Raw genomic sequence first — 69741 nt, 5'->3', positions numbered from 1 at the left:
TCGGGCAGGGTGACCCTTTCAAACACCTCCGCCCCTGATACTAACCAATCAGCGAGCAGGAACACGTACCGATAGAACAGGAGATATGACACCGCAAGTAAACCAAACACAACCATTAGGTAGCTGGGTGGCAGCATTGGAACAACGATTTTCCATCCGTTTTTTTAAAAAGCTTGGGAACCCAATATTATTCACGTGATGTCAACTTAACTTAATTAAGTCTCTAAGCAAAAGTTTCGTTTATTACCAGGAGGAGTGAACCAACATTAGCTAGTTTTGCACAGGCGTCTGGTAAAGAAACGTTTTCTCCTGTCGAATAACTTAACCAAACCGAAAATGCATTCGAATCTAGAAAGCCAAATAATTATATCACAGTCAGAAGTTAACACTTCCATCACTTTGATGGGTGAAATGTAGCCAGCTAGTTAGGGTTAGCCTGGCAACCTTTTCTATGCCGTATTGAATTACAAAGACCTGCATCGTCGCATTTATCGCACATTATTTCTACAAATACGTGGCTTATACTTACATTGACTCTGAATGCTCTGTACTGGCATAACCGAGAGGCTTTCAATCCCGTGCTTCGGGAAACCGCATTGAAGCCGATTGTACACAATCTCCTCAGACCTCCGATCGCCGCCATCTTGAATTGTAGGTCTGTCCCGCAAAGGGCTACCGTTCGGTTCTCAACCTCAGCACCGGATATAAAGTCGCCCTCTGTTGGTATCTGTAATTTGTACACAAAAGCCAGTTTTCTCATAGGGTTTTATTCATTTTTGAAAGCAAAATAAAAAATACTTCCACACATATATTAATGTTCAATCAGTGCAGTAGTTTAAATTGAAAAGAAAAATATATAAATTTCATTTGTTATTTTCTGAGGTCAGATATTTTTCTGAACACAGACTAAGATGTATATATATATATATATATATATATATATATATATATATATATATATATATATATATATAAATTATTGTTCGTTTTCTCTGACCATATTTTCGCATCCTAGTTGGAAAGTGTGCATGTCTGAATTAATACTGGACGAGAGAAAACGAGATAACGAATCGAGTCACAGCTTTGATAAACAGATTCAGATTTGATTGTACATTATGTCATATTTGCTATTGGTCAATTATAGGTAATTATATCCAACGAAGCAGCAGCAAGTTAACTGCAGCTTTGTCCCGAGTGGTCCATAATGATTTCAGCCAAATTTCAGAGGCTGCACACAAAGAACACATCTAGACATCTGTAACAAATAATATCTTACCTCTTATTATCTCATAATCTTACCTCTCTGATATAGAATTCGGCCACCAGGAATTGTAGAGCCTAAGGACGTCTGCAGTACAGCCTGAGAAGAATTGAGATTCAGTGTTCACTTCTTTTTCTGACCACTAGATGGTAACAGGACACCAAAGAATTACGTCGTTGTTGAACAGTTTTGTTGCAGACGGCTGTCAATGTAAAACTTCTGTACCAATGCTCTCCTTCCCTCCAGTGACGACCTTTTCATATTTCAGGTGTACCCAGAGGAAAAAAGAGCCCGTTTGTTTTTTTGGTCCTCCCTCCATCCATCCCCCTTACTGTTGTCCGTCAGAGGTTCGTGAGGATGGCTCACTGTCGTAGTTTTGAAGTGTGCTTTTATCTGTCTGTCAGCTGAATCATAACTAGTCTTTGGTGAATGTACTGAAGTACATTTCTTGCTGCTCCTCACTGAGGTCAGCTGTTGTCGTACCATCTCGATGCTATCTTCACAGTCCTGGGGGACACAGAGCTGCTCGTGATCTGTCCGGTCTGTGAAGTGACCTATTTCAAAGACCTTGAGAAACACAAGGAATACGGCCGCTCTATTAAAGAGAATCAAAGTCAAAATTTTGGAGGTTTGAAAAAAACTGATCATGGGTTACATGAATTTTGAATGCATGGTACCCTTTCGGACTATTTGTTCAGTTTGACATAAATACCGACCCGTGTCATTCAGATTGCTGTGCATTACTATGTACTAATGCTTTTGAAATGTAAAAACATTAAATGGTAATAAAAATGAACTATTTCTGATTATTTAGCTATTTGCTAGTAATATATTTTACATTTAGCTTCCAGCTGTAACTCAAAGAAACTTGGAATTGACTTTATATGGTAGGTAATGCCAAAACTATGGAATCATTGATTTTTGAGCTCAGCAAAATAAATACATTTGTGAATAATTGTCCTTTATTCATTTATCTGTTATGCTGTAAATATCCAAATCACCCAAGACTATGGAAATACGTAGAACCATGTCCTGTTTTTGAATTTCCTTCTTGAGATATGCCTTCAAGAAGAGGAATGTCTGTACCACACGAGGATGTTTGAATCAGTTTATTATATCTTTAAAGGCATATTTACATGATCATTTTCAGATGGATGAGAGACAGCACAAGTTGCCAGTCTGGGCCCCTCTCACCAGAAGCAGTCAGCTGTCACACACAAAAAAATAATCCCCAGCTTGGCTCCTGCCCCTGTCATTTAGTGTCCTTCTGCAGATTCACTACGATTGAAAGAAAAGAAGAATGCTTCTGACATGACGTATGCATGCAGCACCTGGGACCAGTTTATCCCATGAAGCTCAGACTCAAAGCACAGTGGAGCAAGACTCTCTGAGGTCATTGGTGCAGAGGCTGTGCATTTAAAGAAAACATTTTTCTGCCACTTGAGACTTGGAGTTCGAAGATGCAAACTGCAGTGCAGATGCATTATGGGAAAAAGAGTCACATGATTACGCATTATATCTTGATCCTTCTGGTGTGCTTAAGATACTCTCCCTTGAATACAATATTAGGACCTCAGTGATCTACACACACTGCCTAAATCTTAAAATTGTATCTTTAATTTAATTTAATCACCACCTTCCAATCAGTATTATTATAAATACATCATTGGCATTAGTTGATTGCATCCCTATTTGCTATTGAAATATTTGTAGATGGATTTGAACATTGATAAGATTAGGAGAATCATATACATAATGTGTTCTTCAGCATGTGAGGATTGCTTGCACAGTGCTTGGTCAGTGTAACTCACTTAACATCCCCAACTCCACGTCGGTGACTTGACAGTGGTAATGTCCGGGTTTACTCAACACAGACATCCTCTAAGGTAAGCTGCCTGCATTAAAGAGACTTTCTCTAATTGTAACTAACTGTGTGCGCTGGAAAATAGAATGTCATATGCCAAATAATGCTAAAATCCTGCACTTGTTATTAACACATGACCAGTGGGTATCAATTTTGCCTGAAATGCATCTCCTTTTACAGGCCATATCTGTATAAAATCAAGGCTATAAATATTTTGATTGGTCCTCTACTTTTGCAGACTGCACGACCGACTGAGGGTTGCTTATTGTTATATACTATGTACTGCTATATATGTATAGTATTTACTGCTCAACTTAAACTGTACTTGATGAGTATTTCAGTTTTTTAGAGGCTTACATAGGCAGAGATACTGCACAGATCTAAAGTTCTCCCCGGCAACACGGAAATAATTCCTGTAGTTTCTTTTATAGGTTCTTTTGTATGAAGAACAGAACACAAAGCATTGGTGGAAGCAAGGTAAACATACAGGGTTGAAAATCAGCAATAAAGTGCAAAAATACCATGCAAATTATCTGTGCTAACAACTTAGCGCACAGACATCATTTGCGGTGATCAAAATGGAAGGTGTTGCAGAGTTATGTAATCTTTGATTACATGCAAGCCTTGCTCTGGGAGTCCAAGAATGTCCGGTCACGTGACTTGATTGCCGCACTCCACCGAGGCCTCGACTCGCGCGGCGGTTCAGAAGCGGGCTTATCTCATCTCCTTGGAAACGTAATTGCCTTCTTGTGTTCTGATGTACTTCTGATCAAAGGGTCAACCTGTACAACAGCTTATTAACACAGCTCAACTTGTTTGGCTGCAATATCAAAGATAGTTGCCTGATTGTGAAGGTATCCCTCTCAGGGGATGGCATTGACAAGGGGGTTTCTCTCAATGCATTAGAGTCCTCAAGGGTCCCTGCTTTCTTGTGTGCAGGGGAATAACATGTACGGTATTAGTCAGAATGGGAATTGAGACACAAAAAACACTTTCTGTACTGCCCCCCCCCCCCCCCCCCCCGAGTCACATGTGTTAGCTGTGTTCCCTCTGTGTTCCAGTTCCATTTCTTGCAGCACTCTATGGGAATCACCATTCTCTCTTAAAAGAATCTTTTGTTCAGCATCTCCACGGAGATTTCAGGGAAGATGAATCCATTGTTACCTTTGCCATTGTTAATTCCATTACACAATAATGTAATGGAATTCAGCTAGAATATTTTGCGTGTGGGAGAACACCGCCCACAGAGCTTTATGTGAATCTTCACAATTCTTTAAAGAAATGTTGACAAGGGCTTTGCAAGCCTCCAGTGGATTTAAATAGGTGAATTCTGGACTTGCAAAGGTACAGGAGAGCAACACAGCCAGGAGAATGAGGAAAAGGCATCCGTGTCCATCTTATCTTTACTGCATCTCCAGATTGCTTTCTGTAAAATCCATGTTCACAGTATTAGATTTATATTACTATTGACTTTACTATCAATGTTTTAGTGCAAGTCTCACCAAACGATTCCATGTTACATAGTTAAGGTGCAAATACTGCCTTGAGAAAGATTCGATCCGAAAATGATTTGTAAGTAAATAAAATCACATAGTTCAGGAGTAATTTCACTTGAAATAAAAACATTCTTAACGGGGCAATTTAAGCAACATCTAACTATGAGAAGGCATAGTTTTGACTATGTGGAACACAATGGAACACATCTTCACAGAGACATGGTGAACTACTCCTGTTGATAAAATTGTAGACGTGTTCCATTTTACAAAAAAATGAGGAAAACGTAATGTTTCCTGAGGATCATGAATTGAAAATGTGTGTTTGAAACCATCTAAAAAAACCAAGTCATAACTATACACTGATGTCACCTATGAGCTTGCACACCGTGCTTCCACGACTCATTGTCACTCATGATGTCATAGAACAAAGGATTCTGGGATTTGTTTCAACAGAGTTTTCTCTCAGAAAACATTTTAACATCACACATACTCACATTTTGTTTGCTTTCTCTATGTGACATTGCTATTAAAATTATGCTTGCCAAAAATGCCAAATTCTGAGACACTTGGACTTTAATAATGTCACCATCACAACTGCTTGTCATGGGAAAACAAAGCTATTGTCATTAATCGGACCTCATTTCAGATCAGGTTGCGTGTTTTTTTTCAAATTCATTTCATAAATTAAAACATTTTGGTCCGGTTGTGATTAAGCTGAACACATACATGGCCCACCCATAGACTTAAACAGTGGCATATTTCAGTCCAGCCCAATCCCAATGCATCTCCCTTCCCACTCATTTGCAGGTCATTCCAAACCACAGGGTTCCTGTAAATGTGGAACTCTCAGGGGTACACTGGGGATCGGGGGAAAGGTGGGGTTGAGAGCTGGGGTGTGTCGTAAGGGGTTGCCGTAGGGGACAGTGAGCCCAATGGGGGGGGAGGGGGGGGCTTAGGGGGGTTTCCCGGACAGGTAGGAGATGAGGGCGGCGACAGCGCAGATGTACGTGACGACGCCGAAGACGATGGACAGCACGGCCAACCAGAGCGCCTGGCGTGAGGCGGAGTTCGCCCCCTGGAGGTCCCCCTCGGCCGACGCCTTGTTAGTCTGGCAAGGGGAGGAGCCATGGGGGAAAGATGGGGCGGAGTCAGAAAAGAAAAGACAGGAGGGTTAGAGACAGCGATGTTACCATGTGTTTACAGTGCATCGAGAAAGACAAAAAAATAGTTTTGTTCCCACTCTCTTATTTTTCCTCGCTATGAGTCCATGGGGATCCTTCAATACAGTTTGCACCATTTACAATTGATGCCTCTCATTCACCAGAGCAGTTAGGGGTTAGGTGTCTTGCTCAGACACTTCGACACGCCCAGGGCGGGGATCGAACCGGCAACCCTCCGACTGTCGGACAACCGCTCTTACCTCCTGAGCTATGTCGCCCCTAGCATCGCCCCTGCATCTTTCCCAGTCCTTTGTTCCCGCCTTTTTTACAATATGGCTGCCCTCACTTTAATCACTGCCTACCCTTTCCCTCAATCTTAACTCTCTGAGGCAGTAATCGCCCTTTAAATCAACATTCAAGCCAGTCTTTGGTTTTAACAACTTTATTTCAGCCACAGCAGTTAAATAATTGTGAAACATCTCCCTGTTTTAGATTAAAAAATTACTTAGTATTCTGATCTACTTTCAAATTGCAGTGATGAAGCCAAACACTAACCTATGGTAAAGTGCTTATTTAAGCAGTTAATTTGCAGTATGCGGCAAACTAATTTCCATTCTGGGACATTCTTAACATAGCCTGACACAATGGCACACGTACACATCCAATAAAAAAGATCGTTCAAATAAAATAACCAATCAAATCCTTACCAGCACGTGACCTGTAAGCATACATTATCACATTATTATAACAGTTCTCTTCTGCACTCCTTTATTACTTCAGGACAATTTTTCTCCTTTCCTGCTCTGCTGTCTTTCCCTTCTGCTTCCTTCTATAAACCATCTGTTACCCCCCAAAATATGCGAGCAGTACCTCAGCAAAACTAATTAGAATTCAGGGTGTGTTTGTGAAATGATTCGCTCTCATATACATAAATGGTGCCAAATGTTTTAGCTCGCTGCATTGTTTCGTAAAGTCAATTTATTTATAGTTTTTTTTTTCAGTTCACAAAGAGTACCTAGAAAAACTTGGCATTTATGATAATCACTTAAATCGCAACGAAAGAATCACGGGATGCATGTTTTTGTGAACGCTGTTTTAAAATTCTGTTCCCATGACAACCGCTCACTCTTGTCTTTATCCCACCATATTTTTGAAACATATTTTTATCCTTTTATTTTATCCCCCCCGCCCCCAACTTCCCCTCCTTTTCTGCATTATACTCCAACAGTTTGTGACAGCAGCAGACAAGCGTGACGCACGCGGAAAGCCGCAGTTAATGAAACCGCAACCTTAAAAAAAACCATTGAGCTTTTGTTAATTCTCAGCTGTTTACCTTCTGGGAAAGGTAGAACGCCGCAATCCCCAGGGGCCAAAAACAGCAGAGCATGGAGAATACGGCGAGGCCCAGGTAGTCCTGCGGGATCATCAGCGGGAAGTTGCGCTCGCTGTCGGTTTCGCTGAAGCATTCGCTCGAAGAGTCCTGGTGACACAAGGAATGAAGCTGTTCAAAGCTTCAGACACTGACTGAACAGAAAATTCTGCAAAATACCTCTAAATTAAAATAAGACCAGACACATTAACCAACAGCTTGTCACGTAACGGGTAGGGGGGACCCAAACGCAGAGGGAAAAAAAAACACAAACTCAAAAAGGGAAAATTAACAAAGACTTTACTTACATGACAGGGGACAAAAAAAAAAAAACAGGAAACCAAAAGGCCACGCAGGGCACTACCAAAAAACACAAAACAGAAAACTCAAAATTCAAAACACACACAGAGCAGGTCAAAAACACAGGCAGGCAGATACATGTAAGTCAAACAAACACAAGGAACCAGCACCTGAGTCAAGGGAACAAAGAACTTAAATAGACAGGGGGTAACAAGACACAGGTGAACTCAAAAAACAATCAACCCAGAAAAGGAGGGGATAACAAGACACAGGTGGGAACAATGATAGAATAACGAGACAACAATAATACATTTAACAGGGGGGAGCAGGACACAAAACAGAAGTGCCGCCATCTGGCGGCCCAACAAGGGAAACACAGACAGGAAAACACAGAACCATGACACAGCTGCCATGTACTATGACTTAATTGGGCAATGACCCCATCTACGTCTGCAAAGGGCTGCACTGCATGCTTTCAAGACCCCGATAAAAGTTGACTTTCAATGCAAGTAACAACTGAACAATATCTATGCTCAAAACAATCCAAGGAAATAAGTAGCCGCATTAGGCAGGTAATTGAACAGTATTGTGTGAGGGCAGACAACCGGGGATCATAGGAGGAATGAAAGCATGCTGACTGTTTAAAGTGTAATCCCGCATGCATGGCAAAGAAATAGTTTTTAGCTTTTCCAGAGTTTTAATGCAACGTGAGCCAAAGCTTTACTGAAGGGCTTCTGAACAAGAAAGAAAGAAAGAGCGTAGATGTGCGCGGTTTCACATGGTTCAGAGATTATCCCCCAAAGCAATTAAATGAGAGAACAGCACTGAATTCCCCCTCAAGAACACACCAATCTCCAAAACCTTTCATGTTTTTCCAAACTGTCACATCTAGTTTTGAATTTTCTATGAAATAATACCGATTTTGGAAAATAACACTGTGCTCTATCCATTACTGCTCCTCCTTCCCACATCCTCCATTTCCTTTTGGTCTGCTTTCGTGTTTCTTTTCAGTCTTTTTGCATCAAATTCAAAAATCATGCAAATTCCCCCTCCGCTAACCGTGTGAATCGTTTTTGGTTTCTTTGCCAGTGTAACAGTGTTGCTTGCTCTCTGCTGTTTTAATCAAAGAAAGCGTTCAGCTGTAAGATGTTTTTTATCACTGTTTTTGCACTCCAAGCACTTTCTTTATTGAATTCAGTTCGTCGCCATGTAGTTATCTCACTACACAAGAATACCAGGTTCATGAATTTTTCAAACTCTGTAACATGAGATTTCCCTCTTTTTTTCATGTGTCAGCAACACCGCCTGGGAAAAGGGCTAAGCTCTGAGACAACTTAATACACTATAACACGCTTTAAATTGCAGAGGCTTTTCTGAGTAGTGACTATTAACCCTGTGAGGTGTGAGATCACAAATATGTCATTAGTATGTTTTTCACTGAAAGTTATACTGCTGATGTAACAATCACTACTGTTAATTGAAAGCAGTGGAGTTCTAAAACACTAACTTAGAATTTTGGAAAAACATTCGGAAAAAACCAGCTCCTCAAAGGGTTAATTAATCTCTTAATATTTTAAGGACACTCGGCTTCTATGAAGAGTGTCTGATTAGATATTTAGGTGAGTTAACAGAATGCATGTGGATGTAAATGCAATGAGTGTGCTTCTGGATACAGGCAACAAGTAAGAAAATGGCTGCCAAACCTCATAATCGGGCAGGAGGTCGTCCTCATCTGTGCTGTAGCAGATGCTGTGACTATCCTGTTCCTCGTCCAGCAGCTTCTTCTCCAGCGGGGAACCAGGGCCCATGTCCACAAATGTGGTCTCCAGATAGTCCTTCCTCTGTAGGCCCAGAGACTCTGATTGGCCCCATGCCGGAGCTGTTGGGTAAAGGGATTCCAGGGAGCGTGGTAGAGAGCAAGGGTCCAGGAGCTGCTGTTGGGCGATCTCTGCTGGGGTGCAGTAACTCCTCCAAGCCACTGGGGGCAGTGTGCTCTCCTCCCCGCACCGCACTAAGATGCCTTTTAAAAGCCCATTGCCACCAGCGCTGGCAACAGGTCCTCCACTGTGCTTGGGGCTGCCACCCAGCAAGGGGTGCTCCAGTTCATCTAGACTCTCCATCCCGCTCTTCCAAAAGTGGCGGACACCGCATCCAACAGGTGGAGCTTTTATCTGTTTGCTACGCTGCTCAGCGCGCGTGGCCCGGGTTTGCTTCAGAGCTGTGGTCTGATCCAGTGAGGAAAGACAACTGAACAGAAGATCATATTTCCCCCTCTGAAATATTTACTGCAGTTCGTTCTGTCACCTTTCTGTTTAATCATTATGATTCATCCAAAAGCCCGGAGACGCACAAGTGCACATCTGACTCCGTGGAACGATACTGCAGCAGTCTAGATCCTCTCCTCTGCTCGTCTCAAATCGAGCTACGGAGCTCTCGCACACTTACGTGCTTAAGCCTCGCTTGCCACTCTTGCAAAAGCAACTATATTCCTTTTTTTCAGTCACATGTGGTTTAACTCCTCCAAGGCTTAATGACTAAAGAATTTGGTTTCCGCCTTATTATGCCTCATCGAAACGAAATGGATTATGCAAAATGTCAACCCGCACTTAAATCACGCTGTCTATTAAAGGGCTCAAAAGGAAACCCCAGGTTGAAAGATGCGGTTATAGTCAAATAAGTCTGCAAATGTGCAAAAAAAAAACCCAGCTTTTTTTGAGGGTAATGAGAAACCTGTGATGAAATCATCAGAAGCCACACGCTAAAGTTAAATGACAGCAAATCAAACCAGCCTGCTGCAGGAGAAATGGAGGGAAAAAATTTCCGGCGTGATACCTTTTTGATTGACGCATCACGAATTTCAAAATGTCTCTTTCGCAGGTAGTTATTTTTAAGAAGGACGCTCAGATGGGACCTTGCCCGTGTCCTTCCCCTTGTCCTGTTCCAGCCATGTTCCTGTAGTCCTTTGACACACAACGGACAGTGTTCTGGCCTCTCTTCCGCCCAGCAGATCGACACCAGACAAGATGGAGCGGCAGTGATGAAATCACAGGTCCGCCATATTGATTTAAAGTGGTGCCATTTGTTTCCAGTGGCAGAGGCCCTCCTCTTGGACAGAGCAGGGGATTCTGGGTAATTGAGGAGGTCGATAGGTGAGCTGTTTTAGTAGGCGTCCTTGTCTTCTGTTGGTGAAGCACCCTGTGGTCAAAACGAGAAGAACATCAGGATCCTGCCTGGTTGCCAGAGTGCAGCTGCTCATAATCCACCGTCTAATGGTGAGAATGGATAATGGCAGGCCAAGCAGAAAACAGGTCAGGTGTTTGGAGTTTGGATTCTTTTGAAGGTGACCTGCTGTTGGTTACGGGAGGAACAGAGACTGCCCCAGGACCTGAGGGGCAACAGGTGCCTTTCAGGTTGAAGCAGAGACCTCATCTGTTCCCCTCACACCTACACCCCCCCCCCCACTCTCCTCCCCCCTCCCCTTGGGAAACACCCCGCACAATGAAGTCACTTGACCTCTTTAAGAAAGCGCAGAGTCTGTTTGGGCCTGAAGCTCTGAAGGTTTCTCCTTGGCTGAGAGTTCTCTGGGCTGCCAAGCAGTGTAGCGGGAGCAATCGACCGCTAAACGAGGCTGAGGTCAGGCAGGGGGCACGTCTCTTTTTCACACGACTGGCATAGGCGTCCAGAAAAGTGCCCGACGCTCCCTCCGGCCCTAAAGGCTGGCAGCCAGAGACAGAAATGAGTTGGCTACTGTAGTTTTGCCCATTTTAGCGATGTGTGAATCCTCTGCTAATGACCATTTACTGCACAAACTGGCAATGATTTTGTCAAAGAGCTACATGGCACATGTACATGTCACCTTGCTTTTGCAAACATGGGCGCTCTTTAGACCAGTCTTCTGTCTCTCAGATAAACACAGGGAGCCAGTCGATCAAAATATGTTTGCTGTTTTCACAGCGTCTTTGTTTACCCAATGCTGAATTGGCTGGGTTTTACTGACAGCCTATTGCAAGAAGAAAGATATTCCTCTGAAAATGTGGCTCAGAGAAACTTCTGGAAAACACTAGAATATGCAAATGGAAGGGGGAAAAAATAAACAGTGGCTTTTTCTTTCTCTCCCCAGAACACTATAAAAGTTTACTTGGCCACTGAGATAGATAGAGCCTGGGAACATTAAGCAGGGGCCTTTGTCCTTCGCTCTCAGTGCCTGAGGGACCCAACCCAAATGGCCTGTCAGACAGAATGCACTGCCTCGTCTCCACAAAAGGACTGAGTGACACTCTCTACTCCTCCAGCACCTGACAGACAGACAGCGCCAGACAGGGGGAAAATAAATATTGTTCATCAGACCCCCCGCCCCCCCTACCCCGACCCCCCCCCCCCCCCCCCCCCCCCGCGCCTGAGCGGGCGGGTGCGTTTATCGGCGGAGCGCAGCGCACCGAAGCCATTGCGTCTCGCTGATTGCTCGGCTCGCTCTCGGCGTGAAGATAATCTGCATCGGCCCCAGCGCTCCGGTTTCAGAAACGCGCGGATGGTAATGAATCAAAGCCGAAGGGAGCCTTCGGCTCACTTTTAGTAAAACGGCTGCCCGTTTAACGCCCGAGCCTTCTCCCACGCATTCACGGGACCGGATAAAGGCATTTGTCGCATAGGTTTGAACGAGATCGCCTATTTTGCTCTGAGAGATTTTTTCTTATACAGAGGCTACCCTTAAGCGCATGGTAGCATCCAGCGCAAACAGTAGTCCAACCCTCTTTGTGCCATGTTGCAATAACCTTTAATGATGAAGAGGGTTCGGTGACGGACCGAAAAGCAATGCTGATCATTGATTTTCACTTAAAGGTACATTAACTTGTGCTCTGTAGTTTGCTGTGTTCAGCAGTTTAAAAAGGTGACATATAGTGGTAAAGGCTTGTCAAATAATAAAGCAAGCATGATGTAGGGAATTCATGATCACTAGTAGCACCATAAAATCTAAAATTGTTATAGAAAAAAAGCAAATTGTGCAGATAATGTGCAGATAAATCAGTAAATCATTTTACAATTACCTAATTTTTTATTATATACATTTGAATTATCAGAAACGCAGTAGAATAATTAAATTAGAATTTACATTTCTAAAAGACACTGGTCTTCCTATATGGACTACGTCTTCCTATATGGAATGCCTCGCGCCACATAACGTGCTCACGATAAAACTCGACTTAAGCACCGCTACTTCTATTGCCTTCATGAATTACGCCACTGAAGCATGATGCACTGCAGCTTGACTTTTTTTTTTTAAACCGCTGTTTAAATTATCCAGACGAGGCTGCCCAGAAAGAGCTTGACAAAAGTCGGGGATCTTGATTGATAGCATCTTTCGCACTCACATCCGCGGTGCACTTAAATCACGGCCCGCTCCAAGAAACTGCGCATTGTGCCGCGCACGAATGAATGGCCACGGTGACCGATTAATATTATCTAAGATAATACTTTGACGACATTAATCAGCATCAACGGAGCGCTAATCTCAGAAGAAAAATGAAGTTTTTTTACTTGCTGTGTTCACTGGGTCGACATGATTTATAATGCGTTCGTTCAAGAATTAAGAAATCAATAATTAAGCAAGCTCATTGCTTATAGTAACTATTTAATTTCACTTCATCATTCATTAGCCTGGCCTTATTTGAAATCCATTTGTAATGCCTTATTATGGTAATCCCAAAAGCTTAATGTTAGGCAAATAATTAACATGGAGAAGATTAATTATGACTATCGCCATACATTTATTTGGTGTGTTTATGATCCATTAATCCTTATTGCAATTACCATAAGGGAATAATGGAGCCATTTAATTAAATCTGAGATACAGACTGTATGTTTAAGGATGATTTATGGCATTATATCACCACACACATCCTACAGGCCTGAACATTGGCACATGCCTGAAGGAGCCCTAGCGTATATACTGAATTGCTTCGATATGCTCCGCTATCCCATCATCCTCCTTGGCTGTAATAGAAAAACCTGAGACTCCCACACTGGCCGAGTTGAGTGATGATTCACGTACAGGAACTCTTTGGCCCTCTGACATGAATAATACTAGAGCTCCTGCATCATACATATTTACTGTTGTAGCTCTGCTGATATATATACTCCCACCCTCCCCCCTTCCCATTTCCTACGCCCCCAACACCTCCCAGTATTACACTCCAGGAGAGATGCACTCAACTTTATTACAGCCCCCCCCCCCCCCCCCCCCCGTCCACAATTCAAACCCACCCACGCACACATCTCTCCTCTTCTTCTCTCCTCTCTCCTCGTCTCCTCTCCATCCACTATAAAAACGACTCTGCCATTATAAGCCTGGCTCCCATTCTGATTCTGGCAATTCTAATAAAACATCCAGTCAGCCGGGGGGGGGGGGGGGGGGGAGGTAGGAATGCAAGGACAGCGCAGCAAATCACAGACGACACAGACCGTATAGAGAGACCCCCCCTCCCCTTCATCCCCCCATCCCAATCCCATCTCTCTCTCTCCTGTCACTTTCCCTGCCCCCTCTTCTGCTGACTTTTATTTGACTCCCCCCCCCCCTTCCCCCACCTCCTCCCCACCTCTCTGGTTCTTTCATGCTATTGCTGTTTCCTCCTCTACTTGACCCTGTGATTGCATCCATTATCTAATTCCCAAAATATATATTTTTTTCTTTTTAAACATGACATCACAGGTAATGCCCCTCCCCTTCACCATCCCCGTCCCTCTCTTACACACTCATACGCGCGTTCTTCAATGCGATGAAACTAGTGTGGCGGTATTGCCACATAAAACGCAGTTAACACACCGTGGCAACTGTAGCGCAAGGCTCAGCATTACCCGCTACGCATTGAATGAAGCGGCAAAGTGTACTTGTACAATCAAACCCTGTCCTGCAATAAAACTGAGGTCATGTCTCCCATTTCTGGCACTACTGAAACCCTCTGGTGTAGATGAAATGGTGTAGCTTCTGCAGAAGTGGAGTAATTTCAGATGCAATGCACCCTTAGGTTAATGAAAACATTAAAGCTTTAATAAAGGGATGATGTTTAACACTGATGTAGCCCTGCAGACAGGACTGTGCTAACCTGTAGTGAGTGAGCGTTGATATTGATTTATACTCCTCAAGCTGATTTATGGAGCACCTGGTTCTTTCTTAAATGTCACACTGTAGTTGAATCTTCTGTTTTTGTTGTGACACTTTTTTTAAACAGTCAGAAATTGATCTGTTTATTCTGACATAAATGCATGCAGGTTGGTGGTTTTGCTACAGCAGTTCTCTGCCATGCTGATATAACTGAACCAAAATAATTCATGAAGCAGACACAGAGTGACACTATTTTAAACGCTGTCAGGACATACTGGAAATAAAACGATGCAAAATTCTCACTTTTGGGGTGATTTTCTTTCTTCTGACAAAGCATAAACATCGCACAAGTCAGCTGCAGTGTTTCAAGTCATTGTTCTGGCTGAAGGAAGAAAGACTCAGGTGTAAAGAAATGCTTCATTATTTTGCCTGTGACAAACACTTCCTCTTTTGTTGGTTTCGCATGTGGCTCAGTGAAGTGCTTATATACTGATGCATCTAACATTACACGTCTGTTCACAGTACATATTTAGACCTACTAAATCTTATTTCCAATCAAATAAATTTTCATTATTATGTGAAATATAATACTTATACTTATTATATGCTGACAATAATTAGGTTTATGATGATGATGACAATTATTATTATTATTATTATTATTATTATTATTATTATTATTATTATTATAGGTCACAGTATTTGTTGAACCTGATATTAGATTAGTCAGGGTTACAAACTCCTGTCCAACCTTAACAATTGCTGTCTGGGAAGTTAGTTGGAAAAGCTTCTCCCGGAGGAAATTATTTCAGATTCACGTGACTCTGGCCGTGTGATATGTTGCATATCGCCAGATGTTATGTGGTATTGAATTATGAATTTGTATGTAATTATGACGTTTGAATGTGAGCCACGTTAAAATTGTGCATGCATCTTGCATTTCGCTTCCACGCACCTTGAAGGCAGCACCTCTTATGATCATAATTTTATAATCTCTAGCTCCAGCGGCACTTGTTATCATGTGAAAAACACTTTTTTGTTTGCTGACCTTGTGAAAGGCTCTTTGCCGTCACCTTGCTGACAGTAGCTGGCAATGGACTAAAATTTTAATTGTAAATTGCGAGATTGTTACAAAGGCAAAAGAAACGCTGGTGTGTATTAATACTTTAAAATACTATATTAATACTTTCTAACACTTAAATCTTTTCCATGCAGGTCTGGCCTCTTGTTCTAAATATCCACTGAACAGATATTATTTAACAGGTCATTTCCCTCTTTCTGGAGGCTCAGTCCCATTAAAGTCATGCTGTGCTGTCATGTACACAGAAAAGGAGTTTGGCAAAGGACATGTGGGTCTGCTGGCTTTCAGCCCGTTTTCATTGAGAGGCTGATGTGTGTGTGTGTGTGTGTGTGTGTGTGCGTGCGTGGGTGCATGCGCGTGTGTGTGTGCCTGTGTGTATGTGTTTGTGTGCGTGTGTGTGTGTGTGTGTGCGTGTGTGTGTGTGTGCCTGTGTGTATGTGTGTGTGTGTGTGTGTGTGTGTGTGTGTGTGCCTGTGTGTATGTGTGTGTGTGTGTGTGTGTGTGTGCGTGCGTGGGTGCGTGGGTGCATGCGTGGGACGGAGTGTGGCACAGTGGGTAAGGAACTGCGCTTGTAACCGAAAGGTCGCAGGTTCGAATCCCGGGTAAGGACACTGCCGTTGTACCCTTGAGCAAGGTACTTAACCTGCATTGCTTCAGTATATATCCAGCTGTATAAATGGATACAATGTAAAGTGCTATGTAAAAAAAAAAGTTGTGTAAGTCGCTCTGGATAAGAGCGTCTGCTAAATGCCTGTAATGTAATGTAATGTAATGTGTGTGTGTGTGTGTGTGTGCCTGTGTGTATGCGTGTGTGTGTGTGTGTGTGTGTGTGTGTACGTGTGCATGCGTGTGTGTGTGTGTGTGTGCCTGTGTGTATGTGTGTGTGCGCATTTGAGACTGGGGTATGTGTGTGCATATGCAGGTATGAGTTTGAAGGTCTTAAACACACAATAATAGCTATTCACTATAACGTGTAGGTACGCATATGTGTAAGTGTCATTGTGGCTGTGCTTTTACCTATTTTCACACACACACACACACACACACACACACACACAAACCAAAAACAAAAAATCTAGCGGGGTGGAAATCCAGGGTTGAGAGCCGTTTTTACATAAACGGATGAAATTAACCCCAATTTACGTAGCATGGCTATTTCCTAGTCTGCTAGGAAAAACATTCACTTTTCAACCAAATGTAGCTGGGTCAATCTGATTGCTTGGACAGCATTTCACTGACTTTTCACCACAGAATGTTCACTGACAGAGAACGATAATGCCCACATAGACAGTTGACAGTTAATTAAAATTTTATAATGACATATGTGAGCACACACATCAGGAATAATTTACAGTTTGTCACTCATGTGAAAGATAAGCAGCTGTTGGATAGTGAATGCTGTGGCATCAGGTCTAATGCATGTTTCTAAACCATTCGCCCAGTTTTCACCCATCTTCTTGACTGTGAATGCCCCCATAAAGAGAAAAGACCAATACCTGTTTTCGGCAGATGTGTTTTCCTTTAAAGTTAAGTAATCCCCTTAATCATAGTATATGAGTCTTTCTATGCGTCAGTCAAAGAGAGTCCAGTGGCACTTCTAGACAACGGTTTCAACTCATAGCCTGGATACCCAGCATGCAAATCTGTCCTGTGGATTGTGTGTTTGGGGCAGGTGGTCAGTGGCAGCAGAATTGCATCGCAGGAACATTTCTATTTCACTGTATGTCAGTGAAATTCTGCCCTGTCAAATTTAGAAAGTGCAGTCAGAAATATCAAGAAACGGCAGACATCAGGGATCACAGTCATCACTCTGATTGTGTCTATGGCTGGCAAACAGGAGACTGGATAAGACACATGCAAGACTTTGTTTATGACTTTACCCTGGCATGTAAAGACAATTAAACACCACTTGTCACAGGGCATGACATGTAATTAGCTTCACCTTGAACTTGTGTATGACAAAGGCATTCAGTTGAAGACTCAAAGCTGCTTCCTCATCCATATTCAGAAAGCATACAGAAGTTAGAGATGCAAAATGAAACGGTTGCCACGGTTATCACCGTGCCCTTTTTGTAAGTTGGCAGAAGTCCTTACCCGGTCAGAAGACTCCCTTTCGCTCGATGTCCCTTTTAACTCCAGGCCCTCTGGTCGTCCAGCGTGGGGCAGGTGCAGCTTGATCGCAGGCTGTTTTCCCGGAGTGGGGAGTGAAATCTGTGTCCCAGTTTGACCCTCGCCCCCCTCCCCAAAGACTCCAGAATTAGGGTCCGTGCAAGGCGTGGTCAGTCAGTCAGTCAGGCAGCGTGAGCTCTCCCTGTCTTCGGCTAGGTGTGCACATGTGCGGATGCACCTTTCTGAAAGAGGATGAGACTGTATAATGTATAAGTGTGTTTTTTGTCGGTGACCTCTGGAATGGTCACTATATGTGTGTGTATGTGTGTGTGTGTGTGTGTGTGTGTGTGTGGTGTATCCAAGCTGTTATCAGTCACAAAGCTATGTGTCTGTGACCCTTTGCTTGCGTGTTCCAGTGAGAGTTTCTTTACTTCTCCCTTCTTCTCTTCATTTTTTCCTGTTACCTTTGTCTGTTTCTCTCTTTTTTCCCTGATAAGAAAGCCTGTTCTGCAGTCCAGGTAGGGCTCTTAAAATGCACTGTTACTCCCTCCTGCTATTTTACCCGTCTTCTACGAGGCTGGGCTTTCTAATGACTTCAGAACTACGGAGCAGCAGTCCGATCAATCTCTGCCCCTCTCCCTCTTTCTCCCTCCCTCGATCTCCTTTTCCCCTTCTCTTCTTTAGCGCTCTACTCATGTGCTTTCCCATCGGGGGCGGCTCGCTGGGTCCTAGAGCCTGTTGGCTGCGTGCAGGAGTTACAGATGCTCTATACAGAGAGGCAGCGTCCAGGCTTCCGGGTGATTCCTCTTTGCCAGGGGTGCCAAACTGAATTCCCAGGGGGCCGCAGTGTCTGCTGGTTTTTGTAGTTTCCTTTCAGTCAGCTGCCAACTAAGGCCTTGAGAACAAGGAGTGCGGATTCCTTAGCCAATCAATGGCTTAAATGAACCACTGGTACTAGGAACACCCCGAAAACCAGTAGACACTGCAGCCCACCAGGACTGGAGTTTGACACCTGTGATCTTCGCGATTGACCAATCCCCAGGCCTGAGCAACCAGCCTGGTGGGTGACATCATCGTGCCTGCATCACCTGACGGTCTCCCACGGAGACAAGAAATCCTTCTCTCTGTGTTCCAGATAGCTGGGCACTCTACTGCGAGCCCACAATCCATCCCCTCGGGCTGTCCCTCAGGTACACTTGACCCAAATGGCAAAAAAGGCGAAAGCAGTAAAGAAATGCACAGACCCCCCACCCCCCACCCCACACCACTACCTTTCAGGGTCTTTTTGCTTTTGGGTCCACAGTTATGCACACCCTATGACAGAACAAGATGCTGACGGACAACCAGATGTTTGTGATGCAGACAGACATTTATCAATGAAGAGCTAATAGAGCATAACACAAATCAAAAATCTATATGACTTAGTGCATAAAACAACATACATTATTCAGTATAACACATCAATGCAAAGGCATTTAGGAAAAAATGATCTTTATTATATTTCATTAATATTTTATAAGGCAAATGCCTGCAGGTTATTCATCAGTTTAGCCCCACTGCTGGGTGGCTGTCTTTTACACTCATATGATTAATGCTTCACAGTCCCCTCCTCGGCCAAACTGTTCTCCTCAAAACTGCCCCCCCTCCCCCCACCTCCCCCCACTCTGTCATGCTCTGTGCATGTTGTGTGTTTATCCACCCTCTCTCTCCCTGTCTCGCTCTTTCATGTACAATCTGTCCACCTCTCCCTAGCACGGCTCGGGAATCAATATTCTCTCCACACACCCCCGCGAAACTCGCTTTCGTCCCCCGGGGAGAGGGATGGAGTCGCAGGAACAGAGAGCTAAGGGAGAGAGGTACGGAAGGATGGAAGGAGGGAGAGAGTTAATACAGATTCACAGGAATGATGCACTAAAACCATTGTATAGAAACAGGGTTGGGTGGGTGGGGGGGGGTGGGCGGGGATTATTTTTTTGCAGACGCTGCATAGCCATTTAAAGCCATTACTGAAAAAGACAGTGAAGAAGCACAGTGTGTACAGAGCGTTTCCCAATGAGAATAGGCAGCAGTGTAGTATAATGTGTAAAAAAAACTCAATCAAGGTCTTGTAACCTAAAGGTCACAGGTGTGATTCCCTGGTAGGACACTGCCGTTGTACCCTTGACCAAGGTACTTAACCTGCATTGCTTCAGTATATCCAGTTGTATAAATGGATGCAATGCATGTAAAAGTTGTGTAAGTCGCTCTGGATAAGAGCATCTGCTGAATGCCTGTAATGTATTGAATGAGAATTGGGCTTGCACCCAGCCCAGCCAATCAGTGACAGGGCCTGGATCGTCTCCACAGCGCCTGAAATAGAGCATTTAAACACCGTTCCCACCGCAACCCCAGAAGCACAGTGGGAAATGGGGGGGGGGGGGGGGGGACCTCCCGCAGGGACCTCCTGTGGAGACTGTGTCAGCTCCTGCACCTCACCTGCACCTCACCTGCAGCTCACCCGCTCCTTCAGTCCACCGCCTTCACCCGCTCAGCAGCAGAAGTGCCTGAATACAGCCGCCTCCTTCTTAACCGCGGACAACACCGCCACCGAAACCCACAACCCGCCTGGGCTGCCGGGTCCAGTCACTTCATCCGTGATACGTTGGGTCTGCGGTGAAACGACGGCTGCGTGGGGAGTGTGAGAGAGAGAGAGAGAGAGAGAGAGAGGGGGAGAGAGAGAGAAAGAGAGAGAGAGAGCGAGAGAGAGACAGCACCGTGGCTGCTACAGACCAGATGAAACCAGCTGGCCTCCTTTCTCTCAGAATGAAAACCCGGAGAATTGTTTTAGAGCACTCTGCTGGCCAGGCAAAGCGTAAACACATGAATACATGCATGCAGCCCACTCTGTCTCAGACACGCTGTACTCATGTGCTCACAAGTATATGTAAACATGCAAACACACACATGAATACACACAGACACACAGATACGCTCACACATATAGCATGCACACATAATACACACAACCCTAAACCACACACACACACACACACACACCCATGAAGTACATGTACACACACATGCACACACACTCAAACACACACACACACACACACACACGCCCCTGCACATACACATACATACACACACATACAGCATGCACACATAATACAAATAACCCTAAACCGCAACCATAAAGTACATGTACACACAAGCACTCACGCACAAACACGTACACACACATGCACGCCCCCGCACATATGCACACACACACACACACAAAACACACACACAGTGTCTGAAATAATCCCCTTGAACGGCTAGCACAGCAAATACACCTGACAACGCGCAGACAGATAAGCTGAGCTTTCCTCCTCTCCCCCCTCCTCCTGCTGTCATCATTTTACAAGTGCCCCCCGGACACGCACCAAAGCACACGGGTCCACCTACTTTGATTCCCCTCCATCGCTGCTGGAAAGCACGATGGACACTCAGGAACATTACAAAAGGCCATTATTACAATTCATAAAAACGGCTCCTTGGAAAGCTATCAAACATTAGCGATGTTGGCTAACGTTAGTTAAATGGTCTTGCCTAGTGCAAAGCTAGATACATTAAAGCAGCGTGCACACGCTACTGAAAAATTAATAACAGAGCATTTACTTGACCATGTTATAGCTGTCTGAGTGGCCGGCAGAGAAAGATTGGTCTTAAAACATTGAATATCCATAGTTGTATGAATTAGAAGTCAGGCAAAATGAAAAGGAATTTATTTCTGTCCCGTAAGCTTCAACAGCCCACACATGAACAGCATCACTTACCAATGTTGCTGTCCCACCCAAACACAGCAACACCTGACCCACCATCATGGCCAACCCAGTGGCCAATGACATCAGTAATGATAGCCAAGCTAACATAATTGGGAAACACTATAACCCAGCAATAGTCAGGTGAGTAATTACTGTAATTTCAGGCAGGGGACAAGCACATTTGTTTCCCATGATACAACATTATTTCCTATTATTTGGTGCCACAATGTATAATGTGTTCTGTTATATGCTTTAAATCCAGCTGGTGATATTTCCACAAGAAGAATGTGACACTGCCAGTCAGCACGACTCCTCTCACAGCCAAAACATGTCGGCCTTTCGTCTGCACAGCGTCTGAAAATAGACATCGGCACTCCATGGAACTTTCGATGCGCACTTGGAGACATCACTTCCAGTAAAATATCACTGGGTTACCCCCTCCCCTTATGGTTTAACACCAATTTAGCACTATCTCTCTCTCTCCCCCCTCTATCTCTCTGTCTCCTTATTTCTCTCTCTCTGTCTCTCTCTCTCTCACACACACACACACACACAGAAATTCTGCATAATCAGCGGGGGCGACAAGAAAACGGCTTCAGCGGGGTGCCGTTCAGCCGACGCCTAGCCACCGGCGCGGCGAAATACCCAGTTTCCCCAGCGCCAGCGAATTCCTCCCAGAATGCTCGGCTCAGCAGCGCTCTGACAGCCACGGGGGGAGCGAGCGCGTGACCGTGCTATCAGCAACGCCCCTTAAGGACAGCTCGTTTCACACCCCGTCAATACGCTCGACGACGGAAAAACACTCGTTCGATAGGCCCCGCCCCCGAGACCAACAACATTCGCGTAACTGAGCGTAATGGAGACCTGCGTTGGAAGGCATGTCAGCGTAACAGATAAACCATTCACATTCCACTGGTGTGTCAAGCGAAGTTTAATTTCGCGTGAAGTTGAGTTAAAACAAGTGAAGTGTTGGGGAAAAAAAATGTAACTAATTGTCTTTTGGCCACATTCGTTTCTTTAGAACTCCATCCTGGATGGTACCTCACCCTAGTTTGTCCGGAGACACCCCCACAGAGAAATCCCACGGCCGTCCCTACCGACACTAATGTGCTTAGACATTAAGCCAAATGAAAGCTAATCTCCCCCATAGGACCTCTCACTACAGCTATAGTCTGCGAAATTGATTTATTTTCAGCCTGATCGGGTCTTGCTACATAGTTATAGCTAGTTCTATAACCATATAGTATATAGTATATAGTATCCAAACTGTGTGAAATTTTGCCATACCTACTCCAAATCCATCCCTCATAGTTCAATGTTTCGGTTCAGGGTAATCTTTAGACATTCTTGTTTACCCCATCCTATATTCTCTTGTCTCTTTCCGGCAAATTCTTCCTGCTATACACTCCCCACCCACCCCCCACCCCCACTCACTGACTCAATTCTGTCTCTGAAAGGCAATTTCCCTGTTGCTCTCTCTGTTCTTTGTTCTTTCTGCAGTTCACTACCTCTGTTACACGCTCTGCCTTTTTTCTTGCTCGCTCTCTCTCTCTCTCACACGCACACACACACAGGTACCAGTGGCTATTCCTGATTGGTCTGCCAATGTAAGGTTCCTGGCTGCCTGGGAGAGGAGGCCCAGTATACACAGGGCACTACATCTCACGCCCAATTTAGAAATAATGCACTGAGCACATGGTTAAAGTAAATCAAGAATGCACCATCTATCACCGCTCCGCTCACTGTATCATGCGTTCACTCCAACTATAACTGTCAATCAATAAAATTAACACTTAGGAATGGCATACAGTAGACCCAAAGCCCGTCACAGCCTGGTACACAAGGTTCACACAGTAACATCAGTGTTGATGCGGTAATGAACCAGCGCCAGGTGGGAAATGACCAGGAATGAGGGGATGGGGGGGGGGGGGGGGGGGTGTCAGATTGAAATTGTGTTTCCCACTGGGGGAGAGCACTGGACCGGGAAATGGATGACATCGTTGGCTGTGGGGAAGGTCAAAGGCGCAAGCAAAAATAAGTTCCAATCTACCTCATATACAATACCCCCCCCCCCAACCCACTTACTGTACACCCATACCAAAGTCAGTTTAGGGATGCGCATTAAGGAACTGTGGGATAGGAGGAGACCACTAATATGGAGGCCAAAATTTTCGATAAATAATTTACTCATATGTGCAGCAGGCCAAAAATAATAAAAGCACACACGTCAGGAATTACGTGTTTGAAAAGCAAAGACATTAGCGTTGCACAACGGGAGGGATAGACCACCGAAACAAATCTGGTTTGGAACTACAGACACAAAGGTTAAATGTCAGAGGTCACAGGTCCAGAGTGCAAAGGAAAGGTTTAATAGCTTTTGTTTTAGCTGAGAGACATACACCCAAAATAATGAGAACGAGGGGCGAAAAGGATGCACTAATGACAATGACAAACACTATTAACATATTCACTCACAAACTAATTATACCCCATTGTTCTGTATAATAATTATCCCAATTATAAAAGGTTTTTGCTATTCCTTACATTACATTACAGGCATTTAGCAGACGCTCTTATCCAGAGCGACTTACACAACTTTTACATAGCATTTTACATTGTATCCATTTATACAGCTGGATATGTACTGAAGCAATTCAGGTTAAGTACCTTGCTCAAGGGTACAACTGCAGTGTCCTACCCAGGAATCGAACCTATGACCTTTTGGTTACAAGCCCAGTTCCTTACTCACTGTGCTACACTGCCGCCCCTGTCCTTAGTTTTTCACCTAGCGCATGTCTTACCAGTTTATGTTGACTGCGTATAAATTATGTCTCCTGCTCAATGTGTTGTCATATCTTTCAGAACTTATTATGATCTGTGAGTCTCAGAGGCACATCTTGTGTCTTGAAACCTTTTCTGCTCTGCCTAAATACACAGGCTGCCGGCCAGGTTAGTGAAAAAGCTTCTAGCCTTGACAAAAAAACAGAAGGAAGAAGAAATGGCTACAATTCACTGTAATAAAATGAGTCATTAGCGCATTGCTTTGTCCTGTAAGCTTTTTTGGTTCTTGCCCAGAATTGCCCTTAAGGACATTCAGCATGGGATGCTTGTGCTTCTCACCGCTTTTTTGGCATTAGAAACCGAACCCGTGAATAGAAGGGTTAGAAATGACCTGCCACAGTGATAATGGAATTTAAGGAACTCTTGGTGCTGTGATGCCTTAGCGGAAAATGAACACAATATCCTTTCTGGAACAGCGTAGGTTTCTGAAAATAGGCTGGGCTAGGCTTACATCTGCAGGAAAAAGGTGATAGATGCATTATTGACTTTTTTTTAGATTTTCTTTGATGGGGATAATATGAATGAATAGACATAAATATAAGTTGAACGTGGTCCCATGTAAGGAACCGCAAACAATAAGAAGGGGCTGAGAGAAATGAGATGTAGCCACCCCCAAAAACAATTAAAGTGATGAATACAATGGGCCAGGGGATTGGGAGACAGCTTTGTAAATGGAGGCGGATTAAGAATAATTGCTATTTGGCACGATAAGCTCACATCCCTGCAGTGGATTGAGGGGAAGTGGGGGGGGGGGGGGGGGGGGAGCAGGGAAATGGGGTGACACAGGAGGAGAGAGGGGAGAAGAACATTAACGGAGGAGAAAGAGGCGCACACAGAAGGAGGATGAGATACGGAGGACAGAGGTGAAGAACAAAGGCTGGAGGCGAGAGGGAAGAGAAAAGGGGGCGGGCAGATAATTTAGGCTTTTTTATTTTCCTTTTCTTAATTTAAGGCACGCTGTGATCTCACCGTCCCCAAGTTTAGCTTTGAGCAGGGGAGAGAGAGAATGGTGGGAGAGAGGTGAAAGGAGAAAAGAACAGAGAGAGAGAGTGAGAGAGAGTGGGAAGAGCATAAGAACACAAGAGGAAGAGAGAGTGAGTGTGCAATAGAGTAAGATGGAGAAAAAAGTAAAGGAAAGAGAGAGGGAGAAGGGGAGGGGGAGAGAGAGAGAAAGAGAGACAGATTAAGACAGAGAGAAAAATGCAGAGTGGGAAGAGTGGAAGAAGGCAGAGGTATAGGGAGGAAAGATAGAGATAGAGAGAGAGAGAGAGAGAGATAGAGAGAGAGAGAGAGAGAGGGATAGGCCAAGGTATGAGAGCCAAAGGAGAAGCAGAGATCATATGGAATGTATTAAGGGGGTATTAAGGAGCACCATAGGGGGCAGGGGCAGGAGAGCGGGAGGGAGGCGGAGCTTAAAGTTTCCCGGGGAACGGGGATCACAGGACCAACACGGTGAATGAGGGAGAGGTGAATGAACAGAGTGAATGATGCTGGGAGGGAGGGTGGAGTAAGATGGAGGAGCAGAAGCCAGGGTTTTGAGAAAGACTTCGGGGGGTCCACTCTACCTCCCCCCTCTACCCCCCCCCCCCCCCCCCCCCCCCCCCCCCCCGCCATCCCGAAGGTCTGAATGATTTATCAAAGTGACGAGACGGAGAGGAGGGGGAAGCCAAGCGAAGGCTGATTAGGGGGAGGGGGGTGGTCGGGGGGGGGGGGGCACAAGCGCTCCTCGATTATTTATTACTCTGGAGAAGGGGAGAGAGGGACCACGGCTGAAACAGGAGAGGGAGAGAGCGGGGGAACTATTTTTATCGACCGTTCTTGTTCTTCTGCCTACTTTAAAGTGGTCACCCCCATAACTGGTTAGCGGCAACGTGAGTGCAGGAGAGACTCCGCGCTGTCGGAAAGGGCCCTCCACACTAGGGCCCCCCCCGTGGGCCCCCCCCCCCCCCCGAAAGTGGCAGTCTGAGAGATTAAAACTTTGAACAAGCGTTGGCCTGGATGCGCCAGGCATCTATAAAAATGCCTGGCAAGGGCCATTAACTTGATGGGTGCTCAGTGTCTGACTACGTACCGCGGGTTCCCATTTTAAATAGTGAGCTTTCATCGACTTTCCCCATCAAACCGAAAATGAATTTCAGGCTCAGATCAGACGTACCGCAAAGATAAAATTGAAAAGGTAAGCCACCCACCATTATTCAAAGAACACCCCACGGGACACTTTTTATTGAAGATCAGATAGCCCCTACATTATTTTGATGGGGTTTTATCAAATGAAGACCTGGGGAAGATTCCAGATGAACCCAGCTGTTAAAAAAAAAAAAAAAAAGTTTTCATCAAAGAGGCAGCTATTTAGGCTATCTAACTTTGTGATTTATAACTTAAGGTTTAGTGGAACCACGGTCTGGTAACAAATCTTGGCTATAGCACGGCAAGGCAAATAAGGTCAATAAGGTTGCCCAGGGAGGGAGGGTTTTGAATAGTGCGAAATTGTCACGATCACGCAAGAGTGACTCATCCACTCAATCTGGTACCTGCAGTCTATCCGTCCCAACTGCTACTTAAATGTGCTCTTCTTGTGTAAGGCCTGTTTAGCTCAGCTAGTGGACTGCATGATGAGAAAGCATGGTAGCTGGCAGCGCACCCTCTAGCGGAAAGTGTAACGTGACATGACATGACATGATATAAGATAATGACGGGAACAGGCCATTCAGCCCAACGATGCTCGCCATTTTCCAAACTAAATCGGTTGTCTGTGCTCTCCTGTACGGACGGAGGATGATGTGGTGAACGTGACTGGCCGTAAGCAAACAATCATGGCTTAAAGGTGGCTAAGAAAGACAGGGTGAGTCAGGTGGCACAGGCCGCAGAGTGGCTGACTCTTGAGTCATCTGTGTGGGCAGGGGATCGGTCCCTGCCGTGGCCCCCCTCTGAGCTGTCATTGCTTCTCCATTTCAGTAAAAAAAGAGCAGAACAGGAGGACAGGCCTGTCAGCTCTCATTTTTAATAGAAATCAACAAAAAAAGACAAGTGAACCTGGAGCTGTTCTTCAGGTATATATATATACTCTCTGTCACTATGACTTTCCTGTCATAAGCCATCCCTCCATATTTCTGTGCCATTCTGCCATTCCACATTTCAACAACCTCATCAGGCCAGTGCAGTATTTTCCTTGGACACCAAGCCAGTTATAACAAGCTGCCCCTGTAATAGATATGGAGATCCCTTATAAAGCTAATCTCATAAGACTACAATAAGAACACTTCTATTGTTTGGATTCCTTATTTCTATTGAACTGGTGAAATTGTTACTGCTGTTCATACAATCTGTCTATAGAGATATGAAGATATGATGAAATTACCATTACCTGGAAGCCATGTTTAATGCATGCTTTTTAAAATAGTAGCTTGCTGGTCCGTAGGTTTCTAGCTTGGTACTATTGGCAGCGATGTGCGCTGGAACTGAACAAACAGCACGCTTTCTGGCACAACATGCGCGTGCTACGCTACCGACACCAACCGTCTAGCACCTAGCGGGTGGGCGGCTGATGCAACAGCAGGTTGCACCGCGCTTAGCAACAAATCTGAGCAGACGAGCTGAGCCGCACCCGATTGGCCTTAGTGGATTATTTGCACCTCACTCTAATGCTCTTCCAGACCGTCAGCCATTAGCGTTGAGGCTGATTGGGAATAGCACATGGGATTGCCATGGGCAACGGCGCACCGTTAAGGGTGTTTGGCCTGTGCGCGCGGTGGCTGAGCGGATGGTTATTTTGGTATGGCGTCTATCACGCCCGCGGGGTCTGTACTTGTTGTGTTCGGCCTTAAATAACGAAGCCGCGCCCTTGTCAGAAGCGCTCCTCTGCCGGCGTGACACAGCCCATCTCCTCGGCCGTGAATCTGGAGACGGGGCCGTTCAAATATTTAAAAGGCAAACATTTAAAATTGATGCCCCCCCCCCCCCCGGTTTCGGCTGTCTGAACAAGGAGGGGTAGGGTCATCACTCTGAGCCACTGCTGCTGGCTGGTTTTTGCGATTGGGAGTGTGTGTGTGTGTGTGTGTGTGTGTTTATGTGTGTACATGCATGTGCACGTATTTGTGTGTGCGTGTGTGCACACGTTGGTGCATGTGTATATATGTTTGTGCTGTTCCTCTCATTCTGTGAATGTAACCCTGTATTTAGGAAGTACTACACTGAAAAAAAATGAAAGCTTGAACACATTGCCCAGGAGCAGAGAAAAACTGCCAACTTTTCCATGGTAGCTGTAGAAGATTATCCAGGCAGGGTTTCATGAAAAAAAAGGTAGAATTTATTTACTTTTTTACTTCCACTTGGCTCCCCCTCATTGATGCAGAGAAAATAAGTGACGCTTCAGAGGTCAATGGACGATCTCCACATTCAACTGCCTCCCAAATTCACAAAACATGCCTCCTCGTTCACTGCTTCACTAGCATTCTCACCTCTTTCTCGCTCTCTTTCTCACCCCTGCTCTCCTGACATCCAACTCCTGATAAATGACCATCGCTGGCACAGGAGTCCCACTGTTAAAGCGTTTGTTGCTAGCTGGAGCTCAGCCCCAGCTGTCCTGTAGAGACAGCCTGTCAGGGTGTGATGGGTAGAGGCCAATCTTACAAACACGCGAGGCAAGGCCCCCCGCGGGGTGAGTTTTAGGAGTTTTGGGTAACGTGATGACAGTGGAATTGGTCAGAATGGCCCAACGGGGGGCCCCCACCAGTCTCTTAAAATCACCCCTGGAGACGGGACAGAAAAGCCCTCACTGATGACTCATCTCACCGAGATCCGAAAGGGAGGGGCAAACCGGGAAGAGGCGAGACTGGACAGACCGGAAAGGCGGAGAAAGGGAGGGTAGAAAAGGAGGAGAGAGAGGGAGGAAGAAGAGGAGGAGGGTAGAGCCCTTGCGCTACTCCCGCACAAAGCCTTTCAAAGCCGCGTGAAAAAATACAACGCGAGTGAAACGCTGAAGGTGTTGCTAGGCGCAGTAAGTGCTGGCCCAGCACCGCCATAGACCGGAGCGCTCCGACCGCCTTCCACATCAATACCGGTTAATTTCCCCCCCGTCTCAGTGATAATGGGGTTTTTAGCGAGGCGTCAAATGAGCTTAGGTCTTCTCCGAACCGCTGTTCGGCGCGATCGGCTGGGCGCTGGCTCAATCCCGGGATGAACGCGGAGGAGATGGATGAGGGCAGCGGATGCTGAAACACGAGCGGCTTTTGCAGCCGTCTGCCTGCATGGCTTAGTGAGCACAATATCCGTACATATTTCATATCTGAAGGCCCCATACATACATACAACTATGAAAACACACACACACACACGCACACATGCATATAAACACATACATACACATACATTCATGCTTAAACAAACATACATTAGCACATACACACACACAAAATGTGACGAATATTGTTTATCCCTTAGATACACTACATGGCCAAAGGTATGTGGACACCTGACATCCAACATCTCATCCAAAATTACAGGCATTAATATGGAGCTGGTCCACCCTTTGCTGCTGTAACAACCTCCACTCTTCTGGGAAAGATTTATACTAGATGTTCGAGCATTGCTGCAGGGATTTCTTGCCATTTAGCCAGAATGGCATTAGTGAGGTTGGGCAATGATTGGGCGATTAGGCCTGGCTCACAGTTGATCCAAATGCTCCCAAAGGTGTTGGGTGGGGTTGAGGGCAAGGCTCTCGACAAAATCATTTCTATATGAACCTCGCTGCGTGCCCGGGGGCATTGTCATACTGAAACAGGAATGGGCCTTCCCCAAACTGTCACCACAAAGTCGGAAGCACAGAATTGTCTAGAATGTCATTGCATTAAGATATACCTTCACTGGAACTAAGGGGCCTAGCCCAAACCATTAAAAACAGCCCCAGGCCAAGGGTTGTCCAGTTACCTTTGGCTACGTGGTGTATATCCAGAGATATTGTGCCCCCCTGGGTGGCTTGGCATCTGATAAGTGGACACTTGTGTAAACATGTGCATATCTATGTACTTATCTGTACATGTATGTGTTTGTGTGTCTCTTAATTATACTGCCTATACTAATTATAGTACAGATAGTGTTCCAATGAAAATGGATTGTCAAAAATGTAATTAAGAAGAGTAATCCCATTCTCACTTTTAATTACACACACACATATATAATAGTGTTTGCTAGCTGATTCATTAACATTTCTGTATTGCTTGTCCTCGATCTGAATAAATGAGGATCACATAGCCCGGCATTGCAGATAAATTCCATTTTAACAAATTAGGTTTAAATTAAAGCAATTAGACCATAAAATAAATTTTAAAACAAGTGGTGATATCAGCACAGCAAACATAGCACCTGAAAGATGAATTTATTCTGTAGCACAGACTCCCATTTTTCTCAACACTGCCATCTCGTGGGATATTAAAGCATACACACATAGCAATCCTGCAGCACATCTCTGTATCTCTGTATCTCATATAGACACAGTTGTATGAATATACTTATATGTATGTATGCACTTGTGCAATATATATCTGTTCGTAACAGATTCAAAGTTATTACGGTCAGACTCTACGCCGGATCTTTAATGTAAAGTGCTCTCTGGAAGTGACACTGAGGAAGGTTCTGTGTACTGAGCTTATTAATGATAATAGATTGTTCTGGAGAAATGAACACTTTCCCTTTGTAAAGCTTGACTCTGTGGCAGCCCCCCTCTCTTCTCCATTCTCCCAGCACCCCCCCCCCCCCCCAGTAGTCGCCCTCCTCCTCTTCCTCCTCTCCCTCCATCCTCCCAACACTGCCCCCCTTCAGTAGTCGTCCTCCTCCTCTTCCTCCTCTCCCTCCATCCTCCCAGCGCCCCCCCCCCACCCTGAGTAGTTGTCCTCCTCCTCTTCCTCCTCTCCCTCCATCCTCCCAGCGCCCACCCCCCCCCCCCTCAGTAGTCGTCCTCCTCCTCTTCCTCCTCGCCCTCCAGCTCCTCGGCCTCCTCCTCGGCTGCCCGGCGCTCCTCCAGGGCGGCCTGCAGGGCCTGCTCCTCCTCCAGGCTGGGGTCCAGCGCCTCCGTGATCTCCTCCCCGCTCGGGTACTCGCGCTGGGGCGCCGGGGGCACGGGAGGGGTGTACCCGTCACCCGAAAACTTCATACCCCAGCCGATGTATATGTTCTCAAACTTCCTGCGTGACAACAGAGCAGAGGGAAGACGTTGATGATGTCACTGTATGCAGACCATGTGGACAACTGTACATGTATAGTGTGTGGGAATACAGTTATCTAACTAGGCATAGAGATTACTGTATTTACGGTTTATTAATTTTTTGTACGTTAAAATAAATTCTGTTAAAGACCTCCACTAAAATTTCCCTTGTGATAGTCATTAAAAATAATGCTTCAGACCAATGTTTTCAAAGAAAGAACCATAGCAGTGTTTAGCTGTACATGCGCACACCAGTGCCATAGCAAGAAAGTCATTTTAGGGGGGGGAGGAGTCAGGGTTGGGTACAATGGTTTCTCCAGTGGGCGTGAAGGTCACGGTGAAAGATTATTCCACAATTTTCTAAGTGCATTTGTATTTTTTTTTTTTAGGGGGGGGGGGGGCGGTCGACATTCTTCACAGGAAACATCCACATATTTCATGCAAATCCAGGGGTTCAAACCCAACTCCCCCTGGCTTAATTTCCCTTAACAGTAAAAGCAGATTTCTCAAAGCTAAAGCACATCAAAGCAAACCGGTTCCCATCGCTTTCTCCTGAAACAACCGCAGCCACACGGGTTTGAGAGCGCAGACGCGTGAGCCGTGTCCCCAGAGTGAGTCGCCGAAGAGAACAGACGGACGGGTCGGTCGCCTTACTTCCCCGTGGCGTAGGCGTAGGCCCCGGGCCACAGGTTCGAGCGCAGCACAGCGATGGCGAACTGGGGAATGAGGGCGGACGACATCTTGGCGCTCCAGGGAGGGGTGTTATCGATCTCTGGGACACACGGACATACAGTCAAACTGAGCCGAGTGAGGAAATACATCAATCACAGACAGTTTTTCAGAACAGCTTTGGCTAGGCAAGCCTGGTCTTAGAGTGCCAGAGACGTTTCTGTTTTTATTTATTATTTATTATTTATTTATTTATTGGATATCGTACTTTTCATGCATTGCATTCAAAATGCTATTTGCTTCACCTGAATCCCTAACTACAAATAAAGAAAATTATTAGACCCTAAAGAAGGCAGTTAACCAGCTGTCTGCCACTCAGACTGAATATGCAGGCTCAGGCTCTTAATAAGGTCTTGATCAAACTGGGCAGCCATGCCAGGATGGAACAATAGAACAGAAAGGTCTGTGACACTCTGGGATCAGGTTGCCTACCCCCTGCCCTGCGGGATGGGGGGGCAGGAGGACTCACCTGCATCCTCAGAGAGCGGGGTGAGCAGGGGGGGCCCCACCTCCGGCTCCGGCTCGTCCGGCTCCTCCTCTTTCTCCTCCTCGTCTCCCTCTTCCTCCAAGTCCTCGTCTGCCTTTTCGGCCAGGTTCACCCACACACAGCGGCCCTGACAGAGAGAGATGAGTGAACTGTTACCACGAGCACACAAGGACCCAGAAACACACTGGGATTGGACCTCTTTCCCCTTTAACCCTGAAAGGAGTAAGATCACAAATACGTGATTAGAATGTTCTTAACCAAACATTCTAATGCTGATGTAACAATCACTACTGATAATTGAAAGCAATGGAGTTCTAGAACAGTGACTTTGAATTTTGAAAAAACATTCTAAAAAAACCTACTCTTCAAAGGACTCAGCAAATATGGTATTAACGTTTTTTTATTTGTACTTTGATATAGTAACAGTGAGAGAGACAGAGAGAGGGATAGAAGAAGAAATAGAAATATAGTGAGAGAAAGAGGGAAGCAGACAGAGAGAGACAGAGAGAGAGAGAGAGAGAGAGAGAGACAAAGAGAGAGAGAGAGAGGTTTAATATGTCCGCTCAGTGCTTCTCAGGGCTCTCCTCCAGACCCCGCCCACCTGTTGCAGAATGTGCTGGACGTGATGCACCCAGTTGGCCAGGGACTCCACCATCTCCGGGACGGGAACGCCCTCGAACTCGGGGTTCTCCTCGAAGCTGTCCCGCGCCGTCTCCTCCTCCTCCTCGCCCTCCTCCTCCCCGAACTGGTAGAAGCCCAGGGGGCTGACCTGGGTGCCGGCCGAGATGCGGGCCACCTGGGCCCGCAGGTAGGTGGTCTCGTTGCCGGGGAAGGGCGGGTAGCTGACGACGGGGGCGTCCAGGTCCCCGGTGAAGAAGCGGCGGATCTGGCGGGCGGCGGTGATTTGGGCCGGGGTGACGGGGGGCAGCCGCACCCACGGCAGGCCCGGCTCGCGGCACACGAAGTAGGTGAACTTGTTCACTCCGGTGCGGTTCTCCTCCTTGGGCACCGCAGGGGGCGGCTTGTAGGTGGATTCGGGGAGAGGGTCGATCTGGAAAAGCAGGGGAAACAGTCGCACACAACACAAACACACCAGCGTCGTCACGCTACAGCAACATCCAGCCTTAACCCCAGCATTGGAGTACAGTTCATTTGAATTCAGCCAATTCACACAATTATATTGCTTAAATAAATTCAGTGAAAATAGAATACTAATAGAACACTACAAGAAAATTATAATTGATAAATTCCCAACAGGGAAATAAATGAAAACTACTGCTCCAATGATGATGTCAACTATGTGGTGACCAGCTATAACTGTAATTGTCTTCATTATCACTGTAAAATCAATCTAGCAGTTGTAGGGACACTGTAAAACACTGTCAGTACAGACTGTGCTATCCACCCCATCATGTGGGAGCAATTCGGTGTTCTCTGTACAATAGCTTCAGAAGAGCAGTGCACAGCAGACGAGTTCCGTTCTTTCGAGACCCACCGCCTCTTCCGCCTCCTCCTCGTCGTCGTCCTTGGAGCCTCCCTCCTTCTCTTCCTCGTCCGCCCCTTCCTCCTGCGGGCTGTCCTCCTCCTCTTCCTCCCCCTCTCGGAAATCCACCTCCGCCACCAGGTAGTTGGCCCGCGTCCCGAGGATCTTCCCCCAGAAGCGGCAGCTCTGGAGGGGCTGTGAGTCCACCAGCTGCTTGAGGGCCAGGTGGACCCTCTGCATCTCCTCCCTGGCCAGCCCCACCCCGGCCTGCTCCAGGAAGAAGCTCTGCTCGGCCAGGTTTGGAAGGGGCGTCTCCACCTAGGGGGACCACACTGGGTATTTATCTTTTCATCTTACTGCACAGAAACTTAAAAATACAGCTTCAGCAGTGGATTAAGCAGACTAGCTTGCAGGGGTGGAATCACTTCTATAATAATAATAATAGTACATTTATATAGCTCTTATCTAAATGAAAGTTACAAAGTGCTTCACAGAAAAAAACATTTAAAACAATGAACACATAAAATATTAAGAATATTTTAGGACAAATGAGAAATGAACAACAATAATAAATGTACATTTATTAAAAATAAAAAATATATATATATTTAAACTAGAAATGCGTACAGGATGTTACAGACGCACAAAAACAAATAAATAAAACGAAATCTTAATTTGCGAGAGCCCTCACCAGCTCTTCCTCCGGCTCGACCTCGTCTCCGCCCCCCCGGGTGAAGAGCGTCTTCTGCTGCTCCGCCAGAACCTGGACGGCGGGTACGGGGGGCGTGTCCCGCAGTGTGCTCTGTTTGTCCCGCATCCCTGCCCGCTTCACCTCCAGGCTCATGTCCTCAATGATATCGACCGCGTTTTCCGGACGCTCGTCCATCACCTTGCAAAGTACGCGGACCAGGTGGTCGTAGCTGACGGGTGTGAGGACAGATTGGGAAGCTTAATTCTCATCACAGTCAATGGACATCTTCAAATCTGACACAGGTTCAGTGAGCTATGGAACAACTGTTGCCACATTAACGCGTTAACGGTTTATCTAGGGGGATTCAAAGTTGCTCAAACTAAGCCAAAATAATTTCAAAGAAACAGCTCGTGAAGTAGAAAAGTTAATTGTCAATGTAGGACGTGTAAAGTAGGCCTAACAATAATATGCTGTTACTTTTCAAAATAATGACTGCGCTGATTTAACTAACGTGAATTGACTTAAAGCCTGGCACCGTTTATGGGCAGATGGCTGATATAGTGAACTGAAGCACGATGACCTTTAGGAAACACGAGGGTAAACTTGAATACTGTGCAATTCAGCACCAGACAGCACTGCTTCAGGTAGAGTTTCGCTGATACAAAATTAAGGTACAAATATGTATTTTAGTTCACAAGACATTGACTTTGCTAATTTAACCAAAATAAGTAATAGTCATCCCATTGTTGTTGGTAACGTAGATGCGGTTACTCACAGGTTGAGGTTTGACTTCGGGCTGTTCTTCAGCATGAAGGCTTTGAAACAAATCGCCGCCTGTTCCGTGGGATTGTGCGGCACGTCCTCTGACTGCTCCATCCTTTGCTTTTCTTGGCGATCTCTAAAAAGTTTATTGGTTTTTCCTAACTGACGTTAAATAATTTGGAAGGTAAACAACTAACTTAGCTCGTTCAGCCACCCAACATGTGAACATGCCAATTAACGTTAAGTCGCTAACAAGCACGCTAAAGAAGGACCGCCCTACCTCGATCGTTATAAATATCTAATTTGGTAGCTATGGTTTAATAGCGTTAGTTTACAGCGTTTCTGTGCGCGTTATCTGGATAGTTAACCACTTTATTTCAGTGAGCTTGCAGATCGTTTCTTGGCGTTACAGACGTCCATGAGCGCTGTTTCTCTTGCAGTGGTAGTTAGGGCAAACAAAGCGGTTGCTATGTGGCAGGAGCGCAGGTCGTGCTTCGTGGATTGGCCACTTAAAAGACGGTGACCAGCGTGTTCAGTGGGAAGCGATATGTGGACACAGCGTCGGGACGAGTGATAATATTTAACGAATAGCACCGCATGCATAATATCACCGAGCCCGCATCTTGACGCATATTATTACCTTCCCGTCGTTTCTCATTATTATTTAGTGATTTTCGAAGCTTCTAAAACAGCGATGAACGGAGCTGGCGATTGTTAATAATCAAAGCGAGGGTTTATAATCAAAATACGCGCTTAGCAAATCTCCATCTTTGATACTAGTAAACGAATAACTCCACGAATTTAGTGATAAAAGTGTTTCTTTCAGGAGCAAAACTCTAAAGAGCATTATGCATACGTCAACTAAGCCGTCATTGAAACTCAAATCCACATAATTAGTCCCGTTTATCCTTACATAGCTGTATTACATGAGATTATTTGAATGTTATGTTGTGTGTGTGTTTTTCTGTTGTGTTTTGCAATGCAACATTTCCTTGACAAAGCAATGAGGTATTGCAGTTTAAAACAAAATAATTTGCTTCAGCTTCATACCAGCTGTATAGACAGGTGAAAAACTTTTACTAAAAATGCAAGCATCTCTAAACAAGGGTGTCTAATAATAAAAATCACAAATTCAAAAAGGATATTAAATTTCCTTTAATTCTCTTTCAAAGAATGCCTTTTGTTCCAAGCAATCAGTCAACTTCTTCCTCCAAGACAAAATACAAACCTAGAAATCTAGAAAGTTACCTCTCAGCTTTCTCTGATACACAAGGGAGTTTTATGACATTACTTATTTTAGTTTTCTAAAAAAGAAAAGCGTGTTTCCCCATGACTTGAATTTCTGCAGCTCGTCCTTATTCCAGATCTTCAGCAGCTCAATCTTTGTGGACTCCACACACGCCAGTGTATCCTTTTTCCTTTTCTCCACCCTTTGCGACGCTAAAGCTACTCGGTACTGTCCTCAGGCGATCATTCTGGATCGCCAGCCTCAGTCTCTGCCTCCACGTTACTCTCTTCCATGGGCTCTTTCGATTGGTCGGCTTCCTCAGGAGGCTCTGCTACACCCTCTTCCATTGGCTCATCAGCCTTCTCCACGGGGGAGGGGGCGGAGATCTCCTCGGGTTCCACCGATTCCTCCTGGTGAAGGAAGCATTCGCTTTTATTTAGTTCACATTTTCTCTGCTTGCATTCCTCATTTTCTGAAAGAAGGCCGGCAGTTTAACACACGCCCCTCTGCTTACCTGCGTGACGGCTTCAGTGGGGTTGTCTTGGGCAGCGACAGGGGCGGGCTCTCCTTGCTCCATTGGCTCCTCCTCCTCCTCCTCCTCTTCCGGATTAGCTGGATATGGCTGCTGGGGTTGGGGTTGGGGTTGGGGTTGGGGCTCAGGGGTGGTGGCCTGCAACACCGGGGCAGGTTCCACTGCAGGGGGCGGGGCGGGCACTGGCACTGGCACTGACACGGGCACAGGCACTGGCACGGGCACGGGCACAGGCACAGGCACAGGCACAGGCACTGGCGCTACGCTAGGCGGCTCCATCTGAAGCGCAGGGGGGAGAGAAGAACGATTACAGAGGCCGAGAATAACAAAATGGTTCTGACAGGTGCGATACGGCAGTGTCTGCTGCTGTACTCATAAGCAGCTGAAACGGAGCGGACCCCGACCTTACTGCATGCGTTTGGGGAGCACCCCCCCGACTTTCTCACCTCCCGTTCCTCTGGCTCGACGACCTCCGGCTCCTGCCTGGTGTTGGCCTCCAGCACCGCCATGACGGAGGCGGGGATGTGGGCTTGCTGGAGGAGCAGGAGGAGGGAGGGAAAGAGTGAGAGACCAGTCTTAGAGAAAGACACTGTGAATGAGCCAGCTCTAATTCTGGGCGACGGACAGAGTCGCATTTATGATGATGAGACTGTTAGAGCACGCCAGAGAGCAAGTGCACAGCTAGTACTTTTTAATTCGTAATTAGGCCCCAGCTTATTCCGTTAGGATGATGACGTTGATGTTACTGCTTATTATTATTATAATATTTATTATTACTACTTTTAATTATTTTATTGACTGTGTTTTTTGTATGCTTTAGCAATACAATGCATTGTGCTCGTCAACGTAATGAAGCAGATTTGAAAATGGCTGTGCATTGGGGACAGTTAGACGAGTTGAAGAACAGTTAGACCGAGAACACTGCTCAAGACTCAGGCCTGCATTCACAAAGTGCTTCTGAGTGGGAACCCTGATCTAGGATCAGTCAGCCCTTGACCGCATCAGAACCTCATCCATTTACAGCCAAGAGGCTGAACTGATCCTAGACCAGCTCTCGTACTCCGAGGTGCTGTGTGAATACGGGCCTCAGACTCATCTCAGCCAGCTGTAGAGACGCGGTGTGGGGAGCAGGAGGAGGAGGAGGGGTGCGGACGGCAGGCCGCAGGGCCGAGAGCGGGTCTTTTTTCGGGGGGGGGGGGTACCTGGTGGGGGGTGAAGGAGTGCACGTGCTGCAGCAGCGGCTCCCTCATCTCGGGGCAGCGCTCGAACACGCTGCTCAGCTGGGGCGGGGGCAGCTGCAGCAGGACGGTGAAGGACTGCGGCTTGGTGCGCTGGCAGCACTTGACGAACCCCTCCCACACCTTGGGGTACTTCCACACCTGCAGGCCGGGGGCACAGAGAGCCGCCTCTTACCAAAAAACACTTCCATCACCCAGCTGGGCGCTACATGCTAGCAGGTTTGATTAGCATGGTTTAGGGCCTGAGGATAGGATATGGGCTTACATAACCTCTGAAGCTGACCAAAATATAAGGAACACTCATTTGTTTTCAAATGTGATGTGACCCCAGACATTGAAAGGGAGCGGGGTTAGCATGATGCTGAAGAAAGCAAATAGCCTGAGTGTGTGTGTGTGTGTGTGTGTGCGCATGTGTGTGAGGGGATGAAGTGGAGCAGCTTGTTCCTGAGTTCTTGCTTGTGCTTGAGTATGTATGTGTGTGTGTGTGCGTGCATGAGTGTGTGAGGATTAGGTGACATAGAATGTTCCTGACTTTCAGCTTGGGCATTCAGAAGTGTGTACGTGCGTCAGTGCGCGCCCTTGCGTGCGTACGGACGGGGCCGCGGCCGCTGACCTGCTTGGGGATGAGGCGGGCCAGGACGTTCATGACGAAGCCGCCCAGCCGCGGGTACATGGTGAGGGACTGGATGACGGTGCGCATGAGCAGCATGGGCAGGGGGCTCTGCTCCATCAGCTGCTGCATCACCACCGCCAGCACCTCCGACGTGTACACGTTCTTCTCCCCGAAGCACAGGTTCGTGGCTGCAGACACACACACACACACACCGAGGTGAGAACTCACAGAGCACTGCAGGGCTTCGCATTTATAACCTGGGTCCTGTGATGTCACAATGGGAACTATGACGGAAGCAGTGGGCGGAGAGGGAAAAGGGGGCGGCCAATGGGAGTGCACGGTTACCCTTGATGATGGACTTCATGTCGCACTTGGTGGAGTCGATGTTGTGCAGGGCGACCAGGAGCTCCCCGGGGGTGAGGGGAGACATGGAGGAGCTGCCCTCACCTGTGGGGAGGAGAGAGGAGGTGGGGAGGGGAGAGGAGGTGGGTGGGGGGACTGTGGCATTACCTCCTCACGCTGCATGGACTGGTCTTTAGCTCATATAACAGCACTTAACACAGAACACACGCAGTAGCCAAAACATACACAGCTACACCACACAAACAGATGTCCACATTTCACATTTATACCTAACATCATTGCCCTTTTAAAATAATATATTTTTATTCTGTTACAGACAGAGAGACACACAGACAGACGCACACACCCTTACATGCCATTTTCACTGAACTGAAAACGTTCTGCATATTTAACGTGTTAATAAAAGCTATCGCCTCCGGCCGTTGGAAGACATCGTGCCCTTACTGTGCTGCGTGCCCAGCAGGCGGTTGAAGACTTCCTTCACCACGATGGGGTTGAGTTTGATGAGTTTGGGCAGGGCCTGGATCACCTCTTTCTGCACAGACGACAGGAGCGAGCAGACAGCGTCAGAGAAACGGTCCTTCCAGCAAAATTCCAGTCGAGCAAGGACTTAAAATAAGCTCAACCACCATGCAGACAGCAAGGGTAGCAGTTCCCAAGCTGGGTCGTGAGACAGCTTAAAATGGCTTATGTGGAAAAATTAACTTTCCGTACTTTACTACATATTATGGTCTTTCCACAGACAGACCATTTAAACACTGCACCAGTTACAGTTACAGTTACACATCTGAATTCCATGTCTAAAGATCTTTTAGGCAAAGTTGTGTGCTACAGACAGAAATTTGTTCAGTAAATGGGCTCAGAAGGTTGAGGGGCCACTGAGGGAGAGGCATAGAGGGTGAGGAACTGATCATGATACCACAGAGTTTCAGACTGATACAGACTGCAAAGGACAGTGGGATAGGAAGGGTGCAGGGCTCATCCTGACCTTCTCCAGTCCGTTGATGACGGGGATGAGGAACCGCACGTCCGGCACCCGCTTGTGGTACAGGTCCCTCACCCTCTCCACCAGCTCCGGAGAGGGAGGCACTGGAACACAACGCAGGCCGTCAAAACCACACACGCACACACACACACACATACACACACGCACACACAAAGTATTCTGGAGTGAGATTCTAATCTCAGTCCACACTGTCAATAGCACTGCAATGTAAACATGGTGTTCAAAGTCACACAGTCTGTGCTAGTGACCGGTAGGCCACGCCCCCTTCAGAACCCCAGTGTTGTCATATGGTGGGTGGGCGGGGCTTCACGCATGAGTGGCGGGTGAGGGCACGGCGCTGTACCTTTGTCTGTGAGGATGTGCAGGCAGCGGGTGACCAGAGTCTCCGCCCCCTTGGGACAGTTCTCCACCAGCAGGAGCAGGTCGGGAGAGTTCATCCCCATGCCCCGTATCTGCAGAGCAGAGAGCGAGCGTTCTTAAAAACACACACCTGCCTACTGTGCTCCTGCAGCAGGAGAGGAGATGTAACAGAGCTGAAACACACACAGGCGTCTCTACACTGCTAAGGGACAAAGACTGCAGGAAACACGCAACACAAACAAAACAGGAAGTGACAGAAGGAAAAGAATAAAAACACAACAGGAAGTGACACTAGGGAAAGGAAATGGAAACAGTGTTACATTTCCTCTTTATCGCCCCACTTTGTTTTACCACTGGGTCACATTGCGTAAGTTTGAGGAGGCGGAGTCAGGCGCAGGGAGGGGGAGGGGAAGGGGGAGAGGCGTACGGGCTGCTCGATGACGCGCAGCACGGTGCGCTTGATGTCGGCGATGGCCTCGGTGTAGACGGACGCCAGCTCGTGGACCAGCCTGTGGTTGAGCGGCAGGAGGGAGAGGTAGAGGTACAGGCACTGCCTCACGGTCTCCTCCGTCCAGGGAGACGCCACCTCTGCAGGGGAGGGAGGGAGAGAGAGGGAGACAGCAAGAGAGAGAGAGAGAGAGCCAGAAAGAGAGAGAGCATGAGAGAGAGAGAGACAAAGAGAGAGAGCAAAAGAGAGATACAGAGCGAGAGATAGACAGAAAGACAGAGAGAAAGAATAGTTAGAGAACAGAAAATAATTTTCCAGATTTGCCCCAATACGGTTCAATTAGGTTTTTTTCCTGTTTTTACTCTCTCAGGAAAATATCCACTGTAAACCACTGTGTGTCACAAAAATAAAGAGCGACTCTGATTGGTTGGTGAGTTGATTGACAGTAGATAGAGAAATGAGGAGACCCAGCAGGCCCTCACCTGTGTCCTTGTCGGCTCCGAAGAGCAGAGAGGGGGGGTTGGGGTGCACCAGCAGCTGCATGTAGTTGAGAGCGAACTTCTCGATGTAGTCCCTGAGCTGGTCCTTCTCGTACATGCGCTTGATGAAGGTCAGGGCGTTGGAGCGCACCTGGACACACGGACGTGGCAACGCAAAAGTTAAAGCGCTAAGTGTGCTCCAAGCACACCCCCTACAGGCCCAGCTACAGGGCTACTGCTGCTGCCTGCACTCACACAAGCAGTGGGCTTCCGCCTACATTTCCCATCATGCACAGGGGCCACATCGCTTCTCATCAGAACTCATACTGTTTCACCGATTACACCAAGAACACCAGTGCACAAGTGCTGTTAATACATTTATACAAACAACACGTCCTTTTTTCAATTAAAATAAACATATGCGAGAAACACTGTAAAAAAACAATCGACGCTACTGTGCCAATCAGGAAGAGAGGGACAAAGGGGAGAGAGAGAGAGGGGCGGGGAGCACAGTGGTGGCGGTGACCTTGTCCTTGTCGTGGGAGCTGAGGTCCAGCAGGACGTGCAGGTACTGGAACTGCCTGGAGGGGCGCTTCACGATCAGCTCCTTCAGCGTGGTCATGCCCAGGTACACCCGTGACTGCAACACAACGTGCCTGTGCTCAATGTGTGTGTGTGTGTGTGTGTGTGTGCGTATGAGCGTGTGTTTGTGTGTGTGTGTGTGTGTGTCTGTGTGTGCACGTGTGCATGTGCTAGTGTGTGTGTGTGTGCGCGTATGTGTGTACGCCGCAGAATGAAAGCCAGCCTGACCTCGTCCTCACAGTAGCGCCGAATCACTTCCAGAGCGGACTCTGTGATAAGAGGAGCCTCCAGCACCAGCTTAGTGAACAACCTGAGAGAAAGAAAGAGAGGGGAAAGGAGAGGGAGACAGATGGAGGGAGAGAGGAGGTGTGTGTGTGAGAGAGAGAGAGAGGCAGAGAGAGGGAGAGAAAAAGAGGGGAGACAGATGGAGAGAGTGAGACTCCAGGTCGCAGGGAGCGCAGCTATAAAGGGCGGGCTCCTCCCTCCCCTCCCTTGGCCCCTCCCTTCCTGGCCCCTCCCTTGGCCCCTCCCTCCCCTCCCTTCCCTCCCTAGCTCCTCCCTCCCCTCCCTTTGCCCCTCCCTCACCCGTCCCTCTGCTCGGGCTTCTCCTGCAGGCCGGACAGCAGGGTGATCAGGCAGTGGTCGTAGCTGTCCAGGCAGCCGTTGGGCAGCTGGCTGAGGTAGGCGTTGTACTCCTGGTACAGCAGGGAGAAGGCCAGGTCGCTGCGCAAGCGGATGTCCTCCAGGACGAAGGCCAGCACCTCGTCCTTCATCGCCCCCTCGAACTGCGTCACCAGGCGGGAGAGCAGCTTCACGCGGACCTGGGCGGGGCAGGGCGGGACGGGGGGCGTGGCACAGGCGTGTCAATCACGGAAGGAAACTCCCAATAAGGTCTCGCATAATGGCTAAAAGCAAAGCTGTTAATGTCTGCCTACTCAGGAATACTGCATTATTTAAAGAGCAGCTCTGATAGATTAGCAGGCAAGTATCCAGGCGAGCTTAGCGTTGCCTTGGCTCCAGGCCTGACTTACGTGGGCCATCCCACTCCGCGCGACGGCCTTCTCCGATTGGAGGATGCGTTTGACGGCCATGTTGGTCAGTTTCTCCATCTGGGCGTCCGCCAGGGGCTGCATCACGTCGGCCAATCGGAACACTTTCTTCCGCCCGCTTGCGCCGGGGGCTCTGGAAAGGGGGGGGCGGAGTCAGTTTATAAGTTTCGGACTCTCAGCTCTCACGGTATAACAACACAACAAACAGCCTTCTTGCGAACGTGTCCTTCTGTGTCGGCCATCTTGGAGACTCACTTGGTCTGCGTGGAGGGCAGGATGGGCTCAGGCATCCTCTTCACCATGGCGACCTGGGGGCTCTCCTCGGCGTCCTCCGATTGGCTCTTGCCCCCGTAGGCCCCCACCACGGAGATGGCCTGGCCCATGGACACGGACGACACCCTACGCTTGATGAGCAGGTCTTTGGAGGCGGACAGGGTCTCTGTCGCCGCCTCCAGCTCCGCCGCTTCCTTCCCAGCATCCTCCTCTCTCGCCTTGCACTGCTCCAGCCCTGAGGCGTGGAGGGTTTAGAAGATATTAGAGTATAATAATAATAATAATAACTAATAATAATGATATAAACAACAACAAAAAACAAAAACAATGCGGGACAAGCCTGGGTAACATGTGGCAGCCATTTTGTTCCAGAACATTCCCCACTCAAATTCTATACCGGCCCTGCCTCTGCTCCCCTCCTGCGGACCGCCTCACCTGGCCCAATCCCAGCGGAGGTCATCTGAGTGGCCATGAGGCGCGCCAAGTGTTTAATTTGGGCGTCGGTGCCGGCAGACTCCACCGGGGTGTAGGTGGCCTGGAAGGAGGCCGGCATGGCGTCGGGCAGGTAGACCATGCTGATCAGCACCTGGGTGCAGAGGGACCCCCGCGGTCACAGAGTTAGGCACAGGTAAAATTCAAACGCTTTGCCTGCACCAACAATTCACTTTTCCAAGCTCATGCAAAGATTTACTACTCTAAATTCAATAAAACATATAACCAACGATGCAATATCAAAACAGACTACATATCCCTGAAATGAACACAGTCTCAGGATTAGCTCAATGGGTACCAAACTCCTATAATCTACTCTTGTAATATATATAGTTCCTGGTCCAGGGTTAGTTCCCAAGTTCTTTGAAGAAGTCTGTCAGAGTTAATTTTCAAGACATTTAGTGCTAATAAAAGGTGTGTGATAATGTTTATTTCTACATCTAAGACCTTACAAAGATTTATTTAGGAGAGTGGTAACCTGCAGTAGCAAATGCAACAGAATTCTATAAGCAGGGTCAGGGTCAAATTCATTGGAGTACTGGAGTACCCAGCATACCCCGCCCCACCCCCCCCCCCCCCCCCCCCCCCCCCCCAGCCCCCAGGCTCTCACCAGGTTAGCCACGTTTTCGGGGGACAGCAGCGGGAGCAGGAACTCGGCGGTCAGGTCGATGGCGGACTGCGTCCCCGGGACGGACGAGGGCTTGGGGGCCAGCGCCGGGGCGGGCTCTTCCTTATCTTCATCATCCTCAATGAGAGCGGGCTCTGAGAACACGACACCAATAAGCAAACATGCTTCCATTTACTGCTCGTTCACCTTTCTCCCCGATTCTCACCTACCACTGGTCTGTGGTCTACCAACCACTCACTAACATGGTGGACCACTTAATGCCATCATCTGCACAAGTGACTATGTACAGCAGGGAACATTATCTGAATGTGTGCCCTCACTGGTGTATATCAAGATAACACATTGTTCTAAACTTTCGATGTTCATTATTACACAAGTAGTGCATAACAGTAGACCAAGAAATTAATGGGTAAATAAACAACCTGCAGTACCCCATGACAAAACATACGCCAAGGCTCCCATGAATGTAAGTCAAGGGCTACCTGACTTATACAGAAGCACAGACGGACTCCCCAGTGGCTGATGAACAGCGGTAGAGAAATGAATGTTCAACCCAGTGACCTGTCTGCCTGGTTAGCAAACGCAGCACACACTGAAACTTTTAAAGTAAGTGAAATAAAGCTAACGGTCCAACCCAAAGCTAATGGTCCAGCCCAAAGTTTTTTCTTCTGGGCACATTTCCCTGGCTTTGCAAGGACAGTGGGATATAGAAGCGCTTCCCATGACTTTCCCATGATGTTCCAGGACAGAAACGTTCCCGGGGAATGTTCCGGAAGGCGGTAGGCGGGGGCGCGCTCACCCATCTTGATCTTCTTGCCCTCGGCGTAGGGCTCGTGGCGGGCGCGCTTGCGCTGGTCGCGGGGGGCGGGCGTGCAGCGGGCGATGTCGCTCTGCGCCATGCCCAGGTCCAGCAGCAGCGTGCCGATCTGCCCCTGGAACTCCACGCTGCACGGGTGCCGCAGCACCGACACCAGGTGCAGCTTCAGGTTCTTGCGCACGCTGCTCACCTGCGACTTGGCCAGGGTGGGGGGCAGGTTGGCTGGGGGGGGAAAGGAAGGATCAGACTGTGAACCAGACTGACTGATCTGGGATCTGCCAATAACACATACAGAACATCCCAACGAGCCATAAAGACTGATCTAGGATCTGCTTTTAGGACTACAGAAAGTCAAGAGAAATCAAAGAACCTGATCTGGGATCTCAATGTAACCTCAGTGTAACACACGCAGCCCACTCCCAAGGGCTTCCAGCACTGTGCCTCTGTCCCGTAGTCGTGGACGGTACCCGAAACTCACCGTGCAGGGTCTCGTAGGCCTGCACCACCTTGGACATGAACATGGGCCGTTGCCGGGCCAGCGTTGCCAGGGAGCCCAGCGCGGTGGTCAGGTTGATGCTGGAGATGGCCGGGTGCACCATGAACTTCAGCAGCTGCTCCAGGGCCTGCTTCCCCTCCTCACACAGCGTATCTGAACAGGAACACACACACATAGCTCACCTATACCACACCTATACCACATCAGGGTAAAGATACTGACACACTAAGCACACCTATACCACAGCAGGGTAGAGAATGACACACACACACAGCACACCTATACCACAGCAGGGTAGATACTGACACACACATAGCACACCTATACCACAACAAGATAGATACTGACACACACATAGCACACATATACCAGAGCAGGGTAGATATTGACAAACACATAGCAGACCTATACCATGGCAGGGTAGATACCGACACACACATAGCAAACCTATACCAAAGCAAGGTAGATACTGACACACACAGCACACCTATACAACAGCAGAGTAGAGAATGACACACACACAGCACACCTCTACCACAGCAGGGTACATACTGACACACATATACCACACCTATACCACAGCAGGGTAGATACTGACACACACGTAGCACACCAATACCACAGCAAGATAGATACTGACACACACATAGCACACATATACCAGAGCAGGGTAGATATTCACAAACACATAGCAGACCTATACCACGGCAGGGTAGATACCGACACACACTTAGCAAACCTATACCACAGCAAGGTGAAGATAATGACACATACATAGCTCACTTATACCACAGCAGGGAAGATACTGACACACATAACACATTTACACCACAACAGGGTAAAGATAATTGCACACACATAGCTTACCTGTACAACAGTAAGGTAAAGACACTGACAGAAACACACACATAGCTCACCTATACCACAGCAAGGTAAAAACGTTGAGAGAGACACAATCCTTAAAGCATTAGACATTATGAGCTAAGCTGACCCAAGATCAGCAGGGCAACCCCCCCCTCGCCTCGCCCCCCCCCCCCCCCTCACCATAGCGGATGTAGGAGTGGTCCCGCGGGATCTTGTCCAGGCTGATGTCGCCCTCCTGCCGGCGGGGCGTGTCCGAGTCGGGCGTCCGGGGCGACAGGGTGATGATGAGCGACTCGGTGAACTTGATGGCGTGGGTGCGCACGCCGTCGTTGTCCGAGTCCAGGAGCGCCAGCACGTCCTCCTTCATCTGCGTCACCATGTCCCAGCATGCCTCCTGCATGTCCGACACCGCCTTGGAGCGCACCAGCCACTGGCGCACGGGGAGAGCGCGGTCAGAGCATCCCCGCCACTCTGCTGGCGTCTATGTGACCGTTCGCTCAGCCATTACGCAGAGGTTAACAGTGAGCTCACAGGCCAACGTAGCCAATTACTGGAAAAGTATGCTCTATTCTGCTAAACATGCACTGCTCTGCTAAATGCTAACCGCGTTTATAGAGTCTTGGGCATTAAGGCGACTGTTTTGTCCCCCAGACATTGTGTGTCTGGAATATAAGTTACAGTTTATGATATTAGTGTCCGGAAATGTGATTGGTTCTAGCAACTCTTGTCGGCAGTACGTCATACGGTCTGCCTCTGGCGTTGAAAACTCCCATCGCCAGTTGGAGACGCAACCTATACAACACTGTGATCTTTCATAAGTGACTTTGAGTTCATTTATTAGCAAAGCACACCCCCGAAGGTTTGACAAACATCTCGCATCCGAGCGTCAAAATGTACAGTCTCACAGTACAGTAAAGCTGCGAGCCTCACAAGTAGCTTTAGACACCCTTTGATGACATCAGAGGAGGTGGGAGACCTGCATATCCTGGTCTTGCTGCCACATGTTGTTGCCAGGTGACAAAACCCCGCCTCCCTGTTAAGGTCACGGAGCGGACAGGAAGTGAGGCCGCGCCGCGCCGTCTGCGTACCTGCAGGGCCACTTTGTAGAGCTGAGTGAGGGTGAGGATGGCCTTCTTCACCACGTTCACGCTCTCGTCCTTCAGCAGCATGTTCAGGTTAGCGATCAGCTTCAGCAGAAGCTCGTTGTCTCGCTTGCTGAAAACACAAGGCAATTCGCACCGGTTTCAAATGGTTAAAACGGTACCCATCGCTTTAAATCGCTGAGGGAAAAAAAAGAAAATAAAAGCAATCGATCTGTCACTTTGCAATAAGCGATTGGGTCTATGTACATACCAAGCCTCCTCTATGAATCCGATCACAAATTTTCGGACTTCTATCGATTTATCAGTCTGGAATGCTATGATCTCCTGCAAAAAGAGCAAAGGGATCACTGTGTTTCTTGTCATACAGCACTGCTGTTGCAAACAGTGTAAAATGCACTGTACTTACATCCAAGAAATTGTCAAGCAATGAAGGGTCCTTATTAATGATGAGCTCCTGAACCTGTATGGTGACAGGAAACAGTTTCACTGTAGGGAACGTTCATCATGAAACATTTGAAAAAACTAAACGTGAACTGGAGTGACCAGTACTTTTCTCCATTGCATTTCAAGCTGACCAACAGCCAAAGTCTTGCTATTCCATTCCATTCCATCTCATGATGTGAAATATTTCAAGACAGTTGTATCAAGGCATTATCAAGGCAGTGTTCATCAAAGCCAGTGGAAAGTGAGACACACACCTGCTTCAGGACAGTGAGCTTGTTCTCTGTGGAGATTAGAGCAGCCTGGTTCAAAAGATCCACCACCTGTTGAGTGGGAATGAAAACAGACGTTCCCTCATAAGGATGACAGTTGAAATCTACGCACAACTGTACTGCCGATTAAAAGGATTGTGGCTTGTGCTGCGGCAGTACCTTTTCACTGGTGGTCATGTCGATAGCTGTGTCTTCTTCCCCAGTGAAAAACTGCGAGGCCACGCTGGTCCTCACGCCCGTACCACCTTCCCCGCTGCCCGACGCCATCCTGGCTCGGAGCTGTCACCGGCCGGGGAGCACTTAGGTGGATCTGCTAAACATTGAAAGATCTCCAAGCATTAAGATCTCCACAATGCTTTTGGCACTGACAGGGAAATTTCAACACAGCATTAATGTTTTATTTGTCCGTCCCACAAATCCGCACCAATAAAAGTGCATTCGAAATCTACATTTATCAATGAAACAATCTAACAGACCTACGACAATTTTTCACTTTTATTTGGGGGTAGAAATGAGTGATAAATAATTCATTTAGATAAATGACCGAATAATAACTTCCCAAAAATTATTATTATACGGCCAGGCTAAAGTAGCTAGCTACATAGGGAGCCGGTTGGACCACGTCGTTAGGTTGGCCGATAGGCAAAAGTATTTTTCTAACAACCTAATTAAAAGCAAAGCAAAATCTAACCATCTTACCCAAGGCAGATCGTGGATTGCTTTCAAGAAAAAGCTTTGAAATACAACTGTTTTAGGGATAACAGGCTGCTAGGAACGCGCCATATTGATTTGGACACAACCGGAACAGGATGTATATAGTTTTTAAAGCAGCATAGAGTTGTGGGAATAGTAGTTTATTTTTGGTATTTTGGTATTATCCATCGATGTTACTAGATGGCGCTATTGAATAGTACAACTCAAAACCAACCATTTCAAACAAGACTTCCTGAAATGCATTATATGAAAGATAGAAGCGCAGGGTTTTGCTATGGCGGTCACAACCCCTTTCCCCAGCCTCTTTATACAATGACAGAATGGTTCAAGGGTTAAATTAACTCTGATAGACTACTTTCCACACAGAGAGAGCCAATCTGATCACTCTCGTACAAACAGTTTTCCTGTGAAATGTGGTCCCTAGATCTGCGTGGGAAAGGGGTAAGCAACATGTTCCGGCTAGTGCCCCTAATGTTCCCAAAGCTCTGAAGACATGCAGTCATCCAAATGGATCAGCTGTCCCCCAGACAGCGAGAATAGTAAGCAGTCAAAAGTTTAGCTGACTCAAACAGAAGTCTGGGAAGAGGCCAGGAGCCTCGACAAAAACAATGACTTCTGCAGGTGACTCATACCTGAGAGGGTGATTTAACAGTTCATGACTACAGTGCAGCCGTCTGCACAAACACTGTCTGTACCGAATATTCTAAAAATAACTGTCTGCTATGGGCTTACCTTTAAGCGCTTTGATGAAGGACTTCTGTCCAAATGCCATAAGGAGTCTTTAAATAAATGCCAGTGTGTTTCTTTCTTTTAATGTACTTTTATCTTTGCTACACCTGGGCTAGAAGTGAAGATGACTTAGATGAAAGGGTTTGCAAGGATGCTAGCTGTATTTGACCTTTCCATTATTATTCAACGTATTATACTCTGAAGCTTGTAATTATTTTTGTTGCTTGTAGCGTTGTTGGGTAAATACAGGGCCCGGTTCATTCCTACTGTGCAGATTCATAAAGGCTTGATATTTTATTTACAGCTACATGCTTTCTCTGTTCATCAGTTCTCAGAACTGGGTGCCTTATGGAGGTGTGAAAACATATTCACAAATGATAGCAATAGCCCTCATCATCAAATGGAGAGTTGACAGAACTATTAAAGACACTGATAAGATTTGATGTGTAATTATTTTTTATTCACCTTTGCACAAAAGTCACAAAAATGGCACAACATGCTTATAAAGTTCTTTCTGTACAAATATAAAGAACAAGACAAGAAATGAGTGACATATTGACAAACAGCAGTCAGATGCCTTTCCTGAAGGCACGTCAAGGCTTTCAAGAACACCAGTGCAAAAATGATGCCATTTATTCTCTCTCTCTCTCTCTCTCTCTCATGCTGAACAATGTATCTGTACGTACAACAATTCAACAAGATATTTTACAGTTCTCACCAACATTCTACCACAGGGTCTGTACTGCATTTTTTCACATTCCAAAAAAATATCTTTTACATTTTATGAGACATACAAAAACGCACACACTTCAAAGCACTTCACAAAATCATTACCCCCAAAAGGTGATCATTATAATACATAAATCATGATACACTGCATGGCCAAAAGTATGTGGACACCAGACATCCAACATCTAATACAAAATTATGGGCATCAAATTGGAGTTAGTCCACCTTTTGCTTCTATAACAACCTCCACTTTTCTGGGAGGGCTTTATGTTGGAGCATTGCTGCAAGGATTTGCTTCCAGAAAAGCATTAGTGAAGCTGGATACTGATTGGGTGATTAGGCCAGGCTCGCAGTTGGCTTTCCAATTGATCCCAAAGGTGTTGGTTGGGGTTGAGGTCAGGGCACTGTGCAGGCCAGTCAACTTCTTCCACACCATTCTTGACTAAACCATTCCTATATGGACTTTGCTATGTTCCCGGGGGCATTGTCATGCTGAAACAGTTTGGGAGGCACAGCATAGTCTAGAATGTGATTGTATACTGTAGCATTAAGATTTGCCAATACTGGAAAAAATACGGGGCCTAGCCCAAACCATGAAACAGCCCAGATCTATTTTTTTATGTTAATGTATATTGCTGGTAGACACAGATGGTGAAATGGCAAAGGCTGCAGGATGTCGTCCTACAAATTTATCATTCATGGATTAATATTTAAATATGGTCTTCTATTCTTTCATTGAAGTAACAGAACATTGTGAATATGGTAAATAATTAATTTCTATTAAATTATAACCATAACAAAGCAATAAATACTCTTGTTGATCTTGGCTTTCTTGTTATAAAATACAAATAAAAATACACTGAACCAGTAAACCACAATGTGACCATATGGCAAAGGTGCAGAATGTATAAAATGTTTCCAGTATTTTCAAATAAAATATTTAAAAAATATGTTTATTTGTTACATCATTGGTTTTGTTCATAGATTTTGGCGACTGCCCTTATTTATGTGGTGTAAGGAAAATTCCTACTAAGAAAAAGGCACAATTTTTGGGTAAAAGATTTCATTTCACAGTGACAAACGGGCCTGCAGGAAGGTTCCCCTCCGACCACAGCGAGATGCCGGCATGCCAGCGCTCTTTTGTGTGGGTAACAAACTCTGCGGCTCCATATGCAACAGTCAGCAGGGTGAGCCCAGTCTTCACGCGGAGCACAGACGCGGCCAGATTCAGCGTCCCTTCTGGTTGTGGTCCAGCAGAGATCTCGGCCGAACTTTAGGGAAAAGCTACAGATTGAACAGGAAGAAGTACATCAGCAATTCAGCGCCGATTGATTCACTAAACAAACACCATGATAAACCATTAAATGAACAAAAGGCAGTTAACCAATCAATTTAATGTTGGCAACCAACAATTAACGGCAAGACATGTTTTCTTAAGCATTTGTTCTGCATTCTGTCTCCAGAAAATTCTAGAACATGACAAAGAGATTTCAGAATCTCACTCACCGCAAAGTAATTGCTGGGCACAAACCCCTCCCTGTTGCCGAGCGACGCCCACCACCACTCCGACCCCTCTTGCTTCTTCCTGATTGTCACCGCGTCACCCTCCCGAAAGCTGAGCTCGTCGGGGGCCTGGGCGGGGTACCCCCAAAGGGCATACAGCACCCCGCCGTTCTCCACCCCCATGGCTTCCTCCACCCCTGCGAACGACACACAACCCTGACACGCCCGCTGGAGGACAAGTGACTCACGGACCGAGTTACCGTGACGATGCGCTTTCTGGCAGGAGACGGCAACCCATCATCATCACGAGAGCATTCATTCTGTCGCCGTCAGGCCGCGGAGCTTTTCACACCTGACTGTGGAGCGACGTGCAGCGCGTGCCGCCCGACCTCATCTGAAATACTTTAACCCTTTAGGTGCCAGTAAACTTAAACCTGCAGCTCACTGAGAACTGTGAAAGAAACATCAACATCTTCCCCGGTATTCAGAAAGAATTACGTTGTTTGCATGAAATTTACCTTGATTTCTTTGGAAAATTCTCTGGAATCAACTGCAGTGTTTTCAAAAAAGTTTTTAACCGGCATGTAAAGAGTCAAATCATAACGAATAACAAGTTGAGCCGTTTGAGCCATGACTGATGAGCTCACAGAGGCTGTGGGACATTACGGGCTCCTGATTGCTTTGTTGTTCTCTGTTGTTGTGCTATGACCATATTTGGTCTTGTTTTGCTGTTGAGACCTGGACACCCTGTGCCAGCATAAGCGTGTTTGTCCGTCCCAGCCTAACGATGCCACCGATGTTTTTCCGCAGAGGTCATAGAATGTTCCGGGACCACGGGCCATAAACCTGAGGTTCGTCGCACCATTGCTCTTTTGTGTTGTCGTGTTTGGCTGTGTGTGGAACTCAGGGATGGCCAAAATACACTAAAATGTGTCTCGTTAAATAAATTAGAAAAATACTCCTCATAGACGTATTCGTAATTACAATAAAAAAATGGGAATAAGGTCTGCCCTCCATGATTACTGTTCCCAGAAGAAACTAAACTCATCACAAGAAATTCAGCACCTTAAGTCTCCCTCAGGACAGCCAAATGTGCAGCCAAGTGTGGGTTGTTTTTGCGGTGAATAGTTTTTCCGAGAAGGAATCGCAGTGAGCAAACTTGATTCCCATTTTTTCATTGCGTCGCCCGTCTTGCATGCACATTATATATTTGAATGCACATTTATTCTTTTGGTGCAGAGCTGTCAACCAATAAAAAATGAGTGTGCAGCCCGTATTACACATGAAACACACACATGGAAATATGCATTTCCTATGTGTTTCTATACACATTCCCTATGCGTTTCTATACACATTCCCTATGCGTTTCTATACACATTCCCTATGCGTCTCTATACACATTTCCTATACGTTTCTATACACATTCCCTATGCGTTTCTATACACATTCCCTATGCGTTTCTATACACATTCCCTATGCGTTTCTATACACATTCCCTATGCGTTTCTATACACATTCCCTATGCGTTTCACTGGGCCGCAGCCTGAGCCTCACCCCTCAGGAAGGCGGTGCACCCCTCGAAGCCCGGGGCGTAGGGGTCGCACTTCTCCACGGCCGTGGCCCCGTCGCCCTCGGTTACCGACAGCACCGCCGCCCCGCTGCGCACCAGGTACTCGCACAGGGAGCGGTCGTTACAGGCGGCCGCGCAGTGCAGGGGCGTCCTGCCGAAAAGGGAGGGGGAGAGAGGGAGGGGGGGAGTATCTGTTTAGTATGGACATCCCAAACTGTGGGGCGGGAACGTGGGTGATATGAACTGGGCCATGAGATAAATCTAAATGTAAGAGCATAGCTAACCATACAACACACACAGTGAATCTGTTGTGATTTTATTAGGCTCAAATATATATTTGAACTGCATCATTAAACATCAGTGTCCCTACATTTTAATAAAGTAATAAAGTCACAGAAACTATTTTTGCAAAACTCACTAAATGAAACTAATCTTAGTTTTTCTGTTGTGAAGTGCTGTAGTGTTGGGTCCACCCATCTTCAGTGAGAGGAGACCTCATTCTCCCAGCTCTAGGTCTTAGGCTTGGGAAGTTTGGGAACCTCCATACAGAGTGAAGAGAATTGACAAATAGAAATGACAGAGGCTGTGTCCAAATCAATCAGTGCCCTTCCATACTACAGAGTATGCTTGTTGAGTACACCGAATGCCTAAATTTTCTCTAAATGTAGTGTCCTTAAAATCCCCGGATAATAACCTTATTTTCACTGCGTACATTCAGGAGCATACGTTTCAGGAAGTAAACAAATTTTTTGCTCCCATAATTAATGAAGAGCAGTTTCACTTGAAATATTTTGCACTGATGCCAAGAACAACACGTGAGCAAGGGCGGGACATCTTACAACACTTTCACAGCACAGTTGGAAAATAGTATGATGGATATTTTTCCATACTGCATGTCGCAGTAACAGGATACAGCAAACGGTACACAGTAAATACTAAACAGTATACAGTAAACAGCACGCAGTATGCTAGTACACAGCACACGACAAAGGACGCAGTAAACAGAGCTCTGATTCAGACACAGCCACAGAATGATAGATTTAGAAAAAGAAGTAGGCATAGATAGTCACCAGCCGTGGCTGTCTGGAGCGCTGACATTGGCTCCGATCTGCACCAGGAAGTCCACGATGCTGTAGTGCCCCCCGCAGATGGCGTTGTGCAGCGCGGTGATGCCCTCGTCATTGGGCTGGCTGGGGTCGCTCATCTACAGGTCACAACCGGGAATTACCCACAATCCCCAGCACTTAACACACACCACGCTCTGAAGCAGCACCTCCTTCCTCTTCCTCTGCCATTGCACTGATCTGAAGTGACTGCTGACTGACTGGATGTGGATTGTGCCCTACCGCCATCACATGTCATGGCTCTGTAGACCCCCCCCACCCCCACCCCCACCCCTTCCGGGAACTACATAGCAGTGACATGTGCTGGCGGTATGGCACCGTTTCTTTCTTCCATATCCTCAAAGCAATTCCTTTATTCCAATCCACTAATCCCTACTCCATATACAATTCCAGCCAAATCAGTCAAATCACAAATCCAGAGCCAATTTTATCCGCCCAATTCAAAAGCCGCTCAAATAAACCGACCCTCTCGGTAACGTCCCCTTCAGAGCAGCTGTTTCAGGCGAGATCAGCGCAGTATCACTGCCCTCTACTGCACAAGGCCGGCTAACCACAGAATTACTTCACAGTACAGGACGCCGCACCGGGCCAAAAACGCTGAGAAGTGCTGCCCCGTTTTCTGACTCAGTGGTTTCGACCTGTTCCAGGTTCGTGGGGGGGGTGCTCCGTACCTCTTTCGCCGCTCTCTGCACCGTGTCCAGCTCCCCCACCAGCGCCCCGTCCAGCAGCAGCACGAGCGGACTGATCCGGGCCCGGGACCCGGAGCTCTTGCGCTCCCGGCTGGGGCGCTTCAAGATGGGCTGCAGGCCCTGGCAGGGAGGGAGGGGGGAGGGAAGGAGGGTTGGTGCACGTTGGTGCAAACCAAAACGTGGTATGAAAGAAGAATTCCGTTCTGAATATAAGAATATATATAGAGGTTTTCTTTTTTTTTTAACTGTCAGCAATTCGCAGGAATTTTACTGGCGCCCAAAAGAATGAAGTATTTCAAATAACCTAACCCAGGCCCCACCTATAGCATGCATGCGGATAGTCCCATCCTGGGGGGGAGCACCCTCCTCCCAAAACTCTCCAATAAACAATGAAGGGGCGGGGCATATCAGTCAGCGCCTCACCCTGTGTTGGGACGTGACCAGAACGGGTGAGAGGGGGGCGGCCGCGGGCGTTCTGGGGCTCTCCTCTCCCTCCGAGGAGCTGCTGGACTCGCTCCCCGGCTCCCCCTGGTGGTGGGCGTCCCGCCGGCTGAACAGCTTGTGGATCATCTGCTGGTACTGGCGCCGGTGGACGAGCGGCACGGCCTGGCTGAGCCCGCCCCTCTTCTTCAGCGCCCGGGGGATCTCCGAGCGGAGGAGCAGCAGCTCGGGACACGCCTGGGCCTCGGGCCCCAGCGCCGGCAGGCCGGCGGGGCTCTGGGGCGGGGCGGCGGCTCCTCCAGGCTCCCCCTCCTCTGAGCCTGGACGCGGTCGTAACGCAAGGCAGAAAAAAAAAAAACCAGACAGATTACACTTTTAATCATTTACCTAGACCTAGAGGTGGGGCGTGGAGTCAGCCCAAATCGTTAAGCGGCTTTTATTTATTTTTTTTAGATTATTTTAAAACACGTTTGACAAAGCAACTGAGCGCGGGGCGGGTAGGTTAATCGCTGACGAAATGGAAACTGTGGGAAAACCAGCAGCTAGCGTGTCTCTACAGGTATCCGGTGGTAATCGAAACAAAAAAAAAACAAAAAACAATGGGGTCACATTAGCATGTGTAATAACCTGTCAAAGTACCAAAACGCTGCAAGCCAGCCGGCTGACTGGTCTGGCCCACACACAGAACGAAAGCAAATATGTGGCGCATCAGGTATTTTTTTTTTTTTTACCCGAACAAAGTTACACATTACAATGCGACACATTAGATGCACCGGCTGTTCCGTCTTTCTGTCTTAATGTTTTACACAAAGGCGTGTCTCCTGGGCTCAGGAGCGACTCGGTAAAAAAAAAACAGCCCCGTAGCGGCAGGATCAAAGGCGGGTCTCAGGGTAGGACATAACTGACCTCGTCTCGCCAGAGGAACGGTGGATTTAATCAGGGATTGTTCGATAAGATACGTCTGCAGGAGCAGAGACAATAACGCCATTCAGTAGCGCTAGCTTAGCATTTTTTGGCATCTGTTGAACTTTGCGGCACAGATCAAATGAGATGATGTTTGTTGTGATCTTCTGCTGTAAAAAGTTTCCCCGCCAAACATCATGCCAAAACCTCTTTTTTAGCTAGACAAATATAGATAAAGAAGAAAAATGGTAATAAAAGATTTATGATTATTGTTACCAGGGTAGTAGCGCCCTGAATGAAGTTCCCAATTGACAGGCTGAGCACTCCTTTGTAGCAAAATTACTCATAACTCACAGCACGGCCATTCGCAATGACTGGAAGATTTGCCAATCGTTGCTACAAGCAATATGGCTAATGCTAACACCTGACCAGTCGCTGCTAAAACTGTCTCTGATTTACCCCTTTTAAGAGTAGGTTTTTTAGAATGCTTTTTTGTTAAATTCTCACCGTTTTAGAACTCCATTGCTTTCAATCACCAGAAGTGATTGTTACATCAGCATTAGAATGTTCAGTTCAGAACATTCTAATCACATATTTGTGATCTTAGATCTTATAGGGTTAAGCCTCCTCAAGCTACTGCTGCATCAGCTGCTCCAAACTGCCGTCGGTGACACAGGGAGGCACGCTCTCTCCTGTAGTACTGCGTGCAGATTGTACGGTGGCACTAGTAAGCGCACGCACGTCAGTGGCAATAACTGCAAAGTATGCCATTTCCAAACTGAGGAGAAAAAGAAAAAAGGGAATGCTATAAAAGGAGCGACTGGCCGTACCCTGTCTTGCAAGCTGGAGCAGATGCTGCTGCAGGGCGCGGGGGGCGCCGTCCCCCTCCAGGAGCATGGCGCGGGGGTGCCTGGTGACCAGGGCCCGCAGCGGCGTCTGGGCGCGCATGATGACGGACAGCGGGACGGGGCGGTGCCAGCGAGACCGGGGCGGGGCCAGAGGGGCGCAGGACTTCCGCGGCGCGGTGGGCGAGCCGTAAGGCGAGGAGGAGGAGGAGGAAGCGCGCTCGGAACGCGAGGCGTTCAAGCGGGCGTTGCGTGGGAGAGACGCTTTGGGCTGGAACTGCAGAGTCCGAGAGTCCTGCGGAGTGGGGAAGAGAAAGAGAGAGGAAGAGAGAAAGAGAGAGAAAGAGAGAAAGAGAGAGGAAGAGAGAAAGAGAGGAGCAGCATGACACTCTTTTCAAGCAGAGGAACAGCGTGCAAAGATCACACACACTTTTAACGCACCCAATTCACCAAATCCATCTTAAATTGGAAATTCAAGTCCTTAAAAAGTTAAATACGCCATAAGATTCCAAGAAGTCAAATCAATGAACATGAATGGTACCGTACACACAAACAAAATAAAAACAATACCGATAATACGTAAAAGAGGCTGAAAATGTCCTATTGGGAATTTCCACATGTTAAGGCACGCAGACAGGGAGACAGTCAGTCAGTCACTCACCTTACTGAAGCCACGGGCTGAGGAGTCCAGCGACCCATACAGCCTCAGCCGCTCCGTCTCTGCGCGACAGAGAGGCAGTGAGGCCCAAGCTCCACATAGCAGTGCATTCACTTTCACATTCAGGCATTTCAACGGACGCACTTCTCCGGGTCCTTACATACAGGGTCAGGCAGGTTCAGTGACATCATCGAGTCGCTTGTGTCTCTGATTGCAGCAGTAAATAATGATCTTACTAAATGAGGTATCATGCACGTATGGCAGCCATGCTACTGGGGGCATCGAGCAGTAGCCGTGTATTCACAGATTGTCAACACCCTTTGGGCGACAGCAAACCACAGAGTCTTAGACAGAATATCTTCGCTCTTTAAAATACATTGCTTTTATTACACATATTTGTATCATTATTAGTAGTAGCAGTCGTAGTAGTAGCATAATTACATGCTCCCAGGGGTCATCTACAGTTTGACCCACTGGAATTATCATATAATGAATTAAAGCTTAAATAAATCTGTCTCTAATCGATTGTTTTAAAATTACCTCTGATGTGAACGAAACAGATGCCCTAAATGACAAAACGAAATGTATGGTAACATGAAATGTGCGGAGTTGTGAGAAACTGAGTTTGAGCATCTTTAGCCCCGGTGTAGGTAAGCTTTTGGCCTCGGCCGCACAGGACTCACTTTCGTACGGGCGCTGGTGTTTTCGGCCGTAAGCGGCGTCCGCGTCGTTCTCCGTCCACGCGGCGGGGATCCTCTGTCTCCGCGCGCCCGCCTCGGACCCCGGCGGCGACGCTGCACAACGGGAACGGCAACCGCGTTACTTCCCGCGCGCGGCCGCCCGACACCGTTACCGTGACGACCCCGAGAGCACTCACCGGCCGGGTTTTGAGAACCGAAGCTCCGGGGGAGGGAGCCGGACACGGCGGGCGACAGGCCGAGCAGGTGAGGGGGGGTCCTCCTGTCGGGTCTGGGAGACCTGCCGGGGCTGGAGGGGTACGGGGCCATTGGGGTGGGGGAGGGCTGCGGCTTCAGGTGAAAGGATTGGTCCACGGTCAGGGGTCTGGGGGAGGGGCTCCTCTCCAGGTAGGCGGAGGAGACGCTTTCGTACTGGAAGACGCGCCTCCGGGCCTGGGGGGACAGCCAGGAAAGGCTCTGCAGGCTGGAGGAGGGGGACAGCCTGTCCTTGCCGGACAGGGGAGGGGTGGGCTGGCCGGGAGGGGAGAAGACGGGAGGCGACAACAGCAGCGGCGAGTTTTCCGGGCGGGGGCTGGGCTCAGCGGCGAGGGCCATCGAGGCGTCTGACGGCGGCCTGGGGCTGCCGGCGTCCTTGTCCCTCTGCGAGGGAGCTGGGCTGCTGGCTCTGGGACACGCCCACTGCGTTCCCCCGGAGACGCTCGAGCTGATCTGCACGATGACAACATAGAAATACTCACGATTCCGGACCAGCAACACGCAGACAGAGAGACGGATGGAGTGGTATAGTCAGATTTTTATTTAACTGCACTTTCATCTGAGAGGTTTCAGGTCCAAATCACCCACGTAGGTTTAAATACCATGCAGGCGCCCTGCTGTCTTGGGCAAGGTACATATATTTAATTGCTTTGCTGTACTATGTAATTTGATTGTATTTATTAAAGAAAAAAATGTATAAGGCCCTCGCCAAAGTACATACAGAAGATAATGGGAAGTAATGGGTGGAGCACAGATAAGTGACCTTTGTTGTGAAGTATAAGAAATGGAATGCATAAGTGTAGGAATATTAAAACATGCGCATGTAAATGCAGATAACGTACGACAGGCTCAGACTCTGGTTTGGACTCTGGTTTGGACGAGCACTCCTTCATCAGACTGTCAAACTCCCGGGACAGCTCATCGGCTGTGGCCAAAGAGGCGTTCAGATCGCTGCTCAACATCTGGACTGCAGGCCAACAGGTGTGCACAAGCACGCACAAACATGCACACGCACACACACACACAAAAACATAAACACACACATGCACACACATGCATACACACATCCACATGCACACACGTGCATATACACATGCATGCACGCACACACACACACACACGCATACACATGCATGCACACAATCACACACACACACACACGCATATGAACACACGCACACACATACAGATGAGATTATTTTCAGGAAAATTGAAAAAATGCATCCATTGAAAAATACAATGTCAAAATTTTAGTTACAGACCATAGAACAGAAAACAGAAGATTTTTCATGAAACAACTCAATTGTTTTTATACTCACACAGCACACTGCTGCTGTAACAGACCTCTGGATTCATGTCTGCTTGCTTTTGTCAGAGTCTCTCCTTCAGAAAGCGATATTTGTAGAATTGCAGAGAAAGAGAAGAGACACAAGTCAGAACATTAAAGATTCTTTACAGAACTGAATTACAAAATTCAACTCATATCCCTGTCCTATTCCTGTTGTCCTCGCTGCCGCAAAACTGTGTTGTCAGTCTTGGTCAGTTTTGTTCTCGCTCTGGCCTACTTATCTGCTATGAGCACTGAGAAGACAGTGATGGGGAAAAACCCCATTAAAACGTGTTTTCGTATAGACTACATTTTAGCATATATTCATACAACCCATCCCAAATTACAAATCAGATAACATACATATAAATACATACTCCAAATGCATTTATTTGAGACTAGCCAGGACGGGGGACACTTAAATGTTAATAATTTACCAAAAGGATAAAGAAATTACCATCAAGGGACTTGATAAAACACTATCCATTCTATACATAGTAAGTATTAAACAGTGAATCTTATGGCCATTTGTTATTTTAATTTAATTTAATTTAATTTAATTTAATTTAATTTAAAAAAATACACACTTCCATTTTATATGCAGTGAGAGTGATATAGGCCTCTCTTTTTGCTGGAAGGCAGCCATTTTGGCTCAAAAAATGTGTACGTTCAAACAGGCTGAGAGATCACTGATAAAATTTCCTTGGAAAAGATTATTGTATTCATGCAAATAAGCTCTCGTCTTTTTTCCCGCTCACACCCTCCATTGCACATGCACACATACACAGAGTGGGAGCACATTGCTACACACGTGTTCACACACACACACGCATGCACAGACACACACTCACACGCACAAAGAGGCACTACGTATAAGGATCTCACACCATAAGCCCCCAGCTTTGTGTTCACATTGAAATTCACAGAGCGACGAGTGTTGAGCAAATCCTGGCCACACCCTTTAATGCTAAATTGGCCCTGACTCTGTGAAAGTGTCATCCTTCACACAGACAGAACCAGCTCTTTGCGATGACTAAGTCTGTGAGCAATCTTCTTTTTTTTTTCTTCCAGCAGATAATTAAGAAGACTCGCTGTGCAATAAGTGGTGAAGATTTCACCTGCTAACTGATGAAAGTTGTCACTCCCCAACACACCCTTGCCTCTCTCCACATTTTTTTCTGACTAACCTTAAAAAAAAAAAACACACACTAAACCTGGAGCAATTCCACACCAGGACTGAGTCAAAAGTCAATACTTAAATATAGCGTTATAACATAGCGACAAGAATGGCGTAGGAGGAAAAGAGAAATGAGGAGGATTAGGAAAACAATCTTAACTGTTATGGCATGGAGGAATTTCAGGGTGTGTCCAGAAGCTACAAAAATGAACACCTTCCCAGCCCACAGGGTGATTATGTTACATGGTATCTTATAACAATAACAATTTGAAGTTTTTATAACTGCACGGTTTAGCCACGCCAGACATAAATGGCACCTCACGCCACCTAGACAAGCAATTCTGCCCAATAATTACAACGCACTGTTTATGTATGAATGTAACTGTGAACTGAACGCTTTGAATTTATCTATGATTTATCTATATTTATCTACTTATCTCATAAGCACAGAAGCAGACCTTAACTTGTTATCTTGTCAGATTTGAGCACCGTTCAGTTCCAGTAAAAATCTGGCAAGAGTCCCTTGGGTTCGAGGAATTCGAGGACTATTCAGGTCTGGCAGTCAGACAGAGTTCAGATGAGTCTTCTTATGACTGCAGGACAAGTGCCCAAAACCTCCCGTCATTTCTCACCCCCCTCTGAAATCTAACAGGCACCATTCTGGATCGAGCCGAAGAAGCAGTGCCCCAGTCCACACGCTGTAATCATCAGCTCCACAAGCAGAGAAATGCCAGACGTGGTCTTTTACAACCGTAAAATCCAGGGTCCTTTGTCGGAAAATTGTTGGTCAAGAATATGTGAAAATAATATATGTGATATAAAATAAATATTTAACCAGATTTGGTTGCTCCGTAATAGCTAAACAAAGAAATCAAATGTGTCCTCCGGCCAGTTCTGCTAATTCCAAAGAAACGGCTATATAAACAAATCACTGCAGTGGAAAAGGGTAGATATTTGTTTTCTACACACTATGAAGTCCTGATCACATAAAAATGATTATTTTGTTGTCCTCTGATTAGTTAAGTGTAAGTGAATGAGTGAGCGTGTGTCAGTGTGTGTGGTTGTGTGTGTGGGTGTGTGTGCGCGCATGTATGTGTGAGTGTGTGTGGGTGTGTGTAAGTGAATTACAGTAGGTGTGATTAATCGAGCAGTGCTGAAAGACCAGCATTGTCTCAGCGTGTGACTGCGATGAAGGAATCTTTCAGCTGTTGACTGGCATTCCACACGGGTCTACACACCGCTGTCAAACTGCACTGGAGCAAGTCTGAAACCCCACTGACAACAGCCAAGAACTGGGATGAAATGCTTAGAAGCCAACTAAGGTGCAGAGATAATTTGGTTGGAAGCATTTATATAAAAATCGACACCGATCTGACATGATCTCGGTATAATCGTATATCCAACTACAATTTCACTGTAGCTTATTTTTCTCATTTCCGTTATTCGCTTTGTCCAGAAATGAAAGTCCAGCCACAAAAATAAATACAGTTTAAATGAAAGCTGCAAGGTTAAATTGCTAGTTGCTTTTCAGAAGAAATCCTATGCAGCTGATCCCCAAGTAACACTCCATTACCAGCGAAAAGGTAGAGATGAACAGGGAAGAGGCCAGCCTCTCAGCTGGTTCAATCTCTCAGTCAATGCTTCCCAAGGTAAAAGAAACAAGTTAAAGTATTTTCTGAGGTTGAGAGGTCAGTGTGTTAAAAATATCATTTGAAGATAATGGTTGTCTTCCTATATTTGTGTATATTATTCAACAGACATTAATCAACTATAGTTACAGAAGTAAGGAGAGATGAGGTGGGGAAAGATGGGAAAGACTGAATGAAATCGGGCCTTACTGATATTATGCCTGAGTTGACAGACCCAGGCTTCAGTGGCAACGGATACGGAGATGCAGACAGTGCAATGCAATGCAGGCCTGGGTCAAGTATGTATTTGAAATACGCAAACTCTTCAAACACAGGTAAAAATTTGAAAACTGTTATCTAGGGATTTTCAAACAAAAGCATTTTCGTAACCAAACTACGTATGCAACCAAATGAAAGAACGTTTATTTGAATATTGTTGAAAACTGAAGTTTTCCTTTTTTAAAAATCTGCTGGCATTTTACTGGGGGTTGGATACAGGTCTGCTGAAATGTTTTTCAAAGTTGTTCGTGGAATACCTAGTGGAAGCATGCCCAGTTCCAAATGAACGCAAACAGGGTGTCTGTGCCAACGGTCCCCAGTGCCACAGCACTACTGTGGAAGGGTGTTAAAATGAGCAATAAACCACAAGGTGGCTGCATGAGATAGAGCAGGACCAATCGACTGGTTTCAGTTCGGTTTCGATCGACGCATGAATTTTTTTCGCAGGAGCAGCAGATGAATGTCCTTACGCGGTCAGCATTTTCCAATTAATTTAAAAGGCAGTGTCGCCACAACGTAAGTACAAGCAAGTTAAGTGAATCACCACAATGCCAGTTTAACAACTGAAATGGCGGTTTGAATTATTTGTGTCAATGGAATGCTTCACTCTTAGAAACAATGGTATGAAAAATAGCCTAACGATACAAATGCTTGTCACTGGGGTGGTACCATATAGGTACATAAAACTGTACCCCTAGCCAGCAATATGTAATTAATTTGTAGCTTTTTTCGCTCGTAAATGGTACTTAGTACCCAAATAGAACATCATCGTACTTTCAGGGTACATGTTTGGGCAATTTATTCCCCAAAGAACAAAAATGTACCTCCACTGTTTAGCTGAGAATGTTTCTATTCAGCAGGCATATGCACAGATGGGCACCAACATGCTGAAGCATACTCTCTTTGTCCTGAAACAGCAAAAGTACCCCCCTGACGGAAGCATTTTTTCTTCTAACCAAAGATGTAAAGTGCCCCTTTTGATTTTGAGCATATGTCCCCCCCAAAAAAGTCTGTGCATGGCCCTGTGTTTGAGGGTTTTATCCCTGTGATCTCACGCCATAAATATTACCACAGGAGGTGTGAGAGAATCAATGATGTGTTACAGAGCTGCAGATGGCTCATACGTTTTGAAAGCTGCGGTTAATTCAACGTAAATATGATGATTATCCACCAAAATGGTTAAAAAAAAATAAAAAAAAACAACGGAGAATCTCTAAGGTTTGTAAATCGACTTTTGCAAAAAATTGAGAAGAAAAAAGTACTTAAAGGTCTGTTCAACAATGGACTACCAGAAAGGGATTACCGCGCAAGATAAGCCATGCAATTTGTATAACAGCTGCGTATCGCAGGCAAACTTAATGATGATCAATACATTTTCAAAACTCGTTAATCCACTGGGGTGGAGGGATCCACTGCAGGGCAAACGTCAAGGTTCTCAGCCTCTGCCAGATCAAGGCCATCTGAACTGCATACTCAATGTTCAAATAAAATTATTATTATCATTATTTTAATAATCACAATGGTCTATGTTTATGACACCGCATATTGTCTAGCTACATTGCATAGACCAGCTCCTCAATTAATGGCCTCTTTGAAGGTACGATTAAATTGCAGTGAAAATAGATGGCCTTGCCCATGTTTAAGTTTTTTGTTTAATGTATATGCAAACTCTAAGCAATTATACAGAATTAAAATCCCTCGGTATTTTTTCTTCCGTATACTCTGCCTGTTCTGTACGGACAACTAACGAAAACGTAGATGTCCAAGCTGATTCATTGCGACATAGCCTAAGCCAGATACCTACATTTTATAGTTTTTATTTACTGCATACATTTGATTATATTTTACACATAACAACAAAATACAAATACATAAATAAAAGTCAATTTAGTTTAAAATGAAAAGTAGACAAAAATATCTCGGACGGTTAACATCAAATGTGCATGCGTTTTGTCAGAAAAAAAAAACGAAGCAATAACCAGATATTGAGACACTTAGCTACGCCATCCGCCAAGTTACGGCTTGGAGTGGCATGTCCCATACCCAATATCGCAACACCAAATTTGTTTTTACTGTTTCCTGTGCCTGGTGCAGCCAATACTTTGTAAAATCGAAGCACCGGATTAACGTTACATTATCAGACTCACATAAACTCAGACGGCATTGACATGATTCACTTAGAATTGGTAGGCTACAGTTTGGGACATTTTGCATTAACATAAATAATAACTTACACTAACAAAACGCAAATTCAATAACCCATGCTGACTACCACCCACAGACAGCCTATAAGCGATTAGCCTTTTTTATGTTGTTAAAAGTAGACTCCTGCTGACAGTAGTCTAAAATAAAAACCACTGGATTAATCTGCTGTCAGTAGCCTATTATCGTATAATGCAAGACCAAAAAGCAAAATAGGCTACAACAGATAAAGCGTCCATGTTTAATGAAGTAGCCTGTTTACACCAAGGCGGTGTATAAACTTACCACTATAAGAGCTTCTTTTTTGTATTCAGTTCCACATGCCACAGCAGGTTTCGGGTGAATGAACTTCTTTCCATGTACTGCAGTTCACTTTGTCCGTTCTCTCACTGGTACCGAGTGAGTCGTGCGAGATCTACCACCAGCATTGTTGATGAATCGAGATGGAATGTAGCCTAGTCCAACCCTCTCTGGCTGCTTAAAGTGACTCAGGTGTTCCCACAGAATAGGTGGGCTGGGGGGAACGAGATAGGCTATCCCAAATGTGAGCGCCACTCGTTATTGCGTCTTCCACAATGCTGAATGGGCTACTTGTTTCATAGTCAGGTAAGCTGTTTCTGGTTGAACGCTATCAACAGGCAACAGTAGAAGCAGAATATGAGTTTAACTTTATAAAATAACAGCTGTTCAGTATTCTCAGTGGTTTGCTGTATTTACTTGAAAAGATTCATTTTTACCAATAAATACAGCAATTGTTTTTTCCACGATCAGTTTTTTTTGTTTGTTTGTTTTATTTTATCTTTAATTTAGTTGCTGTATTTCACACCTGCACAAATATTTTATTACTTAGCATTCATGAATGACAGTGCAGTTTGTACTGCTGGCCAAAACACAAAATGGTGGCACAGTTAACAGTAGCAATTCCAGAAAAATAATTAAATAAATAAATAAATAAAAAAGTTCAGTCGCCTATAGCTTCATGAGCAACTGAACTCCAAATAAATAGGCCAGATGTTAAAAATTACTGAGTGGCTCTGAGAGTTTCAGGACAGGAAACTTCATGAATTGTCAACACATGTAATTTTCAGACATTTATAATATAGGATTTATAACAGAAGGTGGACAATTCCACCATTCAGGTGTTAGGTGTCAGATGTGAACTTGAACAGGGCTTCATTGAAAGGCAAGAGAAAGGAGGGATACGTGCTTTAGCACAGCAGAAAGAATGATCAGATGCCAAGACAGGAAAAATACAAGCTGGAGCAAGGAGGCTGAAGTAAAATCCACAAAAGGGGAATATAATGAACATGAAAAGTTAGAATGAAGCATTAAAAATTGATTTAGAAGTTAGAATGAAGCATTAAAAATTGCTCCAGCTTGTATTTTTACTATTAGTCTTAGTAAGGTGTTGTGCCACAACAAGCTGCCAGAACAGATTCAGTGCACCTTGGCATAGATTCTCTGAGTCTGGGACACTACTGGAGGGATGGGACACCATTCTTCCAAAAGATATTCATACACCATGACCCATATGTGATCATATATGTGCTTGTTGAAGATCTCATTCCAAAATCATGGGCATTAATATGGAATTGGTTCCCCTTTGCTTCCTTCCCCAGGAAAGGCCTTCCCTAAACTGTTGCCATGGATATTGTATGGCGTGGCATTAGGATTTCCCTTTACTGGAACTAAGGGGCCTAGCCCAAACCATAAAAAAGCCCCAGACCATTATTCCTCCTTCACAAAACTTTACAGTTGGCACTATTGTGTCATTGTAGTGCAAATGCATAAAAATAGTGGAGGCTGTTCAAAGTTGTCAGTCACCTTGATTTCACATAAATATTATTTCAGTTGCCTAGCATACAGACTGTTGCTATTTTACATATCTCCATTGCTGATTTTCATTTCATGGCCTGCCAAACTCTGTGCAAGAATTTTGTACTCAAAGTTCAGCGCAAAGCAGCATGCAAAGTGGCTAAATCTGGGGCTAGGAACAGCGAGCCTCACTAATTTCTGAGAATATCACCACTTAAAGGAGACATGCTGATTTATCACATCAATTGCAAATGTAGTAAAAATAAGATTAGGCCACACACACTGACAGGGCTTTTTTTTATTTGTTTCGTTTTTTAGAATAGATTATCTGTAGCTACATTCAGGGAATTAATATGAAATTATCTTTCTGTTACCCCCACCTAGTGGCAGAAAATAAGAACAGGTCTTCAAAAAAGCGCCAACGCCATTCTCCCTCATTACTTCTGGTATAGGCCTACTAGGCCTATGTAAAATGTTCCATTTGTGCACAAACGAAAATAAAACAGGATTTCAGCTTTTTGTGAACCAACATGAATATTATGTAGCGTAAATTGCTTAGGAACCTTGGTAGATTTTATTCAGAGATACTTGATGTTGCTTCATTGTGCGACTCTCGATCAACATGAAAAGGCATTTCAAAGAATCCTATTTTAAAAATGTCTGCCTCTCTGGGGTTTAATATTAGTTTTGTTATGCATCACAAATGTTTTATTATGCATCAGGAATATTTATTATGCACCATGAACATGTTGTTTCAGAGCAGATTACTGGCATAGCCAGAGAAGAAAAGCTTCAAACAGAACAGGAGCTTCAAAACTGAATCATTCAAACCACAAATATTCAACTGTTTACTTGATTATTCAAGTAATAATGAACTATTTCCTGGACAAACTGTATTGACTTTGAAATACATTTGAAAAAAGAATTCAGAAAATGTTTACACTGCAAATAATTTGCAAATCTGCTATGAAATATTTATGCAGCCATGATCAGCAGGAGGTCATGGGGTGAATAATGACAATAAGTTATAATATTTTACGTAGCCTAAGCATCAGCATGTGTTTTCTTGTCTACACTCCAGGTTTGCTATAATTTATTGTACTAACCTCATACTAATTATCTGCGGCTATGTTCACATCTCTAAAAAAAATGTTACATAGAAACACAATCCACAGCGGTTTAGATAACGTGGAACGCAATAATATTACTTTAAGATTGTTTCGGTTAAAAGCGAAAACACTAGGATATAATGCAACGACCGTGCTATGACCACCGTCAGTCATTTTGAATGTACAGATTCGTATTTAACGATAAAATGTAACTTTCCGGCAGAAGGCACGCCCACAGATCAGATAGACTGTGTTTAGAACCAATCGCAGAGGCTGATGCGAAGGTGACGATTACAACGGTGGTGACGGAAGGAGGGGCGAGTGTCCTCCATTTTGTAGGTCTG

At 46.2% G+C, this 69741-nt stretch overlaps 6 protein-coding genes across 7 annotated transcripts in view; 1 reads left to right on the top strand and 5 right to left on the bottom strand.

Moving 5' to 3' along the window:
• LOC118236385 (2-oxoisovalerate dehydrogenase subunit alpha, mitochondrial-like) overlaps nucleotides 1-1446 on the bottom strand; it is a 7616-nt gene extending 6170 nt beyond the window's left edge. Inside the window, exons 1-2 of the mRNA XM_035434709.1 lie at nucleotides 1300-1446; nucleotides 530-727 (exon numbers count right to left, since the gene is read on the bottom strand). Coding sequence (XP_035290600.1) covers nucleotides 530-643 — 114 coding nt within the window. The 5' untranslated portion in view covers nucleotides 644-727; nucleotides 1300-1446. The remainder of the gene's footprint in view (nucleotides 1-529; nucleotides 728-1299) is intronic.
• A 2182-nt stretch (nucleotides 1447-3628) lies between these two features.
• Nucleotides 3629-18666, bottom strand: tmem91 (transmembrane protein 91). Its single transcript, XM_035432391.1, has 4 exons — nucleotides 17725-18666; nucleotides 9154-10645; nucleotides 7115-7261; nucleotides 3629-5729 (listed from the first exon to the last, which is right to left on the bottom strand). Exons 2-4 carry the CDS (start codon nucleotides 9568-9570, stop codon nucleotides 5574-5576), a joined length of 720 nt encoding a protein of 239 aa, XP_035288282.1. The 5' UTR covers nucleotides 9571-10645; nucleotides 17725-18666; the 3' UTR covers nucleotides 3629-5573.
• Nucleotides 18667-31308: 12642 nt separating this feature from the next.
• Nucleotides 31309-36163, bottom strand: rsph4a (radial spoke head component 4A). Its single transcript, XM_035432673.1, has 7 exons — nucleotides 35732-36163; nucleotides 34957-35185; nucleotides 34278-34583; nucleotides 33384-33833; nucleotides 32765-32909; nucleotides 32221-32338; nucleotides 31309-31546 (listed from the first exon to the last, which is right to left on the bottom strand). The coding sequence occupies exons 1-7, from the start codon at nucleotides 35830-35832 to the stop codon at nucleotides 31309-31311; spliced, it is 1587 nt and encodes a 528-aa protein (XP_035288564.1). The 5' UTR covers nucleotides 35833-36163.
• Nucleotides 36164-36855: 692 nt separating this feature from the next.
• sympk (symplekin) lies at nucleotides 36856-49802 on the bottom strand. Of its 2 annotated transcripts, none has more exons than XM_035435119.1 (27): nucleotides 49702-49802; nucleotides 49162-49315; nucleotides 48988-49053; nucleotides 48696-48749; nucleotides 48540-48613; nucleotides 48275-48401; nucleotides 47367-47616; nucleotides 46305-46475; nucleotides 45809-46048; nucleotides 44992-45143; nucleotides 44325-44475; nucleotides 43872-44124; nucleotides 43599-43749; nucleotides 43153-43388; nucleotides 42796-42877; nucleotides 42512-42625; nucleotides 41989-42136; nucleotides 41486-41646; nucleotides 41042-41150; nucleotides 40681-40781; nucleotides 40137-40227; nucleotides 39675-39776; nucleotides 39330-39517; nucleotides 38681-38857; nucleotides 37925-38011; nucleotides 37461-37757; nucleotides 36856-37356 (listed from the first exon to the last, which is right to left on the bottom strand). In XM_035435119.1, the coding sequence occupies exons 2-27, from the start codon at nucleotides 49267-49269 to the stop codon at nucleotides 37189-37191; spliced, it is 3858 nt and encodes a 1285-aa protein (XP_035291010.1). In that variant the 5' UTR covers nucleotides 49270-49315; nucleotides 49702-49802; the 3' UTR covers nucleotides 36856-37188. The 2 variants fall into 2 exon arrangements, with proteins under 2 accessions (XP_035291010.1, XP_035291011.1); XM_035435120.1 differs by having other exon boundaries at nucleotides 49162-49312.
• A 1081-nt stretch (nucleotides 49803-50883) lies between these two features.
• Nucleotides 50884-67037, bottom strand: LOC118235399 (relA-associated inhibitor-like). Its single transcript, XM_035432659.1, has 13 exons — nucleotides 66759-67037; nucleotides 61180-61243; nucleotides 60703-60827; nucleotides 59785-60313; nucleotides 59591-59701; nucleotides 58911-58969; nucleotides 58235-58544; nucleotides 56484-56821; nucleotides 56043-56180; nucleotides 55318-55451; nucleotides 54232-54398; nucleotides 52681-52874; nucleotides 50884-52458 (listed from the first exon to the last, which is right to left on the bottom strand). Exons 2-13 carry the CDS (start codon nucleotides 61214-61216, stop codon nucleotides 52402-52404), a joined length of 2199 nt encoding a protein of 732 aa, XP_035288550.1. The 5' UTR covers nucleotides 61217-61243; nucleotides 66759-67037; the 3' UTR covers nucleotides 50884-52401.
• Nucleotides 67038-69641: 2604 nt separating this feature from the next.
• The window catches only part of hnrnpul1l (heterogeneous nuclear ribonucleoprotein U-like 1 like), a 12199-nt gene continuing 12099 nt past the window's right edge, over nucleotides 69642-69741 (top strand). Inside the window, exon 1 of the mRNA XM_035432658.1 lies at nucleotides 69642-69741. This exon is cut by the window's right edge and continues 50 nt beyond it. The gene's annotated coding sequence lies outside the window, so the exon portion shown is untranslated.

Source organism: Anguilla anguilla, chromosome 9, assembly GCF_013347855.1.
Source record: "Anguilla anguilla isolate fAngAng1 chromosome 9, fAngAng1.pri, whole genome shotgun sequence".
Lineage (NCBI taxonomy): Eukaryota > Metazoa > Chordata > Actinopteri > Anguilliformes > Anguillidae > Anguilla > Anguilla anguilla.
The sequence above is the reverse complement of the archived record's forward strand: the minus strand, read 5'-3'. Positions and strand labels throughout refer to the sequence as shown.

What these genes read in the sequence shown, in the direction of transcription:
- tmem91 (XM_035432391.1), bottom strand. Translation starts at nt 9,570, where the DNA reads ATGGAGAGTCTAGATGAACTGGAGCACCCCTTGCTGGGTGGCAGCCCC. An exon ending in ACCTCCTGCCCGATTATGAG is followed by an intron (nt 7,262 to 9,153) that starts GTTTGGCAGCCA and finishes TTGTGTCACCAG; the next exon opens with GACTCTTCGAGCGAATGCTT. An exon ending in CGTTCTACCTTTCCCAGAAG is followed by an intron (nt 5,730 to 7,114) that starts GTAAACAGCTGA and finishes TCCCCTTGCCAG; the next exon opens with ACTAACAAGGCGTCGGCCGA.
- rsph4a (XM_035432673.1), bottom strand. Translation starts at nt 35,832, where the DNA reads ATGGAGCAGTCAGAGGACGTGCCGCACAATCCCACGGAACAGGCGGCG. An exon ending in AGGAGGAGGCGGAAGAGGCG is followed by an intron (nt 33,834 to 34,277) that starts GTGGGTCTCGAA and finishes CTGCTTTTCCAG; the next exon opens with ATCGACCCTCTCCCCGAATC. An exon ending in TACGCCTACGCCACGGGGAA is followed by an intron (nt 31,547 to 32,220) that starts GTAAGGCGACCG and finishes GTTGTCACGCAG; the next exon opens with GAAGTTTGAGAACATATACA.
- sympk (XM_035435119.1), bottom strand. Translation starts at nt 49,269, where the DNA reads ATGGCGTCGGGCAGCGGGGAAGGTGGTACGGGCGTGAGGACCAGCGTG. An exon ending in CGGAGCCGACAAGGACACAG is followed by an intron (nt 41,647 to 41,988) that starts GTGAGGGCCTGC and finishes CCTCCCCTGCAG; the next exon opens with AGGTGGCGTCTCCCTGGACG. An exon ending in TCGAGCCAGAGGAACGGGAG is followed by an intron (nt 37,758 to 37,924) that starts GTGAGAAAGTCG and finishes CCTGCGCTTCAG; the next exon opens with ATGGAGCCGCCTAGCGTAGC.
- LOC118235399 (XM_035432659.1), bottom strand. Translation starts at nt 61,216, where the DNA reads ATGAATCCAGAGGTCTGTTACAGCAGCAGTGTGCTGT. An exon ending in ACACCAGCGCCCGTACGAAA is followed by an intron (nt 58,970 to 59,590) that starts GTGAGTCCTGTG and finishes TCTGTCGCGCAG; the next exon opens with AGACGGAGCGGCTGAGGCTG. An exon ending in GCTCCAGACAGCCACGGCTG is followed by an intron (nt 54,399 to 55,317) that starts GTGACTATCTAT and finishes CCTTTTCGGCAG; the next exon opens with GACGCCCCTGCACTGCGCGG.